This window comes from Acanthochromis polyacanthus, chromosome 7, assembly GCF_021347895.1.
Source record: "Acanthochromis polyacanthus isolate Apoly-LR-REF ecotype Palm Island chromosome 7, KAUST_Apoly_ChrSc, whole genome shotgun sequence".
NCBI classification, from domain to species: domain Eukaryota; kingdom Metazoa; phylum Chordata; class Actinopteri; family Pomacentridae; genus Acanthochromis; species Acanthochromis polyacanthus.
The window spans coordinates 9,957,169-10,029,257 of NC_067119.1; the positions used below are offsets into that span (position 1 = coordinate 9,957,169).

At 40.2% G+C, this 72,089-nt stretch overlaps 3 protein-coding genes across 4 annotated transcripts; 2 read left to right on the plus strand and 1 right to left on the minus strand.

Annotated features, from left to right (window-relative positions):
• The first annotated feature begins 2,457 nt into the window (after positions 1-2,457).
• Positions 2,458-38,579, plus strand: hs3st1l2 (heparan sulfate (glucosamine) 3-O-sulfotransferase 1-like 2). The gene is made up of 3 exons (XM_022207694.2): positions 2,458-2,926; positions 31,378-31,762; positions 37,180-38,579. The coding sequence occupies exons 2-3, from the start codon at positions 31,505-31,507 to the stop codon at positions 37,843-37,845; spliced, it is 924 nt and encodes a 307-aa protein (XP_022063386.1). The 5' UTR covers positions 2,458-2,926; positions 31,378-31,504; the 3' UTR covers positions 37,846-38,579.
• Positions 38,580-51,219: 12,640 nt separating this feature from the next.
• LOC110960451 (histone H2A.V) lies at positions 51,220-54,111 on the minus strand. Of its 2 annotated transcripts, XM_022207696.2 has the most exons (5): positions 53,969-54,111; positions 52,840-52,917; positions 52,596-52,709; positions 52,363-52,492; positions 51,220-52,233 (listed from the first exon to the last, which is right to left on the minus strand). In XM_022207696.2, exons 1-5 carry the CDS (start codon positions 53,969-53,971, stop codon positions 52,172-52,174), a joined length of 387 nt encoding a protein of 128 aa, XP_022063388.1. In that variant the 5' UTR covers positions 53,972-54,111; the 3' UTR covers positions 51,220-52,171. The 2 variants fall into 2 exon arrangements, with proteins under 2 accessions (XP_022063388.1, XP_051806873.1); XM_051950913.1 differs by lacking the exon at positions 53,969-54,111 and having other exon boundaries at positions 52,840-52,923.
• Positions 54,112-54,660: 549 nt separating this feature from the next.
• On the plus strand, positions 54,661-57,959 carry LOC110960450 (transcriptional activator protein Pur-beta). The gene has a single exon (XM_022207695.2). It carries the CDS (start codon positions 54,714-54,716, stop codon positions 55,629-55,631), a length of 918 nt encoding a protein of 305 aa, XP_022063387.1. The 5' UTR covers positions 54,661-54,713; the 3' UTR covers positions 55,632-57,959.
• The last annotated feature ends 14,130 nt before the right edge of the window (positions 57,960-72,089 follow it).

The window sequence follows — 72,089 nt, forward strand, 5'->3', positions numbered from 1 at the left end:
TTAAATAGCTGATACTTACAGTAACCTAAGCAAGCCAGTACTCCACCAAGGCTGTCCATTCCCCATATGGCATTGTCAGAAATGCAGCATTTTTTTTTTAGCGCTAACGTGTTGCTATAGTAACAGTGACGCTGTGCTGCTATCTCGAAATGATACAGAAATCTTTAACAAATCCGTGGATCCAGACTATAAGCCGCATCACTGCCAAAATATAATCAGGTGGTCCTTGTGTAATTTCTGATCTTCCCTGAAAATTTCATCAAAATCCATTAGTTTGTTTTGAGTAATGTTGCACGCAGACAGACAGACAGACAGACCGACAGATGTACAGCAATCGTCACATAACTCCAACTTTCCTTGACAGAGTAATAAAGATTCTTGATTCTTGATTCAAGAGACTAGAGCAACTTCAGACACGAGAAAAAGCTTCGGGAAAGATCCTAGTTTTGGTTAATTATTAAAACAAAAGGATTCTTTGCACATCTGCTTCATGAGGCAGGTGTGTAGGAGAGGGACGAGTGTATCCACAAAGTTTTCAAGCAGACTCCCACATACGGTCTAATTTGCAAAAATGCATTCATTAGTGCAGTGTTTTGGTGCTAGACCTTCAACAGAAAGCATGTGGGAGTCTGCTTGGAACTATTTGGTTCAATACTGGAGAAAACAACATCCCTAATCCTGTGTTTTAACTCACAAGTTTAGTAGTTAACCACAACCAGTATCTTTCTCTAATCTTCAAAGTTAAGTCTGGTTATATTCAATCACATTTTAAAATAAAGAACAAATCTTGTGAAAACATGGCAACAAAGTTGTTTCTCTGTGATGTTGAGCTTCATTATTGAAACTTCACCACCAAATGTGGATTCATCAGCTTCACAGAATTTCCCCCTTAAAATGCATCATTTCTTTATTGTTTGAGTAACTTTTGATGGAAGAAGACAGTTGTTTCTGGGAATTATTTTTGCCTTTTGAGATAACTGCATTTGTGACCTACTTTTACAGATTTGTCTTCAGTAGGAAGTGGTGGGGTTGGGATTCAGTGCCACTAACACAGTAGGGAAGTCATAAAGTATTGAATGAAGCAGTGGAAGACTGACGATAAGAGAAATATGGAATATCACCGACCGAATCCTTTCACCAAGTGGCTTACACCGAACCACTAAACAGAAGATCATTTTGAAGATGTGCTCCTTCTGATCTGTGCCACTTGAAATAAATAGTTAGAAAACAGAGTTGAATATGAGGTCACGGTGCTAATTTTCAGCTTTGAGGAGGTTGGAGGGTGTTTACATCCATGTTTTGGTGGAACAGTAGGACTCTCAGTTGGTTGTGCCCCCCCTCGGGCATCAAGCATAAAATGGGTTACACTCCCGGATGTAAACACTTGCAAATTAAAGCTGGAAATCTGTGCGTTAACCTCATTCTCATTGTCTGATATCCAGTGCAATGCGTTGGAGAGCAAACCCCAAAAATATGAAGTGTTGAAACGCGTGAGGCCGCCTGTGTTTTACAGCGAACACACCCACCAAAGACACCCCCCGCTGCTCAGCCTCCCGAGGAGCCCTTTAATGTGGATCTGGAGCAGATTAGCAGGCTAAAGCTAAATTCTGTAATCGCTGTGATGGGCTTAGACAAAACTGAGTGGGGGTCTCGTCAAGGTTAAAATGACGGCCGTCCTTTTCAATTATCTGCCCGTGTTCATCCAGGCGGTCGGCTTCTCCTCCACTTTATTGCAAGATGTTCAGGTATTGATTTGGTCGGAGCGCAACCAAAATCTCCTTAACGTTAGGGAATCTGTGAATGAGTCTAAAGGAAAGGAAGAATACTTCATCGCCTGGAGCATCACATAAAACTCATCCATTGAATTTTTGTTCTTGATTTAACTGCAGCAAGATGCAGATGAGATAAACTTTATTGATCCCTCGCTGGGGAAATTTTAGCTAGATACAACCGAGACATTGAAGTTAGACAAGAAGTAGAATAAGGCTGAAAATAAGGATAGAATAAAGACTATGTGCACTATGTTTTGCATGTAGAGATTAAGCATATGGATATGTACAGGTATGGCATGAGTGACAATAATAAGACAACAAGTTGATTTCTTTGATAAATCTTCTCATATTTTGCATTTCTGGCTGATTTTTAAAAAATTCTTTACAAAATTAAGTCTTCAGAACTGTAGATTTCTACACTATTTAACAGTTTTTGTTTGCTCAGTCACAATTCAATTAAACGTCTTTGTGGATTGAAAGGAAGGACAAACACGGAAGGTCCAAAAAGATGAATTATCTTTCACTGCTGTGAAGTCAAACGAAAAAGCAACAGAGGAAACCCATCAGAGACATCTGACTTGTTTTGTTTCTGCTTTTTTTGTACGCCAGCTCTCTGTAACTTATTTATGATGCAGGGGACTCACAACAGCAAACTGAAGGGAGGATACGAGGAGGGAAGGCAACAAAAGAGAAGGTTAAAAACTGAGGAGCAAGAGGGAGGATTGGCTCGAGTGGAACAGGAGCAAAGAGAGGAGGAGGAGTGGAAATGTTCGCAGTCCTTCAAGGTGATCAGATGAAAACCAGGCGTGATGTGAGAGAAATAAAGACGACGAGAAGCAGGGGGGAAGAGGGAAGGAGGAGAAGGCGAAGGGGTGTTTCCCTGCAGGCGGAGATGTGTTTGTGTGTGAACTAATCTCTCTCACACTCCCTCCCTCACAGTCAGTCAGTCAGTCGCAGCGACACACTCGTCGAGGTCGGCAGCACAAAGCAGAGTCGCTTCTTAGCAGCGTCTACACACACTCACACATACAACTCACTACACCACACACACAGCACTCGACACACCTCCACAGCGACGCCTGAAGCTGACAAGAGGAAGGAAGCAAAGAAGAAGTTTTTTTAAAAAAGGGAAATTTAGAGAAAACATCAGTCAGGTAAGACCTCTTTCCATCTTTCATTTTCAATCTTTGCTTGTCTTTTTCTTCATAATAGCAAAACTGAAGGTGAAAAAAAAACTGCAAAAAGTCAGCATTTAGGAATAGTCCAGCATGTACATCTTGTGCAAAATGAGCATAATGTTCATGCATTTCTAAGAGGAAATGCAGAGTTAACCTCGTCTAACCTCGCTCTCTAGGAGTTTGACCTCTCTTTGCTCCTTCCAGCAGGAGTTTGGAGGTTTGTTTCTGTCTTTTGCACCTGTGAGAGAGTGTGGGGAAGATGTGGAAGAAAGCTGAGGTTCTGCAAAGCCAAGAATGCTGAACTTTTATGTGAATTACAAACAGAAAAATACACAAACGGGCAAAGTAAAAAGCTGTGCACAATCTAACGTGTGCAGGGTGAATGCAAAATCAGAGGCAGAGTGAGTTGTGAGGGAAGTGAAAGCAGAGAAAAAAACGCTCCACGAGGAAGTTTAAATCTAAAGCAAGAGCTCTTGAGTATCTTCAAGAGCGCTTCTGCAGAATTTTCGGGGAACTCTTGTTTATCAGAAGATGGCTTGTGTTGATGACGTTTGCGTGTTTAAAACGAACATGAAAACTTGTCTTCTTTGGTTCACTGTTCTAACTCTGAAGTCCAAAACCTGCTCGTAGGCTTGAAATGCATCTTCAAAAACTGTAAAAACAGAAAGAATCATTGGATAATCTTTGAACTAATTATTGTGACAAGTCATTCTGTCAGAAAACTTCACCAAATCTCAGCTAAAAATTTTAATATTTAATCAAAATCACTTTATAATACATGACTCTTTAAAAAAAAAGTTGGTTGCTTTAAGAAGTTAGTAAAAAGATTAAAAATTCTGTAGTCCTCAGCACAATCATGAAGGTGGCTTTAGTGTTGCCAAAAGTCACATAATGAAGATTTAACTGCAGACTGTGTTTATTCAAAAGGGAATTTAAGTAGTAAAATATGTAGTCACCTTTTCCCACTATTGGTCTGTGCATTCATTTATTGAGTTTTTTCCTCAGTTTTTGGAAAATGAAGAAAATCATTTTTTCTCTTTTCTTCTTTCTAGAATACCTTGAGTTGCACATGACTTTTCTGAGTTTTCTCTACTTGTAGTCATGGTTGTGTTGCTTCCATAGAGGTGCAGAACTTTATATTGCAGTGAAACATGAACCCACAGTGAGCAAAAACTGTGAGAGGTACAAAGAAAACAGACAAACTGCAGAGGAGATAAAGAAGGCAAAATTTAAGCTCATATAGAAGCTTATTCTGCATATGTCAGTGCTGTGATTAGTTTTTGCCGTTTGTTTGTTGGCACTGAACAAGACGAATCAAACAAAGTGACAACTCATTTCACTCAGTGTTTCCTGGAATTTGTTTACTGTTGAGTAGCAATAAGTGAGGAGAGCTACAGAGGTGAGGCTGATGGACGGGTCAACAAAAACACCAGACTTTTTCACAAGAAAATCTCAATTTGCTTCCTTTAACTATAGCATGATTATTGTCTAATTCATTTTTTTCTTTTTCCTTCTGTATGATTTATAGCATTATAACTCTGTCATACTACTGAGTTCTTTTCTTTACTTCTAGCCATTGTTGTGCTGTTTCCATAGAGGTGCAGGACTTTATATTGCAGTGACAAATGAAGCCACAGTGAGTAGAAATGTGACAGGAGCAAAGAAAACAGACAAAAATGATTTCAGGTTTAGAGGGATAAAACAGCAGGTAAGGGTTAAGCTGAAAGATTATTGTGCTTCACCTTTATGATTAGTTTCAGTTTGAGTTGAAAAGACTTCAGTGATGATAAGGCAAGAAAAGTGGTTTAATGTTTCCTAGAATTTGTTTACTGTTGAGTAGCAATAAGTGAGGAGAGCTATAGAGGTGTAGCCTAGCCGCGCAAGACAACCCACGGCAACGAATTTAATTCTCTGCCAGGGTGGGTCTTGTTACCCTCCATAAGGCTCAAGGTTGGATGCTCCTAAAACTGGCCGGACGAATCACCATGAAGTGCAGAGTCAGAAGGCGGGCGTAACTAAGTGACGACAGAGGCGCGACGATTCTGACAGAAACAACTGGAAACAACTAGCCTAGCCGCGCTAGAAAACCCACGGCAACGAATTTAATTCTCTGCCAGGGTCGACAACAAAAACGACAACAGTCGTTGAGCTCCATTAGCACCGACTCTGAATAATCTTTCTGTTAACATGTCTGTAATATACTTGAGCTTCACCCATTGACTGTATAAATAAGGCTTCACCGAACTACCGCATCCTCTGATTTCCGGTGCTCTCGGAACTACGTCAGCCTATTCGTTGCGCTGATTGGTTGTATACCTACCCAATTGCTGCAGAGTGATTTGATAGACAACCTTTTAGCCCGCCTCCCTCCCTGTCGAGCATACCTAGACCCTTGCGTCTTCAGAGCATGGGTCTAGCGTGGCTAGGCTAATAGAGGTGAGGCTGATGGACGGGTCAACAAAACAGTCTTTTTCACAAGAGAATCTCAATTTGCTTCCTTTAACTATGACATGATTATTCTTTCACTTTAACCACGTGGTTTTCAATGTAACCATGATAAGCTGACATCGACCAACCTTAAGAATGTAGCATTTTCAACCCAAATTTCGCTGTGTCTGCCCAAACATAAGCATATATTAACTGCCATATTGTCGCGACATAAAGCAGATTCGTGTCAGGAAAAGCTCAACAACAACAAAAATTCTGCATTTTATCTACATACATAATTTGCCCCAATTGTGAACACATGACAAGCTAAAAAACAAAGTATTTCTCGTCCAGCAGCGATTAGCATGCCACTCCCACATGGCTAATTGGTTAAGAGGTGCGACCAAAAAAAAAACAAAAAACAACGGAGCATCTAAAGCGCTTGGAACAGACTGTAAAAAGACGAAGCAGAGCAGATTCAGGTCAGAGAGGCTGTGTAGGGACAGACTCCGAGTGTGTGTTGTGTTTTTGACCTTCACTGTGTTTACAAAGAGATAATGCAAGCAGAGGGGAGAGAGACAGAAGAGGCAGAGATAGCAAAGGCATGAATGGACTCATTGTCTGGTCGGTGTGTGCGCTAAATCAGGGGGTGTGTTCCATGCGTCTCAAAACAAACTGTGAGTAATCAGTGACATGCGAGAGGTTAATGTTACACCGAAACGCGTCTCACAAACAAAGACGTCACATTAGATGCCTGTGTCACTCAGTGATAACATGAATAATAATCCAGGAATCATTCATGTGACTAAGAGCTGCTTTTGCAACTTCAAGCCTGTGACACTAACAAAGAAAAGCAGCACTTCATGTCAGAATAGGCGGTCGTGATTTTATGGACACGAGTCACCTTTAGCTGACGTTAAGGGTCGGACCCCCGAAAACTTAAACTCGCATAGAAAAGAAGAAGATAAATAATATACTGAGCACCGAACACCAAAGATGTCATCAAAATAAATCATAGTTCATCGAGTTAATCATCTTCTGATTAAATTTGGCAACAGGATTTTCAGGTATTTTACCAAAACATTCAAAAGGGGGTGTCAGTTTGATCAATATTTACTTCAGAAACTACCTGAAGTAGAATTAGACTGTTTTTGTGGCCACTTCGCTGCAGTAAACTTGTCGGCAAACACTTCGTCGTCAGGCTAGTTGCAAACTTTGTGATTCTGTGTGCTGTGGTTGTAAATAATGTTATGAGGGCAGCAAGAGTGAACCAAAGCATTAACTGTGGAGTGAAAAAGCCAAAGCGGTGAGCTGAAGTCGTCATAAAACTCTATAGACCAGCAGGAAACTATAGTACATCACATCTGTGATGGCCTCTTTCACATTCAAGTATTTATCTAATATTTTTTCACTATTCAAATACTGATCCGAGCAGCTTTAACTAAAGTAACATGAATAAAAACAAAGTAATGTGGTGGAAAGTCACAGCAAAGTTTTCCTGCTAAATATTAAAGAGCCCATACCATGCACATTTACATTATTTTTGTTTTTGGGGCCTAGAAATATATGTTTATTTGCTTTAATGTTCAAAAGACCTTATGCTGTAAATCACTGCAGCACCTGCTCTTATCCTCCGTCTGAAATGCTCCATTTTATCTCCTGTCTGTTTAAGAGCTTCCACCTGTCTGCTCTGATTGGTCAGCTGACCCGACAAAAATGAGGTGACATCGGTTATGTACCCCAGATCCACGAGAATCGGGATGCAGTTGTAGCAGAAGTGGGTCTCTTGAGGAAATAAAATCAACAAGATGCTCATTCTTTGTTTTGGGATGCACCAATCTTACTGCTATGTAGGTGTTATGCAAATGTGTGACATGGTGATGTAAATAACAGAAGAAAAGCCTGGACTTTAAACAAGGCGTTTCAGGCAGGTAGGAAAGCTGTTTTCTGCAGGAGAGGAAAACAAGTTTTTAAGCTAGCAGAAACAGCTATAACACACTGAAGGAAAGAGGAAAACCCAGAAAGCACCACATGGGCTCTTTAAAATCATTTTATCACTTTGAGGCATTTTTTTAAAAAAAACCTCAACATCCTTTTTTTAAACATCTGTATGGAAAAGCGACCTCACTGTAGGGATGTGGACTGCAAAATTATCATTGTTTATTTGTTAATTTGCCCATATGGTGTTTTTTTTGTACATAAAAAGACACATCATGAGTAAAATAATCAGTCAATGCCACAGTTGAGTATTACTTGAAACAAAAAAACAGATTTACATGGCGAGAGTTTCATCTGTAAGACATTGAAGGAACTTTCAGGAATGGGCTGAATTTGAGCATGAAAGGCTGAATTATTCCAACAGCACAACTTGCCATTGTGTACTGAATTACTGTGCTCGTAAAACACCTTAAATCTAATCCATTTAAATATAAAACTGATCATTTTCATGTAAAAACTCTCTATATGTCATTTTGGATACACAGAGATGAGTTTTTAGTGATTTAATTGCAACTGGAGAAGAGGTTTCATGGAACTGAGGTCACAATAAGTCTAAGATTTCTACATTTCTGCAGATTTCTAAATGTTCCACATGATAAAATAAAACACGCCTATTTCAAACCAGCAGCCCTCAATTGTGTCCTGAGGAAAAATCAAACAATGTCTCATTATTTCTTATAGCAAATAACAGTTTCAAAATGAAGTTATTTTACACTTTGGAAAAGTTAATGTGTTTCACAAAGACCAAAACAAATCAGTATCGCAAACTGCCAAAGCAATTAAAAGCACAGAGAGTAAACAGGCAAAGTGATTAGAACATAAAACACTGCCGATAAAATGCAGACAAGCAAAGCAGCAGCGATAAACACTCCACCTTAAACCGATTTTAGGGTTTTTCTGGGCTTTTTTTATGCTCCAAACGGTTTGTGTTTACCTCCATATGGAATCAGTTTAATTTCTCCCCAAATCTGATTAAGATTATGTACTTAGGAAGCTTCTCTGCCCGAGCTTCACAGCTACAAATCCTTGTTTAGACAAAATCCTAATTCTGCAGAAAGCTGGCACCCTGGGGCTGTGAAGAAAAACTACAGGTTTTTGAAACTTGTATTCTATATATTTTCTGCAATACAACAAAGAGAAAGACAGAAAGAAGCAGTGAGGAGATGAATGAGGGAGGAGCAGGAGATGGAGAAACCGTGGAGGGAGACAAATTGGGGACAAATCGACCAAAGTTCGACGGAAATACGGCGAGACGGTGTGAGCGAGAGTAATTTGTATCAAAAGTAAAATGGATCTTTTCGAAAAGTAGGAACACGGGACAATTTGAGAGCGAGATAAGAGCCTGAGAGCGTCGCTTACAAAGACTCGGTGTCGCATTCAGGGGTGGAGGGTTGACGTCTGTGTGTGAGGGGGTCTCTGCCACCTTGGTAGCCGAGTGCATTATGGCTGTTTGGGCACATTAAGGGGCATTAGCTGGAGAAGCGTCCCTGAATAATGCATGGCCTTTATTTATGAGCAGAGAGCAAACGTCCTCTGAAGCGCACTAAACCAGGGAACACACATACAGTCGTGTTTCCACCACTTCAGAGGACACTGTATTGGTTTACATTCATTCCTTACCTTGACTCTAATCCTACTGTTAACCTGATCCTAACCAAGAACAAAGCAGTCACCCTCAAATTTAATAATTATGCCACTGTGACTTTTCTTTTTGCTCCTTAAAGGGAGTAAGACTGTATAGATTAAACTATGTCCCCACAGCATCAGTAATATAGTTGTACACACACACATAGATGCACACAGTCATACGTCCTTCACACAAATAAATTCACACACATTGAAAATTTGCCAAATTTTATGATTTTTGAGAGAGTGTGTACGACTTAATTTCGCATAAATAGCTGGCAGCAGACCGTCGATGTGCTCGGCTGAACGGTCCTCAGGTCTAACAGTGCAGCCAATGAGCCCAGTAACTTGTCACGATCAGAAGTTCTAAGTGTCATTTTCACGATTGCCTCCTCTTTTTTTATCAGGATGTGCGGATTTTTCCTCCATTACAGACTAATTTTAATCCAGAGTCACTGAATCGACTGCAGGCGTGAAAGACTTAGAGGAGATCTGAGGTGGAGTGGAGGAAACTCATCTTTAAAGCTGGACTTTTGGTTCGACAGTTTCAACAACTACATCAATAGTTTTGCACGCTTAAAGGAATCCACAAATGATGTGCAGATTTATACATTATTGTTAACTATTGTAGTGGACTTGCAAAGAGTCAATTTGCCTTAAATAAGAAATCCAACACGGTGTTTGGTGCAAATACTGAAAGGTCCCATATGTGGAAAATCCATTCTTATTGCATTCTGTAGTTGGTACAGACTGGGAACAGTAGTGTAAAGATGTTAACATATGATTACTCCACCAAGGAACGTGGCAGAGTAAGCTATGTGTTGTACGTTTGTCCTTCCATCTGTTATTCTGTCCGTTAGCAACATTACTCAAAAACGGACAAACGGAGATAGCGGCATTACTATTACTACAAATGAACACTTACGTCAACTGCCTACTGAAGATCACATGATTGCAATCCTACAACAAATTGACCGCTGCGGACTTCTCCATACAAGGAACAATTGATTCCATTGTGGGGGTGTTTCCGAGTCCCATCAATTCCCACCACCCACTACATATTTAGATCACGTGATTCGGTATCTGTACACATGCGTAACACACACCTGTGCTCAGTGCGAGGTCATTTTGTTTGTGGGTACATCTATATTGAATGGACACATTCTATGTTGCCGTGATTTGTGATCGTCAATAACTCATAAACAAATGCTGCATTTCAAATTAAAAAAATGCTGCAATTCTGACAATGCCACGTGGGGGAATGAACAGCCTTGGTGGAGTACTGCCTTGCTTGGGTTGCTGTTAGTATCAGCTTTTTACATGTGTCAGCTTCTCTCCTCTCTGTGCTCACATGATCTGCATTTAAGTACAGCCAAATTCCCAATAAAGCTGTTCTCACTTACTTGTTCCTGAGTGTCTGCTGTCACACAACAAAACAAGTAAAAAAAAATAGGGACTGAAAATATGGCCAATCAAAAAAAAACAACAACAAAAATAACCAAACCTTTATGAAACCACCTGGTCTGTGTGGACAGTGTGAGAGCAGTTAGAAGTAAAAAAGTTGCTGTTTGACAGGCACTCAGGAGTCAAATCTTGCCCAAATGTAATGTGGAAGTTCCTGAATCAGAGCTGAATATATTGTTTTGACAGTAAACAATTAAAACTGGCTGAATGTTGAGCTGCATTTGTATTCCTGAGCCGTCGATCAAACTTAAACCAGATCACATCAGAGTGCATCTCTATAGCGGCCTTGAGAAGACGGCTCCTCAGAAACCTGTCGATTGATTTATATTATGAAAAGAGCTCGGAGCTGCTCAGGCGGTGTGTTTATGTTTTATCTCGACTGGTGGTTTATGTTTTTATTGCATTACTTACAGAGCTTCTATGGAAACGAGCCTTTCGAACTTTATTGTATTTTAATCCTGGATTATTGTAGTTGCTGCTGAGTTATTGTGTTCTGTATTGAATTGATTTCAATCTAAAGTATCTATATGCTGATTTTCATGCCCTTGAAGTGAGAAAACTGTCCAGTTAATGAGATAAAAGCATAAAAAAACAAGTCTTATGTTGCTTTAATGTCTTTAGTCAGTCCTGTTTGAGGATGTGGTGAGATGGAGCTGGAGGGAGGCCAATGTTAACTGTATTTACAAAACCTTGGGGTAGGAGTTCATCAGCCTGGCAGCTGCCCGCTCTGTCAGGGCGAAGGTCCACAGTGACCCAGCTTAGCAGGAAAACACACAAACGCTCACACAAAAACATGCAGAGTGTCGAGGTCATCACACCTCGAAGGCTCAGAGGTGACAAGAACGGCAGGCAGATGGACGGAGCAATGCTGCAAACACACACACACTTAAGTTTTTTATCTGGCCAAGACCTGTCAGCACTGATGTAACACTCTGCTCAAGGTACATTTAAGCCACTGTGAAAACGAGAGAACAAATTTTGTCTTGATCCTAGGAACTCTTAAGCAGTAATTCCACTTTATTCCAATTTTATTTTCTATTATTACAGCTTTAGCCATCATTCCGGTCAATACTCACATAATCCGAGGAGATTTAACTCTCCTGTTGTGCTCGCCTACGGACACCACAAAATATTGTTTCCTTGTCTGAAAAAAACCCACAAAATTTCAGCAAAAAAAGTCCCCAAATTTCTGAAAATTTGCAAAACCTTCAGGAAGAAAATTTCAATAATTTCTTTAAAGTTTCCCTTAAAAATTATATTTTAAAAAAATCCCCCAAATGTGGTAAGAACATTCTTGTAAATATTTTCAAAAAATGAATAAAAATCTTCCCAAAAAAATCCTAAAAATATCTAAAGTGATTACATGTATATCAGTAAAACCTCTAATATTTTCTTTAAGACCATTCAGGAAAGAAACCTATTTAACATTTCTTTTCTTCCACCAAAAAATATTCAAAGATTTCCCAAAAATATTGAAAATGTGGACATCAGAAGTTTCATTGTGAAAATATTTCTTCCCCCACATTCAAACTTTAATGTGGGGTCAATTTTGACCCGCAGGACGACACGAGGGTTATTGTTAACATATGAAAAGCAGGGCAGGAAGGATTTCGTTACTAATAGAAATGATGGCGAAAACGGCAAACAAAAAACCTTAGCAAAGTTGTTTAAAAGTATAAATAAAGGACAGCAGGTTTGACAACTGGATATTGCTAATATATTCACAGAGGTGTCCAACGCCATATGAAGGACTCTGAAACTTTTGGGATGGGAGTTTTATGAAGATTTGTCAAGACACCTCCCAAATATACAACATGGACCCACCATTGGCTTGGGATGGAGGGCAATAAATGCAGACAGGGACGTTAAACTGGGTGTGCTGACCTCTGGTTGACTGCAGTAAAGTGGAACACAGTCGAAAAGTTTGCTCATCAATCAGTCCTATAAGTAGCGTCGATTTATTATGCTCATTCGATGAGATGAGACGTTTAATTCTATAGTTAAGCAGCATTTTTTAATGGTTCTTATGGTGCATTAATTGTGGCTAAAACATTCCTGCTATGAGATAGATCAAACGTGAACAGCAGCCCTCAAACCATCACACCAGACAAAATCTTCCCACCGACACGTGACGTCGCACCTCCGCCGTCCTATTGCCTCCCGGCGTCCCGCTAATTAAAATCAATCAACCCAATTTCCCACATATCGACCTGCTCTGTACAGTAACAGAGTCATTAGATCTGAATCCTGGCCCCGCTCCCAAAATTTAAGCAAGAAAGATCAAAGCGAGGTCACGGAGGGCAAAGAGAAAGACTCCAGAGGGAGGAAAGCGGCTTCAGACTTGTGGGTGACCTGGATAGATTCCAGACAGTAGGAGGGAGTTCAAATGGCAATCTGGGTGGCAAAATATGTGTGCGTGTGTGTGTGTGTGTGTGGATAGTGATGGCTGTCATTAATTTGCAGTTGTGGAGACCTCCTGAGGACTGTGTGCATGTGTGTGTATGTGGCCTGTTGTGGCGTGACGGGCAGGAAGGAGGCGGTGAGTGTGTGTTGGGGGGGGTTAAGTAGGAAGGCAATAAAGCCATTTAAGAGTCATAAAGTGCTTGGTCAATCAAAACCGCCCCCTGCCAGGCACCTCATGTCATCCTCTGTTTGGTGTGTGCATTGTGGGGTATTGTGTGCGCACATGTGTGTGTGTGTGTGAATGTGGGAGAACGAGCTACAAAGTGCAATGATGTGTTTTTCTGTGCGAGTGTGTGTGTCTGGGGGATGAGTTTGTGCATCTACGTGTGCCCGTGTGTGTGCTAATGTGCATATCTGAGTGTGTCATCTGTGTGTGCTGAGGGATTTGGTGAGTCGGTCTGGAGAGGCGGTGGGACGGTGGGCTCAAAGCGAGAAGGAAATGCAGCCAGAAAGAAAGGATGCGCCACCAGTGGAGCTCCTGTGAAAATAGCAACAGAGCAGATGCAGTGATTAGAGTGTCATTTGTGTGGATACATCACAACGTGTTTGTGCGTGTAAAAACATGGACATGCATTTGCACCTACAGCCACGCATCTGTGCCAGATTTTCTGCCTAATTTGTAGCCACTGCAGGACTCTGTCCATGATGCACCTTCCGTTCAGATTGCAGATACAGTTTCTTTCTTGCAAGCTGTCAAATTAAAGAGTCCAAAGCAGCCTGGGAGCTAAAATGTTTAAAAAGCACGTTTAGTCATACTTTACTGGTGTAATTTGTAAATACACACTGTCAGTCTGCAAAATCTACTGAACCATGGAGAGGAAAAGCAATAAAAGTATAAAAAGTGGGAATTAGAATATGATCATGAAGAAAGCACACTGTGTCCCGCAGTACCAGCACATGCTGAGCAAACATTAAAATTATGAGATTTTTATAGAGGGGCTTGTCATCCTAGCAGTCTAGAAAATAGCTCCATGGTGACTGTTTGCATTGGAGCATTTTAAACCAAACTATTAAGCTTTCCTAAACTTAACCAAGTACTTTTGTAGCATAAACCAAAGTGAGCAGTGGTTGAAATCAACTGAAAACTGTGTCTAAAAATGCAACAGAGTGTAAAATTAAACCAAAAAAAACACAAAACAAAGAATAGTTCCAGACTGAACTCCAACTCCGTCTGTTAAAAGTCCTGAATTTTAATGTCACCACCGACCATCAGGAAAAAAAAAACAGACTTTGGTGTTTATTTATGTGCAAAGCCAAAGAAACTTTCAACTCACATGATGTGGACGCAGGCTGATAGAAAACAATTGACTAAATGAACGCAAGAATCTCACAGTTTTACAGTTTTTATTGTAAAATTAACAGGTTTACGTCCACGGAATAACAGCTCAACAAAAGCGTCAGACCAAAAAATCTTGAGTCATCTGTGACCTGACAGTTTCACCACTATTTACAGCTCAAAGCATTGTAGTGTTGAGTTATTTATGGACCATTGGCCTTGTGAGTTTGGAGTGACAGTAGACATTTATCTGGGACTCTTTATCAGTCAGCTAGACCTGAAGAAGCCTCTTGAATGAAAGTGAAACATCTCAAAATCAACTGCCGTCTACTGAAATTTATAGAATTTATTTACTGACATTGTGACAATCAACTCCACAATGTGCTTCTGCAGATTCCTCGCCTGCCTAAATGTAAGATATTGCTTTTAAAGTTTTGATTCTAATTTGAGCAATGGCACTATCACTGCTCAGATTTGTTTTTGAATTCCTTTTTAGATTAACTATTCCTGTTGAATTAACCCTCCTCTTGTCTTCATTTATGGGGCAAAAAAAATATCGGTTCCTTGTCTAAAAAAAAAAAAAAAAATCCAAACGTTCAGCAAAAAAAATTCCCCAAATTTCTGAAAATTTGCAAAACCTTCAGGAACAAAATTCCAATAATTCCGTAAAAGTTTTATTTTTAAAAAATCCACCAAATTTGGCAAGAAAATTCTTGTAAATACTTTCAAAAAATAAGTAAAAATCTTCAAAAAACAAACTCCTAAAAATATCTAAAGTAATTACATATATATCAGTAAAACTTCTAATATTTTGCTGGATTTTGGTTGATTTTTTTGTGAATGTTCTTAAACATTTTTAGCTTTTCTTTTTTCCACCAAAAAATGTTCAAAAATTTGGACATCAGAAGTTTCCCTATGAAAATATAGATTTTTCCCCACATTTTTAAACTTTAAACCTTTGACCCGCAACACAAGAGTGTACACAAAATGACAATTTTAAAGCCCCCTTCAATAAATCTCAGCCCTTCACATCCCATGTCTGCGGTTATGGACGTACTCTAAAGAATCAAACATCAGATCTGCAGATAAGCGAATAGATCAGGCATGCATGCTTTAATGACATAAGGGACTGTGATTTACGCATAGCTGCCAGCTCGGGCATCCGTCTGTGCTGACTTTAGGGTTGAGCAGTTAAGACACCAATCAGACTAATCATCCATTTTGGACAACAAAGCCAGCAGCAGCCGGTTTGGTTTTATTACTGTCGCTGTAGGGCACCGTTTGGCCGTATCACCACACCAACTGTGGCATCATCTGTAACCAGCACTCCACCCCCCCTCCCCGACTCCCTCTCCACAGCTTCTCACCCTCTCTTTTTCCATCCTTCCCCACCTCTGTGCTTTAACAATCCTCGCTCCCCGGGGTGCACTGCCCAGGTGAGAAGGATCCAAACAATGGTTGCCATGGTAAACTGCCAGCATGAGCCCAAACACACCTGATGATGCTGAGACATAATTTTGTCATCAAATCTTCCTCTTTTACAAAAACACCATCTGCTGTTTTAACTCTCCGTTTTGTTTGCTTGATCAGTTTTTAACCCCCTCGCTGGAAGGAAGAAAAAAAAAAAAGAGTTCAGGACCCAGTTAATATTTGGGCTCACTGGCCCGTGATGATATTGACCAGACACAATTTTCCTGCCCCCATCTGTCGGCTCGTCCTCGTTCCAGACGCCCACATGAACACAAATGCGACACTCGCATGTGCAGCAAATGACACTGGAATCCCCTGAAATGAAAAAAAAAAAAAAGTGTGATGGTTTCTCCTGCCCCGGAGCTACTGACCTTGTCAATGTGCTAAGAGGGACGCACCCAAATCCCTGATCCCACACCCCCCACCCCACATATACACACAAACGCCCCGCTTTTCCTCAGTGACAGTCGGGTTAAATCCACCCTGACAGGTCGGCCTTCTCTCACTGTCACACTAAGCTGTCGGCCTACTGTCACTGTGAGAGAGCCCACATATGTTATGTCTGTACATGCATGTGAGTGAGTGTGCAAATGACGCCGGCAGCAGGGTGGGGACACGGGCGTGAATTAACCCACTGCAATACAAGCAGATCCTGACACATTTTCACCCACTGTGGCCTCAATTTTCACTGCAATATAAAGTTCTGCACCTCTACAGAAACAGGAAAACTGTTGCTATAATTAGAGAGAACTGAAAGTAGCTTTTTTGTGCAGTTTTATACAGTCATAAAGCAATAAATTGCAACAAAAAGGGAAAAAAAGCGCAATTTCCTGGATTATCTATTCTTAAAAGCTTGAACAAATCAGGAATCAACATGTCCTATATTGTAAAAACAAACAAAAAAAAAGGTAAAATGGCAGCAGCTGTGGTTGCCAGAATGCTACCGTAAAATTACAGTAAAACATTTTTCTTCACTTCTGCTAAAGAAATGCATTGAAACTGTCAATTTAACAGTTTTAAAAAAAAGTGCTTCATTCCACATTTTAGTGTAAAAAAATGAAAAGAAATTTAACTTTTGACCCTCGTTTTGTCCTTGCCAAAAAATGTTGTTGCCTCGTAGGAAAAAAATTCCAAAAATCAGAAAAAAATTTACCCAAATTTATAAAAATTTGCAAAATCTTCTGGAAGAAAATTCCTGAAAAGTTTCCCTCAGAAGTTTTATTTTTTTTAAATAAAAAAATCCTCTAATTTGACAGTGAAATTCACTGGATTTTGGCTGATTTTTTTCCGAATGTTCTTTTTTTAAAATGAGTTTTTTCCCACCAAAAAATGTTCAAAATTTCCTACAAAATTTTTTAAAATATAGAAGTTCTCACTGTAAAAAAATATTTTTTTTTTTCCACATTTTAGAAACTGGTCAATTTGACCCACAGGACAACAGGGGGGTTAAAGAAAAATGTGGTTTTGCTTGAAAATTTACATGAAAATACCATATGAACAAGGGCGTCAGTTTGTTTTTAAAAGTGGGGGGGTGGAGCCCACAGCACTTTGAGAAAATGTCGAAGAACGGCGGCAAAATGCCAACAGCTGGGCTTGAACTCACAACCACCGCACCAAAGGCGGAGGCTCAAGCTGTAGAGCTATCAGTACATGTGGGTAGAGGGGTCTGTGGGCCGTTATAGTACTAATTCTCCTGGGCCCAAATTTTGCCCCTGCACGCCTCTGGTCGGAGCTTCCACTTGGCACGGGCGCATATTTAGCATCTGCACGTCTTTTTTTTAACCTCACGAAGGTGTGCTGCGTGTCTGTGCAACTCTCGGCCGAGTGCGGATGGTGCGTTCAGGAGCGTCGGAATTTTCTATACTACTGAAAATAACTGGGTTTACAACGGCTTACATGTGAAGAATTTGAATGTGTTGGAGACAAAATGACCCCTGACAAAAAGTGGGGGGGACACGTCCCCACCGTCCCCCCCTAAACTGACGCCTATGCATATGAAATAAAGTTTGTGTGACCAATTACAAATTATACAGCATTTATCATTTTTACCACAACAGTTAGTGCATGTAACATTTAATATATACATTTTTGACAAATGGAAAAATTGCTGCTATAGCGGTCATAAATATCAAAGCATATGTCCGTTATTAACACAAAAGTAGATCAATTTGATCATTAACAAACTGTATTTTTTTACATGAAATAATGCTAAAATCACCACATTACTTACTATAAATATTCCAGCATATTTCAGGTATCAGCATGTACATTTAACTGGGAAAAACTGTATTCTTTTAGAGAAATTTATTAAATATCATTAAATATCAGTCATTTCCAGCTAGAATAGTCATTTACCACACTAATATCTAGACTGCATTTCTGATTAATTTAATGCCGTCTTCATTGAATTTTTTTTCAAAAATAAGGACATTTCTAAGTGACTTTTGAACAGTAGTGCACATCGCAGTAATAAATGAGCCCACAGTGAGTAAAAATGCGACAGGAGCAAAAAATGAATAAAAAATGCCAAGAAACTGCTTGAAGTTCAGCGGGTGAACTTCCATTATCTCAGCTAACTGCGTCCCAACTCCCAAAAGACTGTATAATTCTGCAATCTGAAAGCTAGAAGTGTTGGCTGTGTGGAGTTTGCTGGTGTCTGAGTGCGACGGAGATGGAAAGTGAAAGAGAGAAGATGACCGGTGGATGACCAAGCGTCACCCTCTCTAAAGTCCAAATGGCTCATACCGGGCTCAGAGCCAGACAGACCCAAACACACACACAGCAGACCTACAGATATGAGTGTGGAGTGTGTGCCAGCAGCAAAGCCCAGACTCAGGCCAAAACACCTCTTAATTAGTGGAAAATCCACACACACACACACACACACACACACACACACACACACACACACACACACACACACACACACACACACACACACACACACACACACACACACACACACACACACACTCACAGCAAGCTTCGCCTTCCTGCTCGCCTCACACAAACTCATTGTTACAGAAACATCTTGCTTCTTTATGCATGCACACACACAAAGATCTCTTTGATAAAACTGCATTTCCTAATCAGCCTCCCCCCAGAGCACATTCTGATAAAATAACAACAGTAGAAACCCGACTTTTCTCTTCTTCTTCTGTGCACGCTCAGTATTCATGCACCACACACACACACTGAACACACAGCAGAGAGAGGGGAAGGCGCATTTTGGCGTTTGATATGGTTGACCCAGATCTGTGAATGTGCTGAAGATGTGAGGAGGAGGAGGAGGGGATGAAGGAGGAGGTGGGGGTTTAAGGAGAGCAGAGTGGTTTTGGTGGGGGTATGTGGGTGTTATGCATGTGAGAGTGAATAAGATGATGAGGAGGTGAAAGGGCAGTGGGCGTAGGCTGCTGGACTGCTCACAGAGGGGTTTATTTTGTGGTCGTTTGTTGGGGTTTTTGTTGCAAAGAGTCTAATTTGAAAAGCAGCAGGGGGCTGATGAGTAAAAGACGGACAGACATCAGTGAAGGTCAGAGCGAGTGAGACGTAAACAGAGAGCCGGAGGGAAGCAGGACACATGAAGAAATCATAAAATTACACTGGATGCAGCTGTGAGGAGCCTCCTATTGATTGCTTGTTTTGGTATCCGGCAAGCTCGAATCGCATCAATGTTTTGGTGGAACATGGTTAATTTTTTGTGCTGCTTTTATCTGCATATTTATCACAAATAAAATCTCTTGTCTTCACTCCCCACTAGTCAAACAATTAATTTCCATTGCTGATATTCACTTCATAATAGTTTGTGAGTAGAAGAAGGAGAAATTTATTCATTCTTGATTCATCTTAAATCAGAAGAAATTTTAAGCATGAGGGAACTACAGAAAGTTTTCTTCCTCACCTGGAACCAAGGGGTCTAACTACCATTGCACTTATTATGAACCCTTTAAATAACCGTCCACAAAAACTCAAATGTTTGAAGCAATCAAAGAAAGGAAAGTTTCAAGCTGGTTCCTCATATTGTTCCTCCAGGTTGAAGAAGCAGTTAAACGTGTTTTTAAACCATTTTCCCATGAACCTTATTTACCAATCTGCACCATCTGACTTCTGTTTGTTTTCCAAAATGAAATCCCACTTGTGTGGTTGCCATTTTCAGAGTTTTCATGAAGTCATGCATGCTCTTTAAGAGCATCTGCAAAAGGAAAGTGAAGCTTAAACATCAGTGGACCAAGTGTGTTGAGGTTAAAGGAGACTATGTTGGAACATAACACGAGAACAATCTTTCTCCTGTGACGTTTCTTTGGTGAGTCACAGAACTTTTTGAAGTGCCCTCATAAATAGAGATGTATATTTATGTTTGCTTTCCAAACTTGCACCACATTCGACATTTCTCAATGCCGATTTAGGACTTTGCCATCCATCCACACCATGGAAAACATCCTGGCATGTGGACTTCATTTTGTAATTTTTTCCAGTGTGAATGACATGACAAAGTTGGAAGCACACTTTAATCTAAAATGTTATTTGTTATAGCAATAAGTGTTCCTGAAAATCTGGATGAGCCGTAGCAAAAACAGTCAAGGTGCAACAGTATTTGTCTTTGTAATTTATTGAAGAGTAAAAGGAGTAACAATGAATAATAAAGAAGAGCAATGCAGAGTGAATATTCCAGCTGAAAGGGCTGAGCTCCGACACCAGGCTCGTGTTCTGAGATCTGACCCAGACAAAAAGATAAAATGTAGACTTATAATAGCATCCGTCCTTCACACAGCACAGCTTTGCTTTTCTTCTCAGCCGAGGAATTCTCTCAGTGTTATTAGACCTTGGTGCTTGACGCTGGTCACAACATAGTCATGCATCATAACAAAATACAAATACAATTTATCCAAGTACAAATGAAATTTTAGTACAACACTAATACTTTTCTCAAAATTAGAAAAGAAACCAGCTGAATAGGGAGATCTGACAACATGATTAAGATTAGTCTTGGCTGTTTCCTTTGGACAGCATCACTTGTGGTTAGTTTAAAGGAAGTTGAAAATCTGACAATTCTTCTGGTTTTTACAGTTTGACTCAGATAAATGGTGCCAATTTGGTGTTCTTTTTAAAGATAGCATGTCTTTTACACTTGCAGACTTTATTGCGGAAGAATTCTCTTTGTTCGTCCCTTGAAAACATCTTATTTAACCCGTCACCTTCCCCATTTCAACTCAAACTACGCTTTTTTTCTCATACCAAACCTAATCAAACACTAGCCATGGCACTGTCACACCGCAAAACAGATTTATTATTCAAAATATGTGTGAAATGGTTTTGTGGGGCAAAGACAAAAGAGGCTCAAAGATCTCCTGAAGGGCAGAGACAAAATATACCGAGACAAAGTTCTGAGAAAGAGGTAAAGAGAGAAAGAGGATCATGTCAGGACCCACTCAGGCTCTTCTGTTCTTCTCCCTGAGTCTGTTTCGTCCTCTCCGTCTTTCAGGAAAACATCAAATCTTCCACTCATGCAGACAACTTAAGCGTATCTTTCCCCAGGCTCAGTACCTGGAGCAGGGTGCCTCGAACTCCTCGCACAGATAGACGGGGCGCCTGGAAGAGGTGAAACTCCTTGACTTCAATAGACAGTCAAGAGGTCTTTTCTCTCTCTCATCCACGTCTCATGTTTCTTTCATCTTATCACTGAACTTTGAAGGACCTGGCAGCAGCTACGAAGCTTTGTTGAGCTTAAAAGGGTTTTTTGTATCATATTGTGATGGGAAAAGGACAAGGGTGGACTTGAAGAATCTCTCGAGTGTCTTTTCTCTACTCAATCATCGCAAACTACCGTGCAGATTCTTACTGTTCATTGTCCTCCTTCCTTTCTGTGTGATAACCGAGGTCCACGGGAGGAACGCTGGTGGTCGGCCTGATCTGGAAGCATGACCGATTCCCAGCTTTCTCAGATGGCTCCATCTATTTAGATTACAGACCCTCCTCTGCAGGCGGCTAATGGGAAAGGGATGGAAATGGGACCAGCCACGTTACATTTCCTTTGTTATCCTTAAAGGCAGTCACGCCTTTGTTGTAATCAGCAACTGATCACGACAAGGTGCATGGAGACAAACGGAAAACTGAGAAAGTGTGGTGGCGCTACAAAAAAGAGAAACGGCTGCAGAGATGAAGGTGAGACCCAGACGAATAAAAGCAAAGAAGAAAGACCAGAGATGGATGAAGGGGGGGGCTGAATTAAAGGGGAAAGAAAAGGGAAGGAGGACAGAGAGAGTTTTATCTGACTTTCACAGCCTTGGTGATATGACAAGCTTGGCAAGCCAAAGCGGTTCACCATGCAACCCCCTACCAAGGACAATCTTCTTGCTGCCTCACACACACACCCCCTCCTGCAGAGCACACACACCAGCAGCACCTCAACCCCATCCCACATCGCTGCCACCCGTCCCCTCCGTCTCTCTGCACAGGATAATCCTTCCCCACCCCCCAAATACCATCGCTCAGTAAGAAAGATATTTCCACGGGCCTGGATCGCAGGCAGTCACATGCTGCGCGTTTGCACAAAAGGCAAAGGCGCCGCACACACATGCAGATGAGAAGAGATGCACGCACACACAGACACACACCACAACTTATAAGACACTGGTGTTCTCCCAAAAAATGCAGATAGCAGCATCTGCCTTTCACAGATAATTACACTCCACCCTTCCCCCCCGTCCTCTCTTCTCTCCCTCCATCTCGATCTTCTCCAGCCTGGCGAGATACGAGTGTTTGTCAGTGTGGAGAATTCATGCATCATTGACAATCTTGGCATTGTTGTTGTTGTTGCTGCCGTTTGCTCGTTCCATCCATGCCGGCTAATGTGAATCACAAGAAGCGAAGAGCAGGAAAGACAAGGACTTGCAATGACTCATGCGAGGCTCATTGAGCAGAGCTTAGAGGCTAACTAAGGGCTCATATGGTGACAATAAAGAGAGCAGTTCAGCCAGTGAAACTAAGCAGAGATGTCTTTGTTCCAAATTACCTTGTGTTTTTTTCATGAGAAAAGGCACTTATACATGTATATTTCAAGGAATACTGAAGGAATGCATACACCAAGGTTCAAAAGTTTGACGTCACTTAGAAATGTTCATTTTTCTGAAAGAAAAGCAGTTTTTCATGATTCATGATAACATTAATAATAATAATCCCGGAATCATTCATATGATTAAGTGCTGCTTCAAGGGACAGTGTAACAAAGAAAAGCAGCACTTCACCTGGTCATAGGCAGTCGTGATTTTATGAATGCAAGTCGACTTCAGCTGGTGTTAAGTGTCGGACCCCCAAAAACTCAGATAGAAAATACATGAAAAATGACATTACAATACATATACGCTACTGTTTAAAGGTTTGTGGGCACTCAGAAATGTCCTTATTTTTGAAAGAAAAGCATTTTTTTTTCAATGAAAATAACATTAAACTAATCAGAAATACAGTCTAGAAATTATTAATGTGGTAAACGACTATTCTAGCTGGAAACGGCTGGTTTTTAATGGAATATCTCCATAGGGGTACAGAGGAACATTTCCAGCAACCATCACTCCTGTGTTCTAATGCTACATTGTGTTAGCTAATGGTGTTGAAAGGCTCATTGATGATTAGAAAACCCTTGTGCAATTATCTTAAAAGTATGTTTTCATGAAAAACATGAACTTGTGTAGATGATCCAAAGGCTTTGAATGGTAGTGCATGTATTGTGTATGCACATATTTTGTTGCTTTTTAGTCAGTTTTTCAACAAAGTGCAAATTGACTGTTTTGGAATTGTATGAATAGAATCAATTTAAAACCTGAGAAACTAAATGGATTAACCAATTTAAAAAAAACACATCAAAACTGCATTATTTGTTACAGCAAGACACTATACCATGTAAAGAATTACTGCCATTCCATTGGAAAATTTCACCAAATCTTAGCTTAAAATTGTGACAATTCTTCAGAACATTTTTATTTCGCACATCAAGTTTAAAAATTCAGCAAAAATAAATTGCTTGGACTAACCAATATATATCACGCCTTTGTACACTGCTCACCTTTGGACTAAGTACAAGAAAGGAACATTACAAAGACTGCAGGTGGCCTACAATGACGCCTTGCGTGTTCTACTTAGGAGACCAAGATGGGCTAGTGTGAGTGAGATGTTTGTCTCAGCCGGAATTAACACTCTGCAAGCCACACTGCGTAAGATGATGTACAGTTTTATTTGTAGACTGAATATCTCAAATAATGAAGTGATTGTGTCACTGGTGAATATTGGCTGTAGTGCCACTCGCTATCAGTCTGGGATGTGGAAGCACTGGTACAGCTGTCTCTTTAAAGGGACGTTTTAACTGTTTTTGATTGTATCTTTTCTGTGTCTTGTTGTGTCCTTGTTCTTATGGTGTGTGTATTTGGACCCAGTGTCTGGAATAAAGCTGAATTGAATTGAAATGAACCAGACTGTGAAAAAACTGAAAATTGTGTGCTCCTCTTTACATCTGTGAAGCTATGACTGACTCAGCTGCAATCAATAGTGACACAACAGCTTTAAAAGTAACTTTTAGGCTGAACTGCAGGCAGAGACAAGCAAGAAAAAAAATGTAGTAAAATATCTATATCATTTAAAGTCACAGTTTTTTCCAGAATTGGCAACATGTGTGGCCAAATGTTGCACATGCCGATTCCATTTTGGGTTAAATTTTTGTATAGATAAATGATCAAGAAATCCAACTTTCATTTTTCTTACTATACGATGCCTGGCATCATGACTGTATTATGTTGTAGAAAAGACATTTCTGGATTCTCTCTGTATCTAGTCAAGGTTGTTCTGTTTCCATAGGAGGTGCAGGACTGTATACTGCAGTGAAAAATAAAGAGCAAAAAAAGGAGAAAAAACATTGCCAGAAATTGCTTGAGGTTCAGAGGGTTAAAGATCTGAATCAAGATATTTTATAGAACAGTAAAGACTACTGTGCAAATATGGATGGAGTTTTTTCATGTGACAAATATGTTCAATATTTTCTTAGACATTCATTTTTACACCCTTTATTTGTTAAAGATGCAAATTACTGTTTTTGTGGCCCAGTTCCCAGAAATGTTTCCCAAGCCTCCATTTGGCCCAAACAGTCTTTTTTCAGCCTTGAACTAACGTCTAATCAAGGCTCGGTGTTCGCTTCACTCTGACGTGTCCATGAGGCTGTTTCTCATATCCGACTCCAACCCTGTCTCATTTCCAGTTCATCAAGATTAAAAGTTCATTGACTCAAAAATATTTCAGGGCAGAAGGGTGCGCTTGTGTTTTATTTATGAGCAGCTGAGAGGCTGCTGCAGGGCATCCCCATTAGCAGGGTGCTGGGGGTTTGTTAGCAGAGCCGCATAAACAGTGGAGGGATTCAAACAACTCAGGAAGAAAGAGTCGGGAGCGGAAATGGAGAGCAGAGGTGAGGGTTAAAGAGGACGAGTGAACGAACAAGCGGAGGTGAGGAGGAGGGTATGGAGGAGGAGGAGGAGGGTCACGAGGTGGAAGTGAAGCGACTAGACAGCAGGGGAATATTCCAGCTTACAGAGAAGTCACAAGGGACTCATGCAACCACTTAACACAAGCCATGCGTCTCTGTGCAGCACACATATCTACACAGCGACGCACACACACACCTCCCAAAACATCTCTCGCTTTGCCTTGGGTGCTCACACTCACACAAAAAGCGCACACACCCCACACCGTGATTGGCATCAGCCCACACTTTGCCACTTCACATCAAAATGATGACTGTAGGTGCTCTGAATCAGGAATTCTCGCTGCCAGCAGCTAATGTACACGAGGCAGAGTTCATATGTAGGACAGCTGATATCAGCCAAACTCAAATATGATGAGTCTGTAATCAGAAAATAAAGAGCAGAGCAAGATGGTAAGCAGAATCATGGTCGACTGTACTGGATGGACATTATCTAAAATGGGGATCGGATACAACAAGAATCCAAAATCATTTTGACACATATAAATTCTTTTGTGTGTAATTTTGGAGATCTTGCGAATCTATTTCAACTCACACAAAGCCAGAGAGATTCATTTTTAGCTGAAACACAACAAGCACTCTTGGATCCACTTAGTCACAGGTCCACATCTGACCACAAAGGGTAATAACTGTCCGAGACATCCTTAAGCATCTCACAACGTAACTAGTCCACATTCTGGGGTGAGATACATTGTTCATCTTCACAGAGGAACATTAACATCAAGCAGGGAGCTCCAGGTCTGAAAAATTAAGCTTGCAGTTCCTCAAATGGCCACTTGAGGCTGGCTGCAAAAGCGAGTCAATCCTCATTGACCCCCATGATAAAATGTCCAATTTCACAACAGAAATAAACATGTTTACACCCTGGAACAAATAAAGGTTTTGGTATCTATAGCTAATTTTCCTGTTCCTGACAACTGTGGAGGTGGTGAATGTTTATATAACTCACTTGTTTAAATTATGCTAAGGCTGAAAGTTATTTTGGGGTTGACCACAACACTAAGCTTCTAAACTGCTCTGAATAATAAACATCATACTGCAGTTGGTGTTTAATATCATTTTGTCATTTGTAAATAGTACCACTTCGCCCCTGTTACTGGGACGATTACATTTTTGGTAAAGCTTCAATATTTCCGACTTTGCACCAAAAATTACTCAAGTGACAGAAAAACTGTCATTAAAACTTAAATAAATGTGAATTTAACTTCATCATTCACACATTTGCTGGTCTGAAGCTGTTGTTTATGACTGTTATTTGATTATGCTGTGGTTACACATCACTCAAGGAAAATCAATGAAGATGCAAATGAAAGGAAGAATTACATCATGTTGAGTTTTTTCCTCACTGCTTACTGCAACACTGTGGTGACCACACCCAGAACACCAACACCAACAAATTCCACACACTGCTGTAACACTGAGACTCCCATCTAGAGCCAACGAGGGAGGGCAAAGGTTGGCTGGATGACGCCAGTGTCACTAAGCCGGGGGATAGGATCAGGATTCTGCTCCCTCAAGGTGCAATTAGTGCTCCGCTACAGGAACAACCCTAGACAGGATTCCTCCTCTGAACCAGAACACGGTTACACTAATTAATAACTCAGTCGCGTCAGTGCAGCTTCGGCACAATAACAACAATAACAACAATGAAAACAACAGGAAAAGCACAGTGACAAACAGGACAGGAGCAGGGATTTGGTGCTGTGGAAACAACTGTGTGACGTGTTATGTACAAAAAATGAAAGTCAAAGTACAACTCCAAGCCTTTTAAGGACTGCTACTAGAACAGAAATGCTTCAGTCTCTCTCTCTAAAGCAGCCATAATATGCTACGTAGCTAAACGGATGTCTATATCTGCAAAATCACAAACATCTGCGTGTAACGTCCAGCAGACGTTGGTTTCTGTTCTTCGTTTCCAAGGAGGGAGGAAGCATCCAGGGGCTTTACTTGAGTAGTTTAAAAGCTTAAACGTACTCGAGTAAAAGTACTGCATTCAACGTGTTACTCAAGCACATTTTTTCTTTCTTTAAGTTTATTTTTTGTGTGTGTTTTTAAATACACAAAAAATCAACAAAATGTGTATAAACCTATAATGCAGAATGACTAAACAATATTATTATTATTATTAATTATGAATATATACACATTTCATTTCAAGTTTGATATTGTAAATACATTTCTAAAAATTAGACAAAATTAAGAGAAAATGAAGTATTCTGTAATTGTCTCATGTTTAAATGGGAGATGTCTTATGTGGTTGCAAAAGTTTACAACATTATTAGTACGAATAGCACAGCACAGCACAGAACAAAATAGATACTGTCATTGTTAAACGAGAGGAGATTTAGCAGCTCTGTGGATTAGCAGCCTAACAGAAAAAAAGACCACAAAGTCATTGCAAAAAAGTAGAATGATGATAAAATAAATTAAAAAAATAAAAATGCACTGTGTAAAAATAAGAATAAAGACAAAACTGTACTGTGTGAGCAAGATTGGACTTCATATAGTAAAATAAGAGCATTTATTAAACAAGAGGCAGTTATTAAACATGATTGATTGACAGATAATGACATTATTATTAGTAGTAGATATAGAGAATGTCATTGCTACGACACGTGGAAATATGCTGATTTTAAAATGACGGGTATTTATGGTAAGCTAAGCTAACTCCATACATCCCTCTATAGGTGTTGTTGAGCCAATATGGCTGACTGAAGGTAGATTTTTTTCCTCAAGCAACTGCACAGACAACATTGGGACGTGCATCTCTTGAATTTCCAGTTTGCACTCGTCTTCGGTTGTCACACTTTACTGCTTGAGGGTCAGATTCTGGTCAGAACTGTGAGCTTTTGTCAAAACAAATCCTGTGGTCGCTCAGACACAACAGCTCTTTTCACTACACAGAGTTGTGCATGTTTGAGCAGCCGGTTGGTTGTGTTTGAACTCATGGGAGTCTCTGGCTGTGTCCGAAATGGCATACTAACGTACTACTCATACTAAATGTGACGTCAAAATAAGTATGTAGTGCGTTCACATTAGATAGTATGAAAAGACTGAGTACGCGAGAAATACCCGGATGTATACTATATCCGGAAAATTTTTAAATATGCGCGGTGACCACACTAGTCATACTCAACCGCCCCATAATGCTTTGCGAGCTATCCACCGAAATGCAAGCCTCCGCGGGATCTGTGGCCGGACTGGGGCGATTTTTATTTTATTTTATTTAAGTAGTCATCCTAATCACCCCACAGATTTGAGAAATAGGCGTTTTCTGACCAACGTTTTAAATTTGTCAGACGCCTCACAACGTGCTACTGAATGCCAGCAGCTAGTTGCAGCAGCTCGCTTTGCATACAGAACAAGTAGCAGCTACCTCCAGTAGCCTGCAGCTACAATTGAAACGATTCGCATAATCTGGCTAATAACTGCATGAGGAGTGCTGGCTTGAAATTGCCACATTAATTATGTGACTGTTTGTTAGCGTAAAATCGACCTGAAGCCGGCATTCAGCCAAGATATTTGATAGCCGTACTTCCGGTTTTTGTTGTCGGAGGTTTGAAATGCATTATGGGAAACATAGTAGCATACTACAGTGTGAACGGTCGGCATTCTAATCATACTTATAGTACGCAGTATACAGTATATACTCATTGAGTATGTAGTATGTAGTACGTTAGTATGTGATTTCGGACACAGCCTTTGTGCCTTGCTCAAGGGCAGGAAGTCCTCCACTATTCATTGTGTCTGAATGAGCATAATGTTGTGGTCAGAAACGTTCCCAGAGGTGGTATCGGCTGATCATATGAAACTGAGGTTGGTTTGTTTCTGGCAGCAGATTGGATGATGCTGCTACGCTGAAATAAAACTGTCTCGGATGAAAGATCAGTTGACTCCACGCAGATTAAACTCCAACTGCTCCATGAGACTTACTGCAGGATTCAGACGTTCGCCATCCACTGGAACTTGTCTTCTGTACAGTAAAAGTGGTTCAGCTGAAGTCAGAAGGGCGTTAGTGCTCCTTGGGGAGACCCTAAACCTCATAACCGCATGAATTTTCAATGCCTCTCCACTCTGTCCGCTTCAGATGTTGATTAATATTTTAATATTTTCTGTCCATAATCACATCACAGCCCTGTATTCTGAGCTGAAACCGCCACCACTTGGACTGGGACTTTGTAAAAAGGAAATGGCACATCACAGCGAGGAGCAGTTTCAAGACATATGGGATCATGAAACAGTCGAGCAAGCATGCGTGTGTTAAACGACTGCTATGCGACATGAAAAGAAACTGCACTGTGACTGCACTTCAATAATCGGAGTGCTGCTGACGCTGCAGCCCCCCCCACTCAGAGGAAACATTTCAGATTCGGTCCTTGTTTAATCAGGACACACACAGATTCACCTGCTTTACAAAGATGTGCGTCTGCAGGGCGTCTGATTAACTATTTGCGTCTTTGACTTGTAGAAGTGCAAAAAAGTGCATCGAAATTTCAGAATACTTCACTGTTTTTAGCTGAGAATGGGGCTATAATGTTTAAAATAATGTTGTAATTTACTCACTTAAAATTGTAATACTTAAATGTTTGTCGGTACAGTATTAGTAATGCTGATATGAAGCCAAAATCATATGACGGTCTACTTGTTTTTAGAGGAAGAGATACTTTTATGTAATCTCCACTGAAGAACTCTGCACAGACATCTAGTATTGCACCTAATATGTGGATAATTCTAGTTATGAAACAAGAAAAGCACTCCGAGAGCGCAGTACTATGCCTGGGCTGCTCATTCGTTGTATGATTTCCCATGGATAAGTCCGCAGTGGTGGATTTGTAGTAGGATCGCAATCATGTGATAGTGTTCACTTGTTGTCATAGTTACAGTGATGCCATGCCGCTATCTTGCAATGATATAGAAATCTTTAACAAATCTGTGGATCCAGACTATAAGCCACATCATTGCCAAAATCAAAACAGTTGGTCCTTGTGTCATTCCTGACCTTCCCTAAAATTTTTATCCAAATGTGTTTTTCCGTTTTTGAATGATGTTGCCCACAGACAGACTGACAGACAGACAAACGTACGCAGATCGTGACATAACTCAGCCGCATTCCTTGGCAGAGTAATCATATATGTGCACAGAGGGGATAGAACAAGATACTGATTACATGTGGAATATTTCATATTTTCATTTCTCAGATGTAGTATTTTAGCTTCATTTGATTTTATTATTTCATTATCGTATGCGATATTACCTATTCCCTCAGTGTAATTGCCAGCATTGCCAACTTATTTTATTTTGCACTTATATCTTATTGTTTTCTACTTTTTAGGCCCTGCTATCATTGTTGTGTTAGGTCAGTGTTTTTTTCTGAGCAATATCTGGAACAAGAGTTTCTTTCAGGATTAATAAACTTATCTTATGAAGTAAGGTGCTTTCATTTTACCTACAGGCTCAGATAAAGCTGTGCTACAACAGTAATAACTATCATTTGTTTGTACCGTTTCACCTAAAAGGAATGATTTACTGATAAGTTATGATTATAAAGCATTTTCATTTGTTGCAAATGGGAATGAAATATTACACATGAAGCTAAAATATTACATCTGAGAAATAAAAATACTGCACATCTTGTCCTATCCCCTCTGTGCACGTTTAATTTAAGAGCTGTACTAAATACTAGATGTTTGAGTATTTCAGGGGAGATTGAGGCTTACTGTACCAAAAATGTTTTTCCCTTAAAAACAAGCACACTGTCCGATAATTTTGGCTTTATATCAAGTCAGCAACTTTAGGCAATCAAATAAATACTTTATTTTACACATTATAGCCCCATTCCCTCCTATAAACTGTCAAGTATTCTGAAGTTTTGATGCACTTTTTGGCACTTCTGCAAGTCAAAGATACAAATATTTAAACAGGCAGCCTGAAGATGCAGAGATATGAAAACAGGTGAATAATCTGGATTCCTGTACAGTCTATATCTCAACCAAAATGCGTTTAAAGACAGTGACAAACTCAACATCAAAGATTCCTGATTAATTTGAACTTAAACTCATTTTACGTGATTATCAGAGGCATTCTTGTGTCACTACCACCTAGAGCTGGTTTTAAAGAACACAGTGGCAGAGTGAGACAGCAAGAGTGGACAATAACCTTTTTTTCTTTTTTCTTGCCTCATAGGTTGTCCAATTGAAGAGCTCCCTCCTGAGGCCCCCTGCTGCCTGATAACAAGCACAGCCCACTAGTGTGTGAGCTTCATGAGTGTGCGCTCATAGCCGGCTCTCCAGCTCCCTGTGTGTCGGGCACCATGCTGTGGACGGTGCTACTAGCGCTGCTGGTGCTTCTGCTGCTGCAGACTCAGCTGTCTGTGTGCTTAAGGGAATTACGCGCCGGGGGTTCCAGTTCTCCTGTCTATTTCCCTTCATCATCATCATCCTCCTCCTCTTACAATGCCACCCAGCAGCGGCTGCCCGGAGCTATTATTATTGGCGTGCGGAAAGGCGGCACCAGAGCCCTGCTGGAGATGCTCAACCTGCACCCAGATGTGGAAGTGGCAAAGGCTGAGGTAAGACGCCATCACTGCACCTAAGAACTGCACTTTCACCAGCACTGGAGTGATTTACTCAGGCTGTACTTAAGGATATTTTTGAAATACTTGAGCTGTTCTTGAGTATTTCCATCTTCAGCTGCTGTGCACATTTCACAGTGAAAGACAGCACTTGTTCCTCCACTACATTTATTTGACAGCTGTAGCAATGAGTTAGATTTCTGGTTAAGAATTCACAACTTTAAAAAAAATCTGCTATTATATTCCAATATATGTCAAATTAAGTCCATTTTAAAGATGTCTGCGATTTCAAATGCCTTTTCGTGTCTCACAAAGTTTCATTTCACAGTATTTTATACTTCTCATAAACAGGTTAAAGGTTCCTCTTTATAGCAAATTACTGTCCCCAGAAAGTGTCTTTCACATTGCTAGTTCAAAAAAACTGCAAAGATTTCACCACAACTGTACAACCCCTGGCTTTAGCCTGGTTCTAAACAGTCTGTTTCAGGAGTTTTAAATTCAGCTGTGCTTCTGTTGTCCACGCCCCCTTCAAGAAGAAAACTCTCTGCATCTGAGTGTTACGATTGTGTGAGATTAAGACTTTCTATCGTTTCTAATTTTCTCTCTGAGCAATTATTTCACATGGAAATATAGACAAATTCAAAGCACAGCAGTTGGTTATGAATCGTGTGTATGTTGGGTTTGTCAGACAACACTGTAGTTATAAAAGTCAGTAATATAGTCAAGTGGAAATGACTCTGAAGTGACTGCTTGTTGACATGTACTCTTAATGGGCTGTTTTCTGGTCACTATTTCACACTCTTTCCTCTGACAACAGAACCAGGAATGTATGTAAATGACAGCAGTTTTGGGGGGGAATTCTACCGCATTAAAATGCAGTAAACATGAGCACAGAGAGCAGGAGAGAAGTCAACAAATATAAACAGAAGCTGAGTTTAAGTTGATCTGAAGCACAACAGGCGACAGCAAAGCACAGCAACACAACACGTCCTTTATCCGTCTTTCTGTAATCTCAGCTTTACAATTTTCACAGACCTACAATCAGACAATGAAAGCTAATGGACACATTGAACACATTAGCCACACAACATGCTAATACCAAGAATTTTCCTAATGTTGTGGATTTTCAGTTTCTCAGATGCTAGTGGTACATAGAGATTCTTGTGTTCGCTCTTACAGTCAAAAGCAGAACATTTGGTGACCTTGGCTTGTGCCTTAGACATTTTACAGTTAGCAGAAGCAGCTCTAGCCTGGTGGACTGTGAGGAGGCAGTTCTTTCTGATTTTCTCACCTGAAAACCCTGATGAGTCAGAATTGTACAAAGTTTAAGCTGGACAAATACTGATTCTTCAGTTGGAAGGTAGCAGCTCAGTAAAATTCTTACTGGCTTGTAAAGCTGGGAGGTTATCTAGAATCGCAGAATAAACTCCTCCATATCTGAACAGCTTTCACTTTACACATCCAAGATTACAACAACCACAAAACACAATAAAAAGGATTTTCACCATATGGGACCTTTAAAGATGGAAATATAAAAATGCATTTGCGTATTAAAACTCCCCTTAATCATCTGAAGGCCTCTTAGATTTATCTTGTGACCCTTTTGAGGCGACTGATCCCTTAATTTGGAAACAAATTAAATGAGCTATTTGTAAGTAAAGATAAAACTATCACTCAAAGATGCCATTTATATACAAGTCACAAGAGACACATTACTGGAGGACACAAAATTTCATTGGCGATACTTTGATCATCTCATAATGACTTGATGAATAACATCAGTCCTTTAAACGAATGTGTTTACTCTGGGCCTATAAACCAGATTCCACTCTTCAGAATCTGCTCAGTTGTTCTTCGCCCACCAGCCGATCATACCAGACCGCAATGAGGACAAGGTCACCGTTGTCTTTTCTTTCCGAATAACAAATTCCAGCGAGGACATTTTGTTATAAGCTGAAGCGCTGCAGTCTTCTTGACTGGACAGCCTAAATCTTCTTTAAAATCAAATCTTGCATTAACTGTTAAAAAAAATCTCAAATTAATATTATATTTCAGTCATTTCTATCACAAGTTAGATTTTGACTTTTACTTCTAAGAGTGTTTTTTCTCTCCATTTTTTTTAAACATTTCATACAGGATCCAGACATGGAAAGGAACTTAATACCGCACCTACCCATTAATAGTTTAAGAAATCATTTGCAATCCAAATGAACACAGCTGTAAAATCAGTGTTTATATGTTATGCCTCTGAACTTTACATACTTTAAATAAGAATTGAGAGGGAAACAAGACATGATAATTATTCCTCTACAGCTGTATAATGTATTCAACCTTATACATGTTTCAGGTAAAATTACTTTACTTAGCTTTATTCTTATTTCCACTTTGGATAAACATATTTCACCAGATTTTATTAGGAAATAGTTAATTTGAATACTGAAGCAGTAAGTTTATTGATCAGTTTGTTTCAATCAATTATTAAATTATACATGTACAAGCTTTCATTATTGGTAACTTAGTTTAGACAAAAAGTACTTAAATGCTGCTTTTTAAATATGAGAAGTTGCAGCTTTTTCTGTGTTTTCCATTGCAGTAAACTACGATCCTAGCTGCGCTAGACAACCCATGGCAACGAATTTAATTCTCTGCCAGGGTGGGTCTAGTTACCCTCCATAAGGTTCGAGGCTGGATTCTCCTAAAACTGGCCGGACCAATCACCATGAAGTGTAGAGTCAGAAGGCGGGTGTAACGAAGTGACGACAGAGGCGCGACGATTCTGACAGAAACAACCGGCGCACAATAAACAGTTATCTTTCGACTCGGCTTTGGCCACAGCCCTTAAAGATTTGAAGCTAAAATTCAACTTGAAAGATAAACAAAGGACGGCACTGAAGTGTTTCATTGAGAAGAAAGACGTATTTGGACTTATGCCGACGGGATATGGCAAATCCTTAATATACCAGTTGGCTCCGCGGCTCTGCTGGTTGGGAAGCTAATGGGACTTAGCCACAATCCGCCGGTGCTCTCGGAACTACGTCAGCCTATTCGTTGCGTTGATTGGTTGTATACCTACCCAATTGCTGCAGAGGAATTTGATAGACAACCTTTTAGCCCGCCTCCCTCCCTGTCGAGCTTCCCTAGACCCTTGTGCCGTCAGAAACATGGGTATAGCATGGCTGGGCTAGTAAACTACTGTAATTGTTGGGAAAACAAAACAATTATAATATGATAGCACTGGACATATTACACCACACAGGAGTCTGACAATAAGCAGGAGCACGGTGATCTAGAAAAAATCTCAAGTTTATCACTGGCCTGACTTTTACATTCACTGTGGGACTCGTAAAATACAAAGCCTTCCTGAATTTTAAACTTCCCAACAGTGCAGAAAGAAGTCAGACCCGAGGCCACTTGGACCATCTACAATATTAAAATGCTGCTTAAAGGTTATGACATTAATAATTTACAGTGTTAGAGGGGCCATTTCTCACTGTGAATAACTTTCTTTTTTTCTGAGGGCACTTTGCTAGTAAAGATCCGTGAGAACTTATTAAATCTATGTGTCCACCCTACAAATCATAGTCGTATTATACTGTAAATATTTGTACAGTCAACAAAAGTTACACACTTCTGTCCCTGAAGTCTGGATGAAATGCAAACAGTTGATGCAAACTGAGCAGCTAATGGAAGTTCAACATCAGTGCTCTGCCTGAGCTGCTTAAACACAAGTTTATAGAGTTGTTCTGCCACTAAATCAAGGCTAATCTGTGAATATTTTCCTCTCTAGGTGAACTATAACTCAAGCAAATTCTTTAATACTGAAACAAGGATCAAATATGAGGTCAACCGCAGGTCCAAGAGGAATTTACTTCAGACAGCACACATACTTTATCTCCTTAAATGCAGAAAGATGCAGATAAAATCAAAGCGAAGCCAGCTCGACTTATATGCCGCTTCTTGTCGACGTTCATGGTTATGAATGATGACAGGCCTGTCCTTAGAAAGGCAGCACAGAGGGAACTTCTAATCAGGATGATTTAAGGTGAGGACTGCAAAGTTGGAAAGCCAACTCCAAAGACAAGATTGGTTTGGACAAGATGGGGACAAAGTGAAAAGAGCAGAGAGTTTTTCAGATGCTAAAAAGGCTCAGAAGTCTAAAAAGTCAACACAACTGCATCAACAAGTGGCATTAAAATGAATGTACAGAATCAATACTCCAACTTTAGTTTTCTCGAGGAACATGAACATCGTAAAGGGAACATAATCATGAATACTGATCAGTGCAAACAAAATTTTGCCTGAATTTTAAGGCAAGGAAAATTGACTTTCTTGAAGTGCTGCTTTTCTGTGTTTTACTCAAAAGACTATGGCTGCTGTTGTTTCATTTTTATCAAAGAAAACAGAAATGTGCATGCAAATGGTCTTGTTTCTGACTTGGAGTAGAAGTTAAAAATCTCATCTCTATTGATCTGGTTGGAAAATGGTTAATTTTAGTTGACCGAGCTGTTCACCTTGTTATAAGTTCTCAGCAACTTATTCAATTTCTACATTAGTCAGTTGTGGCTTTAATGGGCAATGACCAGATAGTGTGACCAGAACATAGACATTCCTTTGACTGCTTTCTATAAAAGGTGTAAAAATGCAGTCAAGTTATTCAACGAGATTTGACGAGAAAAAGCTCAAAATGGGCTGTTGGCCTGCTGGATGCTGCAGTGTCAGTTATGGCTGTAGACAGGCACTTGAATGTCTACAACTCTACCATTTATTGTTTAAGAATCCAACAGTTCTAAACAGCCAAGTCCAACAATGTGTCCTCCAAAATATCCAGCAACTTTGCCAAGACCTTCAGGAAGAGTGAGAAAATATTCCACAAAGCAGCGCTAACGTCATCTTTTATCTTTAAGGTGAAGACTGCAAAGTTGGAAAACTAGATGCAAAGAAAAGATTGTTTGAGACAAGATGAGAACAACATAGGAAGAGCTGAGAGATTTTTAGATGGTAAACAGGCTTAGAAATCCAAATATTCAACATCAACAAGAATTTAAGTTTATTTCAACACCCCGCATATACAATTAAACATTTACAATTCCCACTAACTTACAGTTACTCGCAAGGTTTGAAAAGGCGATGGAAGAAACATTGCTTTTCATTTTCCAACCCCTCACACCACACCACCACATTCACAACATATCAGTACCCTACTGGAAAATAAGAAGATCAACAACAAGGACAACAAAGACCGGCCCAATCACACTCTGACCCCATAGCCCACCTCGAATTACCATTTGTATGTTAAAGGCATCAGTATGTCTCTTCCAGGTACTTTTCCAGTAACTGGCATAAAAATGAAAGGAAAGTAGCTTTTTTGTATCATATCTGCATAAACACCGTTCCAATTTCTGCATGTCTGACAGGTGCACTACTTCAACGTGGAGGAACACTATCGCCGGGGCCTCGTCTGGTACCGAGCCCAGATGCCCTTCACCCTCCCTGGCCAGCTAACGGTGGAGAAAACCCCCGGCTACTTTGCAGCCCCTCAGGTTCCAGCTCGTGTTTGGGACATGAACCCTGCCGTCCGTTTGTTGCTCATTGTCCGGGACCCCGCTGAGAGGCTGGTCTCAGACTACACCCAGGTCCTGCACAACCGCCTGACCCGACACAAGCCTTACCAGTCACTGGAGGAGCTGCTGCTGCACAAAGGCCACATCGACCCCGGATACAAGGCACTGCAGAGGAGCCTGTACCACCAACATCTGGCCCGCTGGCTGGAGGTCTTCCCCAGGGAGCAGATCCATGTGGTGGACGGTGATGCGCTCATTCGGGATCCCTTCCCTGAGCTGAGAAAGGCGGAGAGGTTTCTGGACCTGCCGCCCAGGATCAACCCCAGCAACTTCTACTACAACACCACCAAGGGCTTCTACTGCCTCCTGTCTGCCGGACACGACAAGTGCCTGGACGAGTCCAAAGGCCGGCCGCATGCACCGCTCAGCACCCAGGCTTTGAAGAAGCTTTGCAGATACTTCAGGAAGCCCAACAAGTTATTCTTTGAAATGGTTGGGAGGTCGTTTTCCTGGTGCTGATCCACAGAAACCAAACACCTCCTGAACAATAAAACAAATTCAGGGACGCGGAGGGAGAAAGACAAATGTTTGTGTGTTTTTGTAGGTAGATGAGTGGAAGAATATTAGTTTCATTAAAGTCATAAACATCTCTTTTTGTTGATCCCCACTCAGGTATAAATGTGGCCAACAAGTGCAGCGTTTGTGTGAGAGGACGTGGAGAAGTCAAACTGTTGAGGATGTGGCGGACACAAACCTTTACCATGACCATGCTGGTGCCTCCTTGAATAAACTCACTTGACAAAGCTACAACAACCGTGCCATACACAAGTTTGAGACTGAAAATACGACAAACCGCTCGTTAGTTCCTAAGAAGGAAGAGGTGCAGACTTTGAAGTGAGGTAGATAAGCGGTGAAAAGATGGCCGAACTGAGTAATTGTTGCACTATGAACTCCAATTGCATAAAAAGTCAATCAATGTAAACCATTTCAAACAAAAACAGACTCATTGCTTTGATTTTCTCAACAGCTGTACAAGTTTGATGTGTTAGTAAGGAATGTTTTACTTTAGTTTCACTTCATTGTTTTGTTATTTTTTTACCAGGTTGAATTAGACGCTCAGTGAAAAGATCTATTTTTTAGCTTTTTTTGAAAATAGGCACATTTCTTTTTACATTGAAAGCCAATACAGTGCTATGTTTGTTTGTGTTTTCTTTTTGTAAGATGTCCTTCGAATAAATGTCTTCAGTCCTATAGTCTCCTGCCTGAACCCAGCGCTGAGATTTAACAGGTTTTGAAACTTCAAACATAAAGACATGGAGGTACAAAGTCACTGACAGGTCTCTCTGGAAACTTCTCTGTCTCAAAGTGTATGAAGATGTTCTCTGTCAATGTCTATCCAACATGTTCTTTACATCGAGGATCAAAGCCAGCCTACCTTTCTTTTCATTATTAAGTTATTCCTGCCATGGAATTACCTCAAGGTTCACCACCACACGGTAACAGATTACACCTATGGGTCCGAATGTGTTCAGATCTTCACTTTATGCAAAGCTTGAATGGTTTCTTACTTTAATTCAGTGCATCTGAAAGGACTGACAGGCTGACTTATCATCAGAACATTCAAATCACACGATTAAACAAGAGTAAGGCTGTTTTTACCCTGGCTGTTTGTATACTTTCACTACAACACAGTGAAAAGGGTGCAAGATGACACAAAATTAAACGGTGCAGTGGTCTAAGCCTTCAATGAATATAAAACTCTATAAAATTCTGAAGAAAGTTTGTTGATATTCAGCCAGATAGCAAATGTACACAGTTAGAATGTGCCTCCCGTTCCCTTCCAGCACTGACTCCACAAAATTACAACCTCTTACAACTAAATTAAATCCTTAACACTTCAAAAGAAACATAATTCTCTCACTTATGATGTTGTAGGAAAGGTTTTCTGTTTGAAAGAGCAACAAAATCCATGTAAGAAGGTACGTTGAGGCTGCAAGTTGTCACAGGACTTTTGCGAAAGTCTGCAAATATCTGATTGTGTGTCTTGTGTTGTATCATTCCTCTTCGACACAAAAATGACTGTTAAGGCCGTAAAAATATCAGTTTTGGTTAAAATACGTTTTTTGCTTTCAACTGACAAAAATTATTTTAAATTAGATGAGAATCTCACACTCCACCTTTAATTTTCTTGGGTTACAACTAGATGGCTGAGGTTTAATAATACGTCATAAAAGTGTCCAACAGAGTGTTCTAGAGGTGATGAGTGCAGCTTTAAACTCTAAAGTGGAGCAATATCTTGTCTTCCTGTAATGACACTGAACCTCTGAATTCCCAAAGATCACATATCAATCTCATATCACTTCAATATTAAGGCAGGGAAAATTGACTTTAAGGTGCAGCTTTTTTGTGTTTTTACTGAAAAGAGTGTGACTGCTGTTCTTGTTTCACTTTTATCAAGAACACATTAATGTGCATGTAAGTGGTCTTGCTTTTTGACTTGGAGTAAAAGGTAAAAATATCACTTTTATTGCTAGAAAATGGTACAGTGTGGCTGATAGTGTGAAAAAGGTTTCTGAGCTGGTGAGAAATTCTAAACCACTGACTTAATTCACACCTTTGTCCAGTGAATCTTTAAAGGACAACAATCAGCTTGTGAGACCAGTACGCACAGACACTCCTTTGATCAGGTACTATTAAGAAAACACAAAATGCAGCTTTATTCAAGTTATGTAAAACCACAGATGACGAGAAAATGACCAGAAGGGGCTGTTGGCTGCTGGATGTAAGTTAAGGCTGTAGACAGGCACTTGAATGTCCACAACTCTACCATTTGTTGTGCATGAAATAATCCATTAATCCATCATTTATACACCACTTAATGTTCATTAGGGTTGCAGGGGAGCTGGAGTCTATCCCAGATGAGTTAAGGCGAAGGCAGGGGACACCCTGGACATGTCACCAGTCAATCACAGGGCTACAGATACAGAGAAAAACAATCACATCCACACCTATGCACAATTTAGAGTGACCAATAAACCTCAGCATGTCTTTTGTACTGTGGGAGGAAGCTGGAGTACCCGGTTCCATGAAATCAAACAGCTCTAAAAAGACAAATCCAACGATGTAATCCCGTCTCCCAAAATATCCACCAACTTTGCCAAGACTTTCAGGACCAACAACATCATCAACTCAGTGTGGCTCAATCCCAACTTCTGATTGCTCCTCTATGACCTGCTCATTATCATTTCCAGTATAACGCATAGTTGGTTGTTTCATGACATCTATTCTGTTGTAGAGAGGACAACGACTGGACCTATAAATACTTTTCCCCCAATGTTACATAAAATGGATAGAATTTGTTAAAATATCAGTGCTGCTTTTAGATCTTCGCTCATTATTGAATCCATCACTCTTTGTGCAAGAGTTGAACCAAAGTAAATGATAACTCTTGCTTAGCCAGACACTAGTCGAAACTGGAACTAGTGAAATGGATCATTACCTTACATGTGGTTACCGTTTTGTGCGCCGCATTTCAGGCATCTGCTGCGGAGGAGAATAGGAGCTGAAGGTTGACCTCCGGCTGTCACCCTCCCACCGTTCTCCAGAGTAAACTAAAGACGGAGACAAAGGGAGATGTAAGAATAAACAAATGATTCTCGCTCTTTGAAGATGTGAGGCAGCTCGGTCTTTCATGTGTTCCCGCAGAGGCCCACACTCGTGTGGACAGCATATCTGATGTCGTATTTAATCATAGAAATATTTATTTAATGTATTGCAGTTCATAAGTTTGCAGCAGCTTCATAACCAACTTTGTTTTGATCCGAGGGGGATTCTCAGCATCGGTTTTATTATTAAATCCTTATTTTAGTGTCATTTTTAATTCTAATAATTGGCCATCACTACTTTTATTGTGACAGCAAGTTCAATCTGTGGTTTTTAGCCACGTGAGCAGCTCGAGGGATGGAAATGTTGATCAGTTCACCACTTTAAATATCTTTACCAACTATCAGATGGATTGCCATGAAACTTTGTACATACCTACTCCGTGAACCCTTGCAGTATTGGTGTTTTTGGCGTTTTCTTCCAACACTACCATCCAACCCAAGAAAAACATGAGAGAAGCAAAGAACTTTTAATGTTCTTTCAATAATGCCTCGACAAGTTGCTGCTATTTCTTCTTTGGCATGTCAAATATATGTGATAGGTCCGGAAAAGGACCAGAAATCTTGCTGAAACACATGAGTTCTTAATGCCCGAGTTTATGAATTAATTAAAATGACGTGAAAGGATGCCACATGCACATTTAAAAAGGTACCCCCACCCCCCCCCAAAAAAAAAAAAAAAAAAAAGAACAAACCAAAAACACAAAAGAGAGCCAGAGAGGAAATTCTAAATATATTCTTTGGACAATTTTGAAAAAAAAAAAAACCCACAAAAAAAACAACTTATAATGTTGTAGGGAAGGCTTCCAGTTTGAAGGAGCAACAAAGTTCATGTCAGAAGGTAGAAGGGGAGGATGGAGGCTCATGTTTGCACAGTTATTTTCTTTTCCAGAAGTCTGCAAAAAATCGTGCACACTGTTGGCATATCTTGTCTGTCGTTATGCTTAGATTTGAGTTTTATTTTCACTCACCGTTTACTTTCAGTTTTTGCTCACTCCTGGATAAAGTGTTGACACCAAAATTGGTTGGTTAGAATTGGGGGGGGGGGTTAAATACAGTCATCATTTTATTATAATAAGTCATAAAAGTGCCAAACAAAGTGTCCTTATTCCAAAGATGTGACACACAAAAATGCTGCACATACTCACAACCTGGAACCAGGAGATCTGGGACATTTTTCCTTTAAAACTATAATGATTACATATCCAGTTTCATCTCATTTAATCATATGTTTTTTTATGGATTGGTGTCCAACATGTTCTTGGGGGTGGGAGAAAAGTTAAAATATAAACACGGGCATTGTGATTCTTCTGTTTGTGTGATTATGTATCATATTGTTGATGCTCAATAAAAAGAAATTTAAAATTTTTTTTTTAAATATAATGATTAATCAATTATTTGAATATTTACGGCAGAGTAAAATTGCTGATTGGTTTTCTCTTGATGGACTAATACAATATTTTTGTGGTTTCATCCCAAATTTGCATTTCCCTTTGCAGAAACAAATATTTCCACCACAATTTCTATAAGAAAAAGAGCAAACTGGTGCATAGAAATTCACCAAAATGCAGGAATTCAATCATTCAATGCCGAACATTTCCTGCAGGATGATGTTCAGAGCTTAATGTCTTAGATCCAATGTTCAAACAAAGTCTACCCCCATGGAGCGAAATGCAACAGCCATAAATCATAGACTCTTTTCAGCCATCTCCGACTGACATGACGCAGCCTCACAGATCTACTTATCTGGGCTCTAAAGTCTTAATCTTGTTAGTAGAGCAAATGTGATGCAAATGTGCTCAACTATTCCTCAGAAAAGATACAACAGCCAAGTGCAGACAGACGAATATAGCAAAGCAGCAGGAGTCTGATTTAGAAGATCCGGTTAAATCTTGATACATGTCCATTTGTGCGAAACATTAAAACAGTGTGACTCAGATCTGATTTCCTCCCAAAGAAAAGACCAAGTGTGCCTCAGGATGTGGAGATCTTTCTGCAAAGGTAAGATCCTAACTGTCAATGTTTGGCTGTGAGCCACTCAGCATCTGAAGCTTTATCCTGTCAGAGTCATTCCACCTCTCAGTCGAGTAAACAAAACTTCAGAAACAGAAGTGGCTGTAAATATTTTCCAATAAATCAGTTTTTGTTCCTGTCATTGTCAGAGTTAATTGTTCCTCTGCTGTCTCATCACTCATCTCTCCAGCATCATTTGTATGATAAAAGGATTATCCGACACTGACAACTGAAAAGGAAATAATAAGATGAGCATGACACCAAGGTGTTGTTGGGATGCACAGGAGAAAACCAGTCAGACTCTTTGAGGAGTCTTCTCAGCGTGAGTGAAAAGAATGAGAATGATGAAAACAAATATCTGTATAAAGAGTATGAATGAACTGTAATTTTTTCAGCATTTAAAGAAAAGTCCAACATTTCAGGAAACTCTCAGCATTCTTAGTTTAGATGGAGATGGAAGGACGCATGTACCCAGAGGGATGCGCTTTAAAACCAGATTAATGGATTAACAAAGCAGGTTGAGTCTAAAATCACAAGTTTTCAGTGTCAGTAAGTTGGTTGTCTTCTAACCCGGCTTTGCTATTGCACACAGCGGATGTTCAGAGTTTGATTTAAATCAGCTCAAAGAAATGTCACCCTTCAACCAGTTCTTTTTCTGATACTTTCTTTAAAAGATGTAGATTCTAAACTGAGGAAATGCACTTTATCTGTAAACTTGTTGACCCGTATATTAGTACTACCACTGAACAAGTCCCGGCAGTTACATCTTTGTGCCCTTGAACCTCTGTCGAAATGTCTTCATGCCTGGTCCTGATTTACTATAAAGTTACTGGTATTGCTGCTAATAGAAGATGGATTAGAACATTCTTAATTATGTTGGTGAGAATATTCAATCATGCACATAAATCTGACTCTGACTAAAAACTAAAGTTATTTCCCCATATCCTTCATTGTGGGACAGTTTCAGACATCAGTGCACTTCTCTAGTACCATGTATAAAGTGTAAAGTTGAAGCTCTAATGTGCAGCTGTCACGCTAGGTGCATTGAGAGTGCACCGAGTGGTAAAGTAAGTACATTAACTTACACCATTAACAATTTTCTGCCAGCATTCCTCTTACATAATTTGCAGTCGCGGCACTTATTTTCTGTAATGAATTTGAATGAAAGGCTTTGTCAAGAGAGCTAAATAAACCTTGGCTATGTCAAACTTGCTTCATAGTACATCCACAGGGCCACTTCTTCCCTATGTATACAGTCTTTATGCAGAGCTGAGCTAAGCTAAGCTAAGTTAAGCAGCTGCTGCATCACATTTACTGTTCATACCTGAGAGGAGGTTCAATTGCCTCATTTAACTCTTACTAGAAACCAACTAATCATATTCAAATTGTTTGACTACACATTTAAATAAATTAGTTGAAGCCTCTGTGTGGTATATTTGTCACGGTTTGTTTGAGAAGGAACAGTTCAGGTGGTTTATTTTAAAAGTGTAAAATGGAAGCTTACAGGAAGGTTGGCAGGCCGGCAGGTGACAGAACACAGAAACCCACTTAACACATCAGAGACAATCCAACAGAGAGAAACAGGCAAAGATGGCCAGCATAAAAGCACCACAACTGATTGGAAGACGTGGAACAGGTGAGGTAGGTGTGGCAGAAAGAAACTCTGAGGACCCCTAGTGGGTGGATGAGGTGCGACTGGAGACAGGAAACAAAAAGTGGTGGAGTGTTTTATGGCACTTATCCAGGTTGTTCCCTCCTGACTAGATCCTTGTTTGTGTTGTGTCTATTTTCAGATACACCTCGCTTTGGATAAAAGCATCTGTAAAATGAAATTGTAGAGTTGTAAGGAAATATTCTGAGCTGAAACATTTAACTTTTCATAAAATCTTTTTTTAGCGATGTCTGTTTTATCAGCTGATCAGAAACTTAAAAACTAAGACAAAACGATCACAGTGGCTGCATGATTCCAGCTGTAGTTTCATCTCCATGACAGGAATCACTGTGAAAACGGTCGTGGCTTCTTTCTACTGTTGATACAATGGTGCATTTTATTTAGCAGATATTCTACTTTTAACTTTTTCATGCGCTCATTATTTTTTTTAAAAAATGAGTGAAAAGTTTACAGAGTTTTCAAACAAGACTTTTTAGCCCCAATATCTGTTTTTTCGAGGGAGAAACACACCTGTAAATCAACAGCTTAAAACACACTGTAAGGCAAAAAAAACACTACAAGAAAAAATAATAACTAATAGGAATCACTATGGAAGTTATTACTTACATTAAAACAATTACTTTACGTATTGCAAGTTTTTAGAAATTTAATGCTGAAATATGCAACTAAGGTATTATTTTATTATGGTTGGTAGAGAATTTTTTGCAGCTTAATAAGTATAAAACTGAAATCTTTGTCACTGATAAAGAAATTCAACCTGAAACTGCATCTGCAAGTTAACAAGGGAAAATCTGACGAGTCAGTTTGTTCTCTCGAGGTAGTACAGAAACACCCTGAAAGATAATATAAGTTAACCGGAAGTTAAGATATATTTTACCAATTTTAAAAGTCTCTGCCCTGTCTATCTTTTTTATTGGTTTACAAACCTCTTAATCTACTTATTTATCAGACTCAAACCCTCAGGTCTTCTGGTAGCATTTTTTTTTTAAATTATCCAAAAACCCACAGTGAGAGCTCCTTTTTTATTTTTATGCTCCACCACTTTGGAACACCTGAGGGCAGGAAAGAGTTTGCATATTTTTAACAGAAAACTCAAGGTTTATATTTTTAATCCTGCTTTTAATTGATTCAATGTCATGATTTATTTTAGCATTTTTTATATTTGTTATGTGTTTCCCTATTTATTTGTGTATTTATTTCTACATTTTGGTGTATTTTATGTCTTTTAACACTTCACTATTCTGTTATTGTCTTATTTTGCTACTCTGAATTTTTTGCCGTATCCTGTCTCTGGTGTTTCTTTATTGCACCTGTTTATTTTTGACAGTTTATTCTTCAGTCCCTATTTTTATTGAGTCCTTGATTCGCAGCACAATGTTTATGCAAGACTGATTGGACTGTATGCTCTTCCATTAGTGGATCAAAAATGACTCATATGAGAATCAATGTCTTTTTATGCTATTTTTTTTTTTGTAATTTTGGTTAAGAATAATAATTAGTATTATTTGTTTGTGTTATATTTTTGTCCACACAAGAATGATTTCATGTCTGAAATATGTTTATTTTTCACTTTAGAACAGATTTTGAACATTTTGATAATTGGAAAAGAAGAATATTACACAGAACAGCAACAGAAGAATATCAACATCCGTGTTGTTGACATTTTCCCGCTCTTTTCCTCCCGTTGTTGCCGCTCTCCAGCCCTTTAGGTTTGTGCATCACCTCTTATATGACATTATCAGTGATTTACAACTTGAGGTAGTTATAAAAATAGTATAATTTCTTTAAAAGTATAAAAGGGGACTTAAAAAATAAAATGGGACGAGATCAAGAATGTGCTTTTTGAGGAATAGCTGGAAAATTACATGAAATAAAAACTTTTCATTACAAAGATATTGCAACAAAATGACCTCACCGCATCATTTTTGACCCACTTATGCATCTAAGTGTTAAAAATAAAGTCTGACTGACTAATTGTGTGATTGATCAATGTATTGATTAAAAGTCTATAGAGTAAAATAGACAAAATGAAACAAATCTTTAAGTATTGTTCTTTATTGCTCTATAAATCAGAAAATCTTTATCGCCACATTTTTAGAAAAATCCATCTTCTTTAAAGCCGGTTGTGATTGATGCATGAACAAATCCTTCTATATCAACCTTCATCATATAGATAGGAATAAAAGTGTAAAGTCTGATGCATTTAATTGCTGCTGAAATAGAAAGTTCTATATATTCTTACTGGAAATCACCACTTACGGATAATTACACACGTGGACAAAATTGTTGGTACCCCTCAGTTAAAGAAGGAAAAACCCACAATTCTCACTGAAATCACTTGAAACTCACAAAAGTAACAATAAATAAAAATTTATTGAAAATTAAATCATCAAAAACAGCCATTACTTTTGAATTGTTGATTAACATAATTATTTAAAAAAACAAATTAATGAAACAGGCCTGGACAAAAATGATGGTACCTCTATAAAAGATTGAAAACTATTTGACCAGAGTGACATGATTAACTCAGGTGTGTCATTTAATTGACATCACAGGTGTTTTCAAACTCATAATCAGTCAGTCTGCCTATTTAAAGGGAGACAAGTCGTCACCCTGCTGTTTGGTGAAAAGGTGTGTACCACACTGAACATGGACAGCAGAAAGCGAAGGAGAGAATTGTCCCAGGACATCCGAAAAAAAATTATAGACAAACATCTTAAAGGTAAAGGCTATAAGACCATCTCTAAACAGCTTGAAGTTCCTGTGACAACAGTGGCTCATATTATTCAGAAGTTCAAGACCCACGGGACAGTAGCCAACCTCCCTGGACGTGGCCGCAAGAGGAAAATTGATGACAAATTGAAGAGACGGATCGTTGGAATTGTATCCAAAGAGCCCAGAGCAACCTCCAAAGAAATTAAAGGTGAACTCCAAGGCCAAGGTACATCAGTGTCAGATCGCACCATTCGTCGTTGTTTGAGCCAAAGTGGACTTCATGGGAGACGACCAAGGAGGACACCACTGCTGAAAAAAACTCATAAAAAAGCCAGACTGGAATTTGCAAAAATGCATGTTGACAAGCCACAAAGCTTCTGGGAGAATGTCCTTTGGACAGATGAGACCAAACTGGAGCTTTTTGGTAAGGCGCATCAACTCTATGTTCATAGACTCAAAAACCAAGCATACGAAGAAAAGAACACTGTCCCTACGGTGAAACATGGAGGAGGCTCAGTAATGTTTTGGGGCTGCTTTGCTGCATCTGGCACAGGGTGTCTTGAAAGTGTGCAAGGTACGATGAAATCTGAAGACTATCAAGGCATTCTGGAGAGAAATGTGCTGCCTTGTGTCAGAAAGCTTGGTCTCAGTCGCAGGTCATGGGTCTTCCAACAGGACAACGATCCAAAACACACAGCCAAAAACACCCAAGAATGGCTGAGAGAAAAGCGTTGGACTATTCTAAAGTGGCCTTCTATGAGCCCAGATCTGAATCCCATTGAACATATGTGGAAGGAGCTGAAACATGCCATTTGGAGAAGACACCCATCAAATCTGAGACAACTGGAGCTGTTTGCTCATGAGGAGTGGGCCAAAATACCTGTTGACAGCTGCAGAACGCTCATTGACAAATACAGAAATCGTTTAATTGCAGTGATTGCCTCAAAAGGTTGTGCAACAAAATATTAAGTTATGGGTACCATCATTTTTGTCCAGCCCTATTTCATTAGTTTGTTTTTTTAAATAATTATGTTAATCAACAATTCAAAAGTGATGGCTGATTTTGATTATTTAATTTTCAATAAATTTTTATTTATTGTTACTTTTGTGAGTTTCAAGTGATTTCAGTGAGAATTGTGGGTTTTTCCTTCTTTAACTGAGGGGTACCAACAATTTTGTCCACGTGTGTATTACCATAAAATCTCCCAAGTTGCACTGATGGTTAAGCTGTGTATTGTGCAGGATGTTTCTGAATAACATAAAACTGTTTTCACATTTCACTCTGGATGCAGAATGTCTGGACAACAGAGGAAGCTAAAAATCAATTTTTACAGAGCTCGTATTTTCAAGTGCATCATTTTCAGTTGTGAAGTGAAGGATTTCAATATTTCTTCCAACTCTTCCCTCACTTCCCAACGCTTTCCTCCCCAGATATTGACTGAAGTATGGATGTTGTTGCCATTTCGAAAAGGCTGCAGCGTTAACCAAGTGAGTTCTGTCAAGGTCGAAGCTCAAAGTGTTTCACGAGCAGAAACAGCAAAACAGCATGAGCAGCACCACTGTCCTTCAGAAAAAAAACGCCGCTAGCATCACAACTAAAGCGAAACCGACACATTTCAGCCTTCACTAGCAGACATAGGGAATATACTGTGTAGTTTATCACATGATTTACAACCAACGAATGGTTGAACTGTCCTTGTTCACGGTGGTGAGCGGCTCTGGGAGGTCATGGGAGACGTTGCTCAGAGGACTGCAATCAATGTGAGGCAGTTACTGTCCCGGTTAATGTCAGAGTCCAGCGCATGGGTCTGCAGAAACTCTTTTCATCATCTGCTGGAAGAAGAGGCGAGTTGCTGTGTACACGTGACAATCAGCAGCTACAATTCACCACAGCCTGTGTCCAATACACACCTTCACAATTAACCTGTGTGTGCAACTCATATATAGTGGCACATTTTAATATATTTGAGGGATTACATGAGGTTCATTGCTTGTTTTAGCTTTTGAACTTCAGTGAAAGTCTGCAGCATTCTGGTCTGCAGGTGTGTGCTTCATTAAAGAGACTTTACAACACAAGATATGAACAAACAACACAGTTTGAAATATGGATCTGAGATAAAACTCAGCTTTGTGTATTAAAACAGCAGTATGTTAGCATTTTCATTATTAGTGACTTTTTATGTGTTGGATTTCATTCATTATTTCACTGTCAGCTTCTCATCACAAACACAAAGTGGTTCAACCTGGCATAACTTCAATACAAGTCCTAAAAGATCTCAAAATTTCCACAATATTTAGTCATAATGCATAGCACAGGAAAAGGATTCCTCGTGCATTTCTTGTGTAGGATAGTGTAGCTTTTAAAATGTTGGAGTCTTATATTACAGTTGAATGTACGTTAGATGAGGTAAATGTGCTTCACTGACATTTTACTGCTAAATACAGAAAATAAATGACAAAAGGTGACGTCGCAAAGCATCATCTTTAAACTAGTGAGTAAAAATAAAGAACAAATGCACACAGACGCTTCAAACATAATAATTAGCATGTTTTACAAAATTGCTGCCACCACAGTATTAACTCAATACAGATGGATTATAAATTTAAGTTATAAAAAAAACAGCATAAAATATAATTATAAGGTGCTTTGCAAGTCTTTGGAGCTCTTGAATTTAGAGGATGGGTGCAAATCAGTTACTGTGAGTCAAAACTGGTGAGCGGCTTCACTATTGGTTTCATTTTGTTTATAAGTCAGTTCTGGGTAAGACACCTCCCTACCTGTCTGCTCTTCTTCACCTCACCCATAATTCATATCGCTCTAGGTCTAGGGAATTGCATCAAGCATCCACAGTACTTCTACTATTTTTGGCCCTAACTCCTTTCGCTTTGCAGCAGTTAACCACTGGAACACCTTACAAAACACCCTCAAACTTGCAGCTTTGACTCCACTCACCACCTTCGGGCTTAAACTCCACAGACTGTAGTAGACTGTTGCTGCTACTGATCACTTCAGACCTGACTTACATGCGTACTCATATATGCGCACACATTTTCCTACACTTCATGCACATTTTTTTTCACTCGCATGTATTTGCTTCCATGCTTCTTGCTGCAAAAGGTGACTTCAGTTTGTTTATATATGACGATACAGTAAAATTACTATGTGGACTAAGTGGCTCTGCAGAGGGGCACCTAGATGTATAATACGACATGTGCTCTGCTGCAGAGAACTAGCAGAAAAAGAATTCTGAACAACCATGAAATTGCCTGTGACAACATAAACAAAACACCCCCTGAAGCCTGATGCTAGCCAGATCTATCACTGTACATCGCTTATGTGTTGGGAGTTTGCCTCTTCTTCTTACATAAATTCCCTGAATTGTCTTGTAAATGTGTTTTTGTCATTTGAAGCATTTTTAATATGTAGATACGGTTGTATGAAGGGAAAAACATTAAATATATTAATATAGAAAGGGGCTCATTGAATCAGATAAAGATGCTATTATGAATGCGAGTGGCTCCCCCTGCTGGCAAAACCCTGCTCCTGTGGCATCACTGTTGGAAACGACTGTCAGGTGACAAAAATGTAAGATTTGCTGTTTTCACTTAAGTGATTACGCCACAAAGAAATGCCTCAGACAAGATGTTAACATGATTCCTATTTCTACAGATTATAAAGAGCATGGAGCTATCAGAACAGCTATTCCACATGTTTTTTTTCCCACAAGTCTTTTCATTCCTAACTGGAAAATGCATCATACGCATGCACTGCACATACAGCATATGATTTAAAACATAATCTCAAGTAGAGGCTTCAAACCAAGCCAAGGATAACATGCCAAGTGTATTTATTCAAAGATATAGTACGCAAAGTCATTTCCCTGAACACAGTTTTTAAAAAAAAGGCTCTAACTTCTGTACTTCAAAGATGAAATGGACTTTTAGATGGGGACATTTCAGTTTGCCTACACATTTAAGTATCACAGGTAAAGGATTTAAGCACTGTTGTGGTTCAGATTGGCCACATTTTTCAATCCTCAGCACATCTTCCCAAAATACGGGGGCACCAATTATACTCAGCAGTGATACGTAAGGGACAAAATGGCAGGACATTTGTTCCACAGTGAGGCAAAAAGCTGCAAGATCGGCTGACCACAGCAGTCGAGGATCACACTGTCAATATGCAATTTCAAGTTTAACACTTTTCTCCAACTGCTGTAAACATGAACAGAAAACACTGTACCACTGTTACAATAAGTTTTCAATATTTCATTTTGATGTAAAAAAAAATCAGCTTTTAATACAACACTATCCTTGTGCAGTTCAAAATATTACAGTAAGTCAAAAGGAAAAGAAGCACCGTCTCACATTTAGCTGTTACCTAATTTGCTGTCCAAAAAAAATCATCTCCTTAAAAATGTGTTATAGTAAATATTGTAACTTCAAGAAAATAACCACAAAACAAGATTTTTTTTATATAAAAAATGGTTTAACAATTTTTTTTTCAGTATAAAACATTACAGTCCCAGGCCAATCAAACAAATTCACTGTCACCATTTCAAATAATCATGAGCTCCCCAGTCAAACGTTCTACAATAACATACAAAGGGTTTTCTGTCGTTAAGGGGTTTTCTGTACTTTTTTTCTAGTTATGGGAAAATATAACAACACAAAGTCTAACAATCACTCTTCGTTTGCTATAATATTAATAATAAAAAAGAACAAATGTGAACTCCTGGTCCGATCAAAGCCCAAGCCCCAAAATTTCTGGTCAACATGGCGTCTATGCAGTCTTCTGCTGGCCCTTCTTCCCAATGAGGGATTTGTGGATGTGGGGAATGACACCTGAAACACAAGAACATCGGTAAGATTAGATGTTTTACAAAATGGTAGCTGCAATCTACAAAAACTGGATGCACAGTAGCAGCAAATTTAACTGTGATGCATAAACTGTTTGCCAAATTATTAGCTCACCTCCTCCAGCAATTGTTGCCTTGATAAGTGAGTCCAACTCCTCATCACCACGGATGGCCAGCTGCAAGTGACGGGGAGTGATACGCTTCACCTTCAAGTCTTTGGAGGCATTGCCCGCCAACTCTAGTACCTGAGAGCAAAATATAACACAAATATTAATGCAAAGCTGCAACATGTTGCAGGGAAAGAAAGCCACTGCTCATCAAACATGCACAAAGCTGTGGAAGGCTTACTTCAGCAGTAAGGTACTCGAGGATGGCAGCACTGTACACAGCTGCTGTGGCTCCTACACGACCGTGGCTGGTTGTACGGGTCTTCAAGTGCCTGTGGATACGACCCACCGGGAACTGCCAGGAAACACACACAGGAGAAAGTGGTTAAACGAAAATTAAGCGGCAAACCCTCTGTGGCCGAGGGAGATGGCACCAACACCTGCAGCGCACCACAAACTGCCACAAGAAGACTAAAGGCATTTACCTGAAGCCCAGCCCTCTGGGAACGAGACACTGCTTTTGCCTTGGCTTTGCCGCTGTCTTTTCCTGCTTTGCCACCAGCCTGCATGGAGCCAAAACAGGAAATTTACAACAGGAAACATGAGAGCTTGAAATCAGAAAAGAGAAGCAAAACTGACAAATACGAGAGACTAATGTAAAAAGAAAAAAACAACAATGCATCTTCATATCTACAAGTTAATGGCCAAGGGAAGTAACAAAACTAAATAGTAGCAAATGTTTAAATGACACGGTGGAAAAACAACGTATGAGAGAACAATCGCTTCGTGTTAGCGCTATAACGGGGAACGTTACAGATGCCCGGTTAAGCAGTTAGCGCTTTCCCGCCAATCAAATATAAAACATAACAAATAAACGGCGGCAACCACAGCGGCTGCCCAAAGCTGCACACATTAAACCAAGCAGTAAAACGACTGAATTTAAGAAAGAAATAAAAAGCCAATCTGTTCAAAAACGTGCGAAGCTGTCAACGGACTGCTCCCAGTCAATGACCCCGCGACAAACCATAAACAGACGCGCCGCTTTAAGACGGTCAGCGTTTAAGTTTTCATTCACGGATTTCATTACAAAAAAGTTTGTGTCACAGTGATTCGGAGGCACACGAGCCACACAGCTAATTTGACCCACTTTTCCTTGTTTTCAGACTCATCATAAAAGTCTTGCGGTCAACTAATAACAGCTAATCAACCGTTTAGCCATTGAAGTAGCTAAACTTAGCTTGCTAATAAAAGCTAATGCACCTTTCAGAACGGCTACATCGACTCAAGCAGGACTTTTTATGAATAAAAGTTTATACTTCTCGGGGAACGCTACACTTCTGCAAAAGAGGAACTATCCGAAAAAACAAGCCGTGGTGAATATAAAAGGCTACCTCAAACAGAAAACCACAAAATCCGTACTTGTCACGGAACGTTAACGTTAATGCTAACGTGTTAGCTGATAGTTAGCTCTTTAGCAAGCGTTTAACCACACATTCTGGTCGAATTTCCACAGTTCAAATTAAAAACAGCACTTTCTGCAATTGCACATTTACTACAGTACACATGTACCCAGACGCCCGGTAATGCATTTAAGAGGAACCTAAGCGCACATACCATTTTTCCGTGCCGTTAGTTGATTGTTGAAGTGAGGCGATAGCAAACAATTTCGGCTCCCGAAAGCAAAGAAACAATAAACCCTTTCGCAAATCTTTTGCATGCGACCCCTCGTGGGAGTCTTGACAGCCAATCGGAGTGCGTGTTGTTACTTCGAATCTCCCTTTCGACCAATCGCTGAAGGGCTTGCAGAAAATTCACCCATCCCCCACCCTAGGATCATCGTGCCTGCCTTTGCGCACGAAACCAACAAGTAGGCGGGATGTGTGTGTGGAGTGTCCTTCCAGGGACACCCTTCCCAAAAATGTACAAAATACATTACTGGGAGCATGCAGTTGATATTAACTCTTGCATTTCTGTACGAGAAAATGTATATTTTCTTCAGACACAAATAGTTTTGTTCTGACTTCAGTGGGGAATTGGTTATGGCAACTGTAAATTTACAAAAAGACACTTTCTCCGGTGTAGATACTCGTTATGCACGAGTTTAATACTGTCATGAAGCGCTGTTATGGACTGTAAATACAATATGTACTCGAATATTATTCAGGAGGCGGTTACTCTTATATTGACAGACAGCAGAAAGGATGAATGAAAACGCAAGTCCGCTATCTGATGTTGTGATTGACAGCCTCAGCGGCCAATCAGAGCGCAGCAGCCAGCGTCCGGTTTCCTCCGCTTGCTCGACAATCAAGGGGGGGTGGGGGTCAAAGATACGCAGAGAAACGGGCTGCTGGTGGCGAAGATGGCGGATGGGGACAGTGGCAGTGAGCGCGGTGGCAGCAGCGGCGGCGGAGGGGGAGGAGGCGGCGGGTTTCAGCATTACCAGCGGGAGCCGGAGACCCAGGAGCTGGCCTCGAAGCGGCTGGACATTCAGAACAAACGCTTCTACCTTGACGTAAAACAGAACGCCAAAGGCCGGTTCATCAAAATCGCCGAGGTCGGTGCCGGGGGCTCGAAAAGTCGGCTGACCCTCTCTATGTCAGTTGCGGCGGAGTTCCGCGACTACCTGGGGGATTTCATAGAGCACTACGCCCAACTTGGGCCTAGTACCCCGGAGCAGATTGCTCAATCATCCGGTGGGGATGACACCGGGCCTAGACGGGCCTTGAAGAGCGAGTTCCTGGTGCGTGAGAACCGAAAATACTACCTCGACCTGAAGGAGAACCAGCGGGGTCGCTTTCTCAGGATCCGACAGACCGTCAACCGAGGCCCCGGCTTCGGTGTCGGAGTGGGTGGCATCCCCGGGGCTGGCCTGCAGGCCGGACAAACCATCGCACTCCCGGCCCAAGGCTTAATAGAATTTCGCGACGCCTTGGCCAAGTTGATAGACGACTACGGGGGAGATGAGGAGGAGCTGGCCGGTGGCGGAGGAGCCGGGGGCTACAGCGAGCTTCCGGAGGGCACCTCGATCATGGTGGACTCCAAGCGGTTCTTCTTTGACGTTGGATCCAACAAGTACGGAGTTTTCTTACGGGTGAGCGAAGTGAAGCCCAGTTACAGAAACTCTATAACAATCCCCTTCAAGGCGTGGAGCAAGTTCGGGGGAGCGTTCAGCCGCTACGCCGAGGAGATGAAAGAGATCCAGGAGCGGCACCGGGATAAGATGTACGAGAGGAGAACCGGAGAGGAGTCGGAGGGCGACGACGTGGACGACGATTGATGGAGAGGGAGAGGTGGCTATTTGTGATGAAGCTGACAACATGATGCAAAGCCTGGAGATAAACAGAGAAACAGGAGAGAGAGGAACGACTATTCTGTGCATGACGAATCGAACTTTAAAATGCTAAAACAATGGAGTAAAATATAAAGTATATTTGACTGAGAAATTACTGTCTATATAAGAGAATCATGTTCTAAAGTTTAGGTGGATGTTATAGCTAATTGAGTGCGGACTGCAGTAGTCAGCTCCTGTATGAGATTCCCCATTGATAAAAAAGAAATATATAAATATATATCTCTCTCTATATATATACATATATATTGATTGTCCATTTGATGACCTCACACATGTAGCCCAGCAAATTAAGTTTGGCAGATTACCGGTACCATTTCCTGGTTGATATCCGATGGTAAGAGCTCACCTGGCGCTGACCTGTAGTCTGTGATGATAATAAGGAAGTGTGTGACATCCTCAAACCAGCAGGTGCAGAGCGGGAGAGAGACGGAGCACTTGCATCGCTCACCATGGCTGTGTGTGTTATTTGTCTAAAGTGACCTGTAAAAGAGCAGCGGCTTGCCAGGACAGACCCACAACACCCAGAGCCACGGTCTCGGCTGCACCGGGGCACGCTTTTGGCACCGCAGGACTTCCTCTCAGCCCAGCGAGGTCCCCCCGTAAGGTGATCTGTTACAAGCACACGACTCATTTGGATTCTCTGGACATTCCAAAAGAGTCCAAATGACCTCCGCACCCCCACACTCCTCCCTCTTTTCTCCTCCCTCCTGGGCGTCCCCCTCAGGTGCTGACCTCCTGCTCCAATAGCTGATGTGCGGTGAGGCCTGCTCACACGTGGCTTGTTGCGTCTCAGGGCTGGCAAGTCCCATGTGTGTTTCATGGGGTCTATCAGCGTTACCTGTGCCTGTGCATCATCCTCAAGAGGTTCTGGGTGCAGATCTGCTCAGCCGGTTGCTGCATTTGAGCCGTCTGTGGCAACTGATGATGTCTCCTATGATGCAGGGCCATGTTTGACCCCGGTGACCTTTTTCTGTCCAAGGGGACGCGGTGAGCTCAGGCCTCTAGCACTGCTCTCTATTTTCTGAGTTCAAGCTTAATATTGCCGGGCTTGAGCTGCGGTCTTAAGGGAATTGACCTTGTTGACGTAGTTTGGGTGCACCATTTGGATCCTCTAATCTTGAACTCAGACCATTAATGACTGAAGCAACATTCAGTCTGATTGTAACAAAAATTAGGTGCTTTTGGAACACAAACAAACAAAAAAAAAAAACCCACAATGGGGTGCTGTACCTAAAGAAAAAATATATACTGGAAGAGATTTACGTACTAAACAGATCAAGTATAGATAGAATTATTTTTCAAAAGAGATATATTGAAATATGTCTTAGAAATATGAGACATTTATTAGATAACGCTGCCTAAAGTGGCTTATTTAAAACACTAAACTTGGATGCAACTGTCCAGGGTGATATTTCATACCTGCTTTTTTCCTAACATTTCTTTTATTCCTTAGAGGAAATTTAAAAAAAGAAAAAAAGTGTGCAACAAATTGATAACACAGTATGTTATAGCAATTTCTAGAAACAACTTCATTGAAGTAGTTTGTCAGCAAACACTCAGCACTCCAGTTCACTTTACAGAGCATCGAGTTGTCCCCTCGTTTCAGTCCACACCTTTTTACCATGTTTTGTCTTGAATTGGCTTTCCATCAGTTGCCATACGACGCAAACGTAAACACCTGCAATCATCAGCATTTTGTCTTTAGTGCTCCTTTTTAAAAATATGATCATTTCTGCATGCCTGCTCTCACGCGGAGCTGCCTTGTGTTCTTTTCTTTTGCATATTCTGATTGCTGTATAATGGTATTTATCCATTTTTGAGAGCGATTTCAAGTTTTATTTCTGTATTGCAATAGACAAAAGAAAGTTAAAGTTTACTTCTCAGCCTAATAATGAAAAAAATGTTTTAAAAAAAAAATAAGAAAAAAGCCACAATGTTCCCATCGTCATGGGAAATGTCACTTTCATTGTCCCACTTCCTTTGGTGTGTAAACCTCTCGTTGAATTTTACTTTACCCACTTCAACACAGCAGAGAAATGCCATATGAAAAAAAATAAACACCTGGGAGCAATAGTTTTTTTTCTTTTCTATTGATATAAATATACTATATATAATATTACACATGCGATTGAACTACATCCTTCTTCCTGTACTGTGTTACGTGAAATGGCAGCTGTTTCAGTCATGTGTGTTCTGCTGTAATATTCTACCAAGTTCCTTTCAACGAGAAATAAAAAAGGTCTTTGCTCAGGAGAGGTGTGCTGTTTTTGTCCTCCCACTTCGGGGTGGAGGTCATTTTATATTCACAGGATCAGAGCGACAGTTGTCTTACGATCTTTGTCGTTATTTTTAGGAAATTTTCATCACTGATTAAGCCTTTTTCACCAATTAACTGATTCACAATTTTGTTCAGAAAGTGTTAACATAGTAAAAAAAGGCCTTCCAGAGGTTGTATTTGTATCTTAAAATGTTTGACCAACAGCTCAGAATGCAAAACATTTAATTTAGTATCACACTACAGTAAGAAAATCTTAAATTATTCACATTTTAAGAAGCTATAAGCAGATAATTGCCCCTTAAGGCATCTTTTTCTCATCAAATATGTTGCCAATCTTGAGTAAAAAGTCATTTTTATTTAGAATAACAAGCAATTTCATTGATCTAACGTTGCTGCATATCAGAGGTTAGCTTAAAGAGAAATCGATACATATTTACACTTTATTATGCAAGCAAGAAGCTTAAATTCTGTTCAAATATTGCACACATTGATATATTTGTTTTATTTAAGGATATTCTGATAAATCCAGAATATGAAATGTGCTTTGGTGAGTTTTGATACGTTGATGCAACACCTAGAAACACCCCAACACGAGGTTCACAGATTAAAAACAACCTGACAATGAACTTAACATTTGGAAAGCAGGACCAATAGGTGTCAGATTTTTTTTTTTTGAAGTTTGCCTGAGCCTAAAAATACCGTCCACAGAGGCCTGCATGGTGCAGGCCAGCGGGGCAGCAGGGGGAAGGCCTGAAGAGGCAGCTTCTGCAGCGGGGTTTTATTTTAGAAAGCTAGCCAGCTGTGTGCAGTTTGTCAACCGGCAGAGAGAGGAGCGATAGTTCAGATACTGCTGCACCTTTGCTCACCACACAGGAAGGATCGTGGCGACGACACAGAAACATTATTTCATAGTGCAGTCGGACCCACCCTGAAGGGACACGCAGGTTCTGATGCACCAAGTGACAGCAGATGTTCTACTGATACATCTATTATAAGAGAGGTGGAGGCTCAGTTTAGTCGTGTTTAACAGGGAAACAAGCTGAAACGTACGCTTGTTTCCCATTGCCAAGCACTTTGAGTGGTTGCAGTCAAATAAGGTTGCTTAAATATTCATAATTTGGACGCATATCTTGCATGTTTAGAGAATTTCTTCACACTGACATACCTAAAACTTCACAAATGAGAGTCCACCATTGAATTTCTGTCTTCCCAAAGCCCCAAAGTTAAGTCAAAAATCTTATTTTAAAAGCATTTATTAAAGAAACTGTACATCTTTTCTTATGCTCTTTTTGTAACCATGCACTTTACAGAAGTAATTCATTGGTTTTGAGATAAAAGAAACTGAAATGTAATTATTTAGATGAACCTTTTGAGTTGCAAACATTATTAGTGATGTGTTGGACTCACAGTAATGTTGCATCAACTTAAGTCATTCTGTGTGAACCCATATGTAGAAGAATGGATGCAAACGTATTAAATACAACTTTTCTATAAAATATGTTAGCATGGAACAGCTGACAAACACTATACATTAATTAACGCTGATAATGTCCTTACAGCCGCATACAGTTACACAGTCTGCTGCTTGAGGGACCTCAAGTAAAGTTTGAAGTCTTCTGATGCCATCAGGTGACACTTTGTGGAGTTGCACCGCTGACACTGAGAGACTTTGGTGGCCTGATTCAAAGTTTTCCTTTTAGAATCAGCTTTAGGTGAAGGCAGAAAAAAAATCTCAATAAAAACACCCATGATGACTGAATTCTGTTGGTAAATGGAAATATTCTGAATGTTTTTTAGAATTTAACTTTCACTACTAAATGAATACATCTTGATATTTTTTTTTCATTACTCAGTAAAGTGAGCAAGTATTTGTTTCTGGATGACATCAGCAGTACTGGTGATGATCTCATCCATATTTCCTGAAGCGTTTAATGGAGAACTTTCCAAAACCATCATGAGCTCAGACAGAACTCACAGTTTGAGTTCTATTTTTGCTTTTTTATGCAACCTCTTCTGTTCGTTTTCACCTCAACAGTTGAGTTCAACAATAAACAATGACCACCTAAAAATGTGCTCGCTTAAGATCATATTTAAACATTTAAAGATGCTCATGACAGCATCTCTCTCTCCAAATTTCAATGTAGCCTTGAATTATTCTGATAAACATTAATTTAAATCACTTTTTTGTACATATCTAATAAAAAAAAGGCCCAAAATTAACAATTTGTCCTAATCAGATGCTGTAAAAAAGTAAAAATCCTGCACTTCTCAGCACAACAGAGAAGACATCATGGAGTCGGCTGCAACTAACAGTTACATGACATAAATTCAGGAACTTTATCGGCTGAACTGCGGGCAGAGTAGAGAGGAGAGAAACATGGAAACAAATAAAAATGTAAAAATATATGTAGTATGTAGATCCACAAAGGTTTTTTTTTTTCGGTATTGGTGAAATCTGTAGGCACTTGGAAAAATATTGTGTATGTTGATTCCAGTTTTTAGCAATTTTTGTAAAATCAACAATCAAAGAAAAAAAATCTCTTTTTTATGATTTATGGCATCATAATCGTGTCACAGTTCTCTCTCCTTCTCGTCATGATTGCACTGTTTTAATGGGAGGTGCAGCATTTTTTAAAATATTCCAGTGGGGGGGTGGGGGTGGAAAGAGTCCACAGTGAGTCAAAATGTGACTAGAGGAAAAAACAAAACTGCTTCGGGATGTTAATATCAAATATAGTATTAATGCAGCTTTTATGAATGCTCTAAAGGAATATCAAGCCAGGCTGCATGCCATGAGAACATGAGACACAACTTAGCGCTCTTTTTGTGGTTTCTGGAACAGTGCTGACTCATTTGGAGAAACTACTGACACATGATACATTCATGAAGCAGTAAGAAATGCTGATCTTGTCTTTCGATTAGCCATCATTTTGCAACATGGCATCAAGAAAAGACTTAATAACTTGTCCAAAACCTCCTGGGAAACCAACTAGAGCGTCAATTCTTGATAAAACTCAGGGGTTTCACAATTTTATTTTTTTTTACATAGAATGATGACAAATATTCAGCTTTCTCCACATAAAAACAAGAAAAGAAAATGCAGCTGTGTTTTCAATGAGGCCTTTGTCGAGCCTGGGAACAAAATGAATGACCTTCGAGACTCATCTGCATGCGTCAGCCCCTTAATAAAGGATCTGAGTAGCTCCAAGCTGGTTGTCAACAGTGACAGTTTTTCTAATAAAGTGTTGCATCTTTGCCTCTCTGATGTTTATCGGCGGCATCATCAGTGTGCTCTGTGATCCAAAATGCCACACGAGGATGATGCTAAATCCTCTACTATGTACTCCACTTCCTCTGTTTAGCCTCGTGAAACAGACAAACGGCCACTCCTGCACATGTACACAGGTTTTCATTCACATAAACAGCGCCAGCCCCTCCTCCCGACAGACTCTGTGACCTCTTAGCGATGAAGAGAGTGTGCAGGGAGGCAAAACGAAGAGGACCGAAGCACTAATGTGTGTGAGTGACAGAGGGAGAGAGAACAGCTCAAGGGCACGTAATACCACACTGAGCCGATGCCAGTGAAAGAGGGGATTATTTCACATGGCCCTGGTGTCCTGACGGCCTGCTGCAGAAACACAAGCCACGCTCAGCTACACATCCCTCATTCAGGGCAGGCGAAGAGCGAGAGGTAGGGGAGGATCTGTATGAGGTGTTGGACACACCTGGAGTCAACAATCCTCTCTGCTGAATGCAAAGTTGTTATTTTTATTGTTTGGGGTTTAATCGTCACATCACACACACAAAGACTGTATATAAAAGACTGACACAGCCGCCATGATGGCATTTAGTTGTCGCCACCTTGGTCTTTTAAAACTGCACTGGGAACTGGAAGACATGAAACACTGCCATACAGTCGCTGCCCATCAATCACACAGTTACCTCACGCTAAAACACACCCTGCTTTATCCTTCATTTTACTCTAAATATGACCAAAATGTACAAAATGAGCATCATGTTGCGTCAAAGGAGATTTGGGTTTTTCGATTGAGGCCTTAAATACATGAGAGGGTTAGAAGCAGAGTGGTCTACGCCACTTTTTAAAATATTTTTCTGTAATATTTTAGGATCTAAACCCACAGCCTAAATATAGCGTTACAGTGGCACTTTGAAAGTTAGGCCATCTTGAAAACACACAACTTAGAACTGCTTTCGTGCAATTTCCTGACATTTATTCAATTTTGCTGGTTCCTATTCTATTTTATTCCTTTTATCCATTTCATTTACCTCCCATATTGTATACATCTGGCTTCCTTTGCAGATGTCATTTTTAATGTTGTTTTGCTATATGTATGTACATTTGATTTTATTATTCAATGTTGTTTTTTTTTTCTTATTGCTTGTTGTTATGCACCGTCCAGTGGAAGCTATTTATATTTTCGTCATGCCATGTATGATGACAGTAAAGCCATTCTAATTCTAAGTGTGTCGACAGCCTTTCTATGAAGCCAAGTTAACTACTTTAGTTATTTCACAATCTGTCTCAAAACAACCAGCGCAATAACCCTTTCTGAGAACAAGAGCAATGAAATGGGAGCTGTAGTGTTTGAGGAAGTCTGCTGAATGCAGGATTTTTCCATCCTGCTGCGTTTCCCATTTAGTCTGCGTGGTGAAATTTACCGGCAGCGGCTTTACAAACCTCCCAAAGCAAGGCAGAGGAGGTCGAGGTAAAGGAAAGGGGAAAAGGTCAAGGAGGACAGAGGCGATGATGAGTAAAGCGCCGAGGCGGGTGATCCAGAAGAAAGTGTGAGGTAACAGAGGAGACTGCATGCATGGACTCTGGCTGGGGATCCAACGCTTGCCGAGCAAATCTCCTATAATAGTGAATGAGGGGCTTCGGAGCTATTTTTAGCCCGTGTTGCCATGTGTGAGGAATGTTCACTGCTGCACGCTCAGGCAAACTGTACATTTTCTATGCACATGGCACAGCGTCATCCCAATCCCGTGCATGAATGGAAGAAATGATCGGCTCGACTCTACAGAACTAAACTGCTGAGATGCAGAGCAGTGCAGGCGTTTCTTGAGGTCCTGTTATTTGCTTTAACCTTTGTGTCATCCTGCGGGTCAGATGGGGGGGGGGGGGGGGGGGGGGGGGGGGGGGCATATTTTCACAGTGAAAACCTCTGATGTCCACATTTAACATTTAACATTTTTGGGAAAAGAAATGGAAAAAAATGCTTCGTAAGAACATTCACAAAAAAAAAATCAACCAAAATCCAGCGAATTTCGCTGGATTTTGGTTGATTTTTTTTTTTGTGAATGTTCTTAAAGAAGTTTTACTGATCCATCTGCAATCACTTTAGATATTTTTAGGATTTTTTTGGAAGATTTTTGCTCATTTTTTGAAAAAAATTACAAGAATTTTCTTGCCAAATTTGAGGGATTGTCTTTTAAATATAAAACTGAAATGGAAATTTTTAAAGAATTATTGGAATTTTCTTCCTGAAGGTATTGCAAATATTCAGAACTTTGGGGATTTTTTTTGCTGCATTTTTGACAAGAAAACAATATTTTTTGGTGGTTGTAAATGAAGACAACAGGAGGGTTACATTCAGGATGTTCTACTAGCATGACAGCGGACGACAAAGTAAAATAGCTGAAGCAAGATTTATTCTCTTTCCTCCTTTCCTCCTTTCTGGTCTTCTTTATGTGGCATGTAGCTTATATTTGTCATTTACGTTCCAAAATTAAAGCTGCAGGGCTGCACAGTGACCTTCATTTCATTCTGTTAGCTCAACGTTATGACTTAGTTATCTTGTTAAGTCAGGAAAACGAGATGACAGTGCTTTCTCTTGATGCTGCGGTATATTTCTTGTTCTCTCTGGAAGGTAATGGTAATGCCCTATTAATGCCACATGACTGCAGCAGAGATCAACTAACAGGCAGCTCCCATCACATCACACAACCTGTTCCTGTCAACAGCAGTGACAAAAATCTCAGTAGAAGAGGATTCAGGTTTCTCAGAAGCTGGCAGGTCCTTTGGATTCATCAGCATCAGAGATTCATGAGCTTTCAGAGGAAATGGCAAAAAAAAATCCTCGTGGTCTGAGTGACAGCAACTGTGGAACAGTGTGCTCCTGACTTTGATTTTCTGTTGCACAATCTGCATCACAGACTATTCTGCTTTCACAGCACAATGGCTTCCCTTCCACAGAAGTGTTCTGGGGGGAAAAAATAACCTTTGTTGTCACCAATACTGCACAATAATGGTATGTTAAATGCTGTGTATGCTGAGAAAGTTTTGGACATGCTAAATTAAATTCTTCTTCTTCTTTATGTTTGAATATCAATTTAATGAATTATACATATATTTTAGAAATCCTCCCTCCTATTCTCCAGTTTTCCTTGCTTCCTTTTCTCCCATGGTCCTCTTTTTTTGGTGCACAAACGATGGGTCACTCCACCTACTAGCAGTCTTTGCCGTCTAACAGTTAAGCTTTTCGCAGAAGATTTGTCATAGAATCATGTGGGTATTTCATATTCCACACAGCTATAGAACAACAGAAACTTGACTTTCTCACGGGAACTGAAATTAGATTTTTGAAGGTGCCCCACAAACAAAGGCTTCAAGCTAAAACTTTATCCTTCAATAAATGTCTGTCTTGCTCTCCTGATTGATTGTAGACTATCAACATGTGGAAATGTTGTATTAAAACAGATGTATCTAAACAAACAGCTGGAAATGGTCTCTGTCAAGTCCATAAGTAGCACCAAATACTGACAGAAGCCATCTCCAGGCACTTTATATAACAAAGTCAAAGTTCACAAGATAGCAATGCAGTCAACCCTGGAGCAGCACTTGGCCAGAGTATGGAGGAAAAACTCCCTTTTTAATAGGAAAATAATGTAGAAAGAAACAGACTCAGGCTTGTTGACAGAATGGAATGAGAATAACAATTTAAAAACACTGGGCAGGATTTGTGAGACCAGTAACTGCAGATCAGATAGCTGCAGCTCCAGAGCCAAAGATAACTGCAGAAATGGACAGAGTGCCAGAGGGAACTGCCATAAAAACAATTAATTTACAAATTAGTCAAAAAAACAAACAAACAAAAAAAAAACTCCAGGCTGCCAGAAAAACGTCCCACTCTGACCACACTCTGACCATTCCTACAAGAAACCAGTGCTTGTAAAAGGTTCCGAGGTGCGTATTGGATATGCACAAACCATCACTGGGGGAATGGATACGCTATCTCCACTGCAGTCAGAGAATGGTTTGTTGCAAATTCGCGACGTCAAGGGCTTAAATGTGTTACTTCAGGTCTGAATCAGCCTCCTTTCTCTCTCTGTCGTCACTTTGCATTTTCAGAAATGTCTCTCAAGCAGCAAAAGCTGAACAAGAAACACAAGCTGTTGTCATAAAACGTGAAATTAGCTTCTCTCACAGGGGCCAAGACTATGCTAATGGCTAGCGGCTAAGTTAGAAACCAGACACAAATACCCTGAAACAGAGTCTGGAATACAATACCCAATAAGACTTTAAGATCTGGACCTTAGTGGGAAATAAAAGTGATAGAAACGTGAAATATTAAGAAAATAGAAAAGAAAAGTGGATGTAACTGCAGGAGACAAACTGATCAATCTCAGGTGATCTCACATAAACAGAGGAGAGTGTCCTAATTTAATCACTCCAATTTCGATTTCACATTTTCATTTATACTCACCCTTATTATTAATGAAGGCTAGTTATCAACAACAGGTTCTCTGCTGCCACATGCGATTAAAACATTACACCTAATGTGTATTGGCTCCAAACATCGGTTATTGACCTTTCTTCATTTCCAATTATCGGCATCAGCATTGGACCGGAAAAACCCATATCGGTCAATCCCTAACAGTTATTCAACTCATCTTTTCGAAATCTGACCATGCGAGAGCTGAGGGAGCGAATAAACAGGAGAAAACACTTCAGTGCCAACATCCCATGTCGATGAGGCCTCAATATTTCACAAACCTCACCCAGGAACCGAACTGCAGCTGGTGTTTCTAATTGGCCTACAGGAACTGAGAGCTTTTGATGTAACTACAAACAAACTTAAAGACTAAGGACCTCTGTTGTGTCGAAAGAAGTAGGGCACATGTGGTGGAACAACTACTGTGTTCTTTGAGAATTTGCCCAGTGAGTGCTATGATGGTGAGATAAAGACCCATAAGAAAATATTCTTTTGAGTATTTTATTCTCTGCACAGAGAAGATTAATCAACAGTCTGCAGAGGAAGCACAAAGAATGTGAATTTTGTTCTGAATGTGTCAATTCAATAAATATTTGAACATTGACACAATTTTCAGCATTTCAGGTCTGTACACCACCACAATGGATTTGAAATGAAACAATCAAGATGTAGCCTAGCCGTGCTAGACCCAGGTCTGAAGACACAAGGGTCTAGTTACCCTCAGCAGGGAGGGAGGCGGGCTAAAAGGTTGTCTTTCAAATCACTCTGCAGCAATTGGGTAGGTATACAACCAATCAGTGCAACGAATAGGCTGACGCAGTTCCTAGAGCACTGGAAATCAGAGGATGCGGGAGTTCGGTGAAGCCTTATTTATACAGTCAATGGGTGAAGCTCAAGTATATTACAGACATGTTAACAGAAAGATTATTCAGAGTCGGTGCTAATGGAACTCAACGACTGTTGTTGTTTTTGTTGTCGACCCTGGCAGAGGATTAAATTCGTTGCCATGGGTTGTCTAGTGCGGCTAGGCTAGTTGTTTCCGGTTGTTTCTGTCAGAATCGTTGCACCTCTGCCGTCACTTAGTTACGCCCGCCTTCTGACTACACTTCATGGTGATTCGTTCAGCTAGTTTTAGGAGCATCCAACCTCGAGGCTTACCGAGGGTAACTAGACCCACCCTGGCAGAGAATTAAATTTGTTGCCGTGGGTTGTCTAGCACGGCTAGGCTAATCAAGATGTGCTTTGAGTGCAAACTTTCAGCTTTAATTTGAGGGTGTATACACATCCAAATCAGGTGAACAGTGTAGGATGTACAACACATTTTATATGTGCTCTCCTGCACTCTGTGTAATTGACTGTTGTTTACGTGTACAGAACATACTCCCTCAGACACAATGCAGAGAGTGGTTGTTGATTGAGCAAGTTCACACGCTGAGCACAGATCAAACAGGGGTCTCAGTGAAAAATTACTATTACATACCCCATTGATCTCCACAAGTCTGTAAGCACCATAGGCGTCAGTTTAGGGGGGGACGGTGGGGATGTGTTCCCCCCACTTTTTGTCAGGGGTCGTTTTGTCTCCAACACATTCAAATTCTTCACATGTAAGCCGTTGTAAACCCAGTTATTTTCAGTAGTATAGAAAATTCCGACGCTCCTGAATGCACCATCCACACTCGGCCGAGAGTTGCACAGACATGCAGCACACCTTCGTGAGGTTAAAAAAAACGTGCAGATGCTAGATTTGCGCCCGTGCCAAGTGGAAGCTCCGACCAGAGGCGTGCAGGGGCAAAATTTCGGCTGGGAGAATTAGTACTATGGGGATGGCTAGTAACTACGTCATCGTGTCCAAAAACGTCACTTCCGTGTCCTACCAAACCAACGATATAATGGTGCTGTGTTGTGTCCTGTGTTGCAACAATAGAAATGATGTAAATAAAACGATATCTTTCAACCACTTTCCTCTGGACGAAAAGGAGAAGAGAAGATGGCTGACACTGATAAGGTAAGTCGGATTTCTAATCTTAGAAAATACATTTAGCGCCGGGAGCTAACGTGCGCTAGCTAGTATTAGCCGCTTGAATCATGTTATCTTTTTGTGTTATGAGGAGTGTTTGGGCCACATTACAAAAGAAACTAAAAGTGGTCGAGATTAAAGTCTCTGATAATAAGTTTATACTTTTAATTTATAAGAATAAAGTCTGCCGAGGGAGACTTTTGTCCCAGTTTTGGGGACTTGGACTTGCTTGACCAATCTGCCCAAAATACTCGACTTGACTAGGATATGGGTCTATGTGACTTGGATTTAATTGAGTCCAATACTTGGACTGACTTGCTAAAAATGTTTGACTAAGATTGTTTTAACTGTTATGGATTCATGATTAGTGTAAAGAGATGCGTAGTTATTTACATATGCAAATTAGCCATGTGCTCCCGGCAGAAGTTAGCGCTGGAGTGTGCTGCTGGGAATCTTTAGAGTATACTTTTCAAATCTAACATAACAACTCTAACAAAGCCAAGTAAACGACATTTAACCTCACACAGATGATAAAGCTAGCTTTATTTCTGACATCCTGTGTTTGTTAGCTTACACTACTTAGCTACTCACCTCAACACTGTACGTTTTCCTTTTCATTGACGCCTGCACTTTCCCTTTAAAACCACCTGCCAGCACACTGTTTGAGTTGTAAGAGTTAAGACCTCGCTTTACCGACTTCGGAAAATCCGCAAAATAAGATGTCACAGTGAAAAAGGTGACCGGTTCTTTCGCTACTGCCATTGTGTTTTCATTCGGTACGCCGCGGCTTGGACACGGAAGTGGTCCATGACGTCACACTAGCCATCCCCATAGCAGCCCACAGATCCCTCTATCTGTATGTACTGATAGCTTGACAGGTTGAGCCTCTGCCTTTGGTGCGGTGGTTGTGAGTTCGTGCCCAGCTTGTGGCATTTTGCCGCCGTTCTTCGACATTTTCTCAAAGTGCTGTGGTCTCCATCCCCCCACTTTTAAAAACAAACTGACGCCCTTGGTAAGCACTGTTGATTTCATAAAATTAAAAAGAGTGGACTGGCAACATGCCTGAGTATTTGGAGTAGAAGACGTGGGTAGAGATGCTCTGGAGTCTCAGCTGGTTGAATATTTGCTCCTCTTGCTTTCTTTCCAAGCATTTCCAGTCTGACCTCATCTGTCAAATCTCAGTCAAAAACACAATAAAAAATTTGGTTTTTCATTTGTAAATTACTGAACATTCTTATTCCTTTAACATCCCACAGATCTAATGACTCATGGATGACTCAGTGGTCAACTGAGAGTTTTGTCACACAGAACTTTTTAGAAGCCATGTAAGGCTCTTGCAGTTGTTTTTCCATCACCGTACACTGTACTGATGAAGAAATGACATTAAGGAAACTAATTTCTTCTTTGCCACTTTGGTCATGCATGGTCATGTACAACGCACAGAAGATAAGTACATCTGGACACTGGTTTGAACCAAAAGTCAAATATGAATTAGGCAAATATTTTTTAAGGCTGAATGGATGTGGGGTTTAACTAGGGTCAGGGACTGTTTAATCTTGTGTCAACCTCCTACACGGTAATATACTTTAAAGAGGAAATTCCCTTGTCACTCTCCCTCTTCCACATGCAGGTGAGACATCAAGGTGAGTCACTCTGCCTACATGTCAGCCAGGCAATGCAGGTGTGACAGGTTTATATGTTTGTCTTTGTAGGTGTTACAGTATAGAACATCCAAGTGCAATATGAAATTCTACAAGCACAAAACATCAATCAAAAACAGATTCTTGAGAAAGATAGATTAAAAATACAGGCCTCAAAGTATAAACTCTATGCAACAAAAGTGAATGCACCTGTCACGCGAGTAAGAAAGAAAACATTTTAGTGCTCACTAAAGCTTAAGTTGATGTCCAAACAGCCTGGATGGAGTTGTAAAATGTCTGTCTGCATATCTGCATTAGGGCTCCACAATGGAAGTTATTGCAAGAGAATTAGGAAATCTGATTGTGACTCTTCATAAGGAATTTTTTTTTAAAAATATCCAGGAACTAAAACTCAATGGACACTCATCAGAGCACCACTGATCAGAGCTGTGTGTCTGCATCATGGCCCCCACATAACAAATAACTGCAAGAGAAGTAAGAAACCTGACCGTGACTCTTTGCAAAGATGTAAGGTGATACAGGAACTAAAAATCAATGGATACCCAGTTGCAACAGTAATCAGAAAGTTTAGATTGAGCCATAGAACCGCTAATCAGAGCTGCAGTCACGGTAAATGAGGCCACAAACAGTGCGCTATTTGTACAATCTAAGTCTGACAAACAGACAAGCAGGCGCTCCAGAGCTGAAACGGGGATTATGGGCAGAAATAAGTTTATGTGACAGCTGTGACACTGTGAATGACATTGCTCAATTACAGCCTTTGCTTTTCTGCACAAAACGGCAAGATTAAACTTTCCTAAAGAACATGAAAAGAGGCTTCAGGAATATTGGAGCCACATTCTTTTTTCAAATGACACCAAGATAAATATGATCAACACAAATGGGATCCAGCATGCCACAAAACTGGTCACCACTACCACAGTGAATACTTAGTTCTGACAGTGGAGCAGCGGTGACTTTTATTGATGGGACCTTGACTGCACGTGAATATACAAAAAAAACTGGTAGAAGTTTAGCAGAAGAGGAAAATTCCACCATGATAAAAGTCCAAAGAACATTGCCAAAAATCACATGAGAGTTTCTGACGAAGAAAAAATGTGGAAACTCTGACCCAGCCAGGAGTGGATCTGCTGGGGTGGCATGGAGTAGCAACTGCCACCCCTGGAAGATACCTTTCCACTCCTGCTGCAACCCCAGTTCTGAACGATCGAATTCAAAAATATGTATATGAAAGTTTGTTTGCTAATTTTCACCTATGTAGCTAGCTAACGGGTCATTCCGTGTGGTTTCACCAGATGGTGGTTGCTGCACCATTTTCAAATTAGTCCTAAATTTGCATGCCATTAGATAGTCACAAAAGTACTTTCTATGCAAAATTGTAGGCCTGAAGCTCAAATAGTTTCTGAGTTGTGGGGGTCTGAAATTTTCAGAATTTGGGCTATAAAAAGCCTCGCCAGCATTTTTTTTTCATCTTTAAGTGGTTATTCCTCAGCCTCTAGACATACCAGAGAGCTGTGAGTTGGTAAACAAGGCCTCTGCATGTAGCTAGTGCCCCACAAACATCCTCAGGTGTTTCCCTACACTCTGCAGGCCATGGGGACTTGCTAAAAATGCTAAAAATTAAGAGATACCTACTCACGAGTGAAGTTTGGGACCTTAAAAGTACTAGAAATACTGCACAGGAGTGTTCTAACACCCCTGGGTTCCATTCTACACAAACTTGTGTGATAACTTAGCAAACTGGAGCTTTCTAGGTACCTCAGTTTGGAAAATATGAGCTCCCAAAGTTGGACGAGATTTTTCATTGGCTATTTTTCGTGGCAAAAATCTCAGTGTGGGACAGGTACCAGAGACCCCAACTTTTTTGACAAGACAGTTCCATCTGTCTTCTATCACTGTACAAAAAAGCAGCAGGGTTATATTTGTAGTTACTGAGATATTCTTACTCAAAATGGCATGGGTAATGTCAAAATCGTTTTTTGCTTTTCAGTACTTTAAATTGGGATACAAGTATTAGTAGTCATTCCAATGGTAGTATTATGTATGTTTTGTTCTTTTTGAAATGTTAGTTGTTAAAGGTGACTACCTTCAAAAAGTGTAATGCTATAACTTAGGTATACCTAAGTTATAACTTAGGTATAGCTTCTTTTGCTTGTAACATGACATTGTACAATTAAATTTAACATGTTTAATCCCACTGCACTGATACTGTAAAATTCAACATTATTGTTGTATTTTAAATTAATCAACCATGAGCTACTACAGAGCTCCCTGAATTCAAGTTAGCACATGTAATTTGTATGTGTAAGTTATAATTACATGTATGCATTGCAAATGGGTGTCAACAAGGAATATCTGGTCATTTCACCTGGAATGACCCTAACGCTAGAGAACAGCCACAGAAAGATGAGGGATCGTCTGTGGAAGATTATTTTTTTAATGGAAATTACAATCTGTGGTTCTGACAAGATGCTGCAAGTCAAAATAAATCACACATTCACTAGGGCTGGACTCGAATATCCCGAATATCCGGAGACCAGAAACCACTATTTAGGCCAGCCCTAACATTCACTGAGACTTTTCATGGCATTAAAGTGTAACTAAACCCCAAGTCACACCAGGTTTTCATGCACTTTTTGAAAACTACATCCTGCTTGTTTAATTCTAGTTTTTATAATTTTGGTGTCAAGGTCA

Excerpts from the sequence above, each read along its gene's own strand:
- hs3st1l2 (XM_022207694.2), top strand. The coding sequence starts at position 31,505 with ATGCTGTGGACGGTGCTACTAGCGCTGCTGGTGCTTCTGCTGCTGCAG. Across the intron at positions 31,763-37,179 it reads TGGAAGTGGCAAAGGCTGAG|GTGCACTACTTCAACGTGGA; the intron begins GTAAGACGCCAT and ends CATGTCTGACAG.
- LOC110960451 (XM_051950913.1), bottom strand. The coding sequence starts at position 52,923 with ATGCAGGCTGGTGGCAAAGCAGGAAAAGACAGCGGCAAAGCCAAGGCA. Across the intron at positions 52,493-52,595 it reads TCGAGTACCTTACTGCTGAA|GTACTAGAGTTGGCGGGCAA; the intron begins GTAAGCCTTCCA and ends TTTTGCTCTCAG. Across the intron at positions 52,234-52,362 it reads GGCAACAATTGCTGGAGGAG|GTGTCATTCCCCACATCCAC; the intron begins GTGAGCTAATAA and ends CTTGTGTTTCAG.
- LOC110960450 (XM_022207695.2), top strand. The coding sequence starts at position 54,714 with ATGGCGGATGGGGACAGTGGCAGTGAGCGCGGTGGCAGCAGCGGCGGC.